The 72089-nt window shown below is 34.7% G+C and overlaps 1 protein-coding gene across 8 annotated transcripts; it reads left to right on the forward strand.

Annotated features, from left to right (window-relative positions):
- Positions 1 to 7681: 7681 nt before the first annotated feature.
- Positions 7682 to 41569, forward strand: POSTN (periostin). 8 transcript variants are annotated; one of them, XM_021678350.1, is made up of 23 exons: positions 7682 to 8037; positions 9387 to 9485; positions 14254 to 14318; positions 16031 to 16188; positions 17978 to 18142; positions 19034 to 19180; positions 19694 to 19835; positions 20957 to 21169; positions 21739 to 21873; positions 22986 to 23134; positions 24226 to 24362; positions 25181 to 25311; positions 25816 to 25946; positions 26052 to 26154; positions 26261 to 26328; positions 26985 to 27030; positions 30238 to 30318; positions 33257 to 33346; positions 34073 to 34162; positions 34880 to 34957; positions 35336 to 35419; positions 39733 to 39774; positions 40808 to 41569. In XM_021678350.1, the coding sequence occupies exons 1-23, from the start codon at positions 7919 to 7921 to the stop codon at positions 40843 to 40845; spliced, it is 2511 nt and encodes an 836-aa protein (XP_021534025.1). In that variant the 5' UTR covers positions 7682 to 7918; the 3' UTR covers positions 40846 to 41569. The 8 variants fall into 8 exon arrangements, with proteins under 8 accessions (XP_021534025.1, XP_044769500.1, XP_021534030.1 ...); XM_021678352.2 differs by lacking the exon at positions 35336 to 35419 and having other exon boundaries at positions 7855 to 8037; XM_021678351.2 differs by lacking the exon at positions 30238 to 30318 and having other exon boundaries at positions 7856 to 8037.
- Positions 41570 to 72089: the final 30520 nt, after the last annotated feature.

Here is a 72089-nt window from a genome sequence, read left to right on the forward strand (position 1 = left end):
GGTGAGCACTGTGAATTGTGTAAGACTGTTGAATCACAGACCTGTACCTCTGAAACAAATAATACATTGTATGTTTAAAAAAAAAAAAGAAGAAGAAGAAGAAGAAGAAGATAGCAGGAAGGGAAAAATGAAGGGAGGGGAAATCGGAGGGGGAAATGAACCATGAAAGACTATGGACTCTGAGAAACAAACTGAGGGTTCTAGAGGGGAGAGGGTGGGGGGATGGGTTAGCCTGGTGATGGGTATTAAAGAGGGCATGTTCTGCATGGAGCACTGGGTGTTATACGCAAACAATGAATCATGGATCACTACATCAAAAACTAATGATGTAATGGATGGTGATTAACATAACATAATAAAAAAATAAAAGCAAATAAATAAATAAAATCTTTAAAAAAAAAAAAAAAGCCCTTTCCTTTCAAAAAGCTCAAAGCATTCCCTCCCTGGATGGAGAGGTGTTTTACACTGTATTTAAGCCAAGCTGCAAAATTCCAAGAGAAGTGCAGTCTAGGAACACAGAAAGATGAAGCACCAACAGCCTGGTGATTTTCTGAAGATTTTATGAAAATAAAGTAAATATTAGATATGTATTACTTCCATATACATTATATAATTTAACCATAGGTTAGAGGACTCTATAAGCATTTCTAGGTCTATGAGGCATCTCAAGAGCTTAGATGCCATTCTCTCATAGCTACAAATATTAGGATCCTCCTGCATTTGAAGGGTGCGGTCTATGTGCTCTCCTCTTATATTTGGGCTGACTCGTTTCAGTTCTAACCATTAGCACACATGGCAGTTCTCCATGTGTGCCGGGAGGCCAGCTCAAAAAAGATCATGCATATTCTGCTGTCATGCATGAAGTCCAACTACTCAGAGGCCACAATACTGGAGAGACCACATGGAGATGCTCCCCCTGGTAGTCCCAGCTGAGCTCAGTCTTCAAGTCGCCAATGCGCTGGACATGTGAGTGAAGACACCATCTTGGAAATGGAGCCTCCAGTCCAAGATGTTCCAGATGGCATCTGGTAGTCACTGGAATCACCCTAGCCATTCTTGTCTTCCCAGCTGAAGCCACCGACATCATGGAGCAGGATGGCTTATAAATAATCCCCATTGTGCACAGTCAGAATCCCTGACCCACTGAAGCCGAAGTGCAATAAATGGATTCCTATTTTATGCCAGTGAATATGGAGTGATGTGTTAGGGAGAAATAGATAACTGGAACACCCAGAGAAATAACCTGAGCTCCCTTTCTTCAACTGGGCTTTTTTCAAAGCAGAAATATCCAAAATGTGGGTGCACAGGGGCAAATGATTTGGTTGCTCTTTTCAATTACCTTCTGGCTATTAACCTTGTAAGAGTAGGGGATGGGGGAAAAACTGGAGAGTAAGTGGCTGCATAGTAAAAATATGTGCTGATAGATGTTTAAATACAACTGAAAATTTGACATAATATGTTCCAAAAGTGAAGTTCCCAAATTATTCTTTCGGGCTGAAGAGTTATTAATTTGCAAACTCTATAGTTTTACATTGTTTGGCAATTTAAAATTTCTTGTTGTATTAGCACTATGAGCTCCCAGCCAAGAGTAGTTTCCCTACCACACTTCACTTTGTGAATAAATTCCAAACAGTGCTAATGCATATAACCATATCCATTATAGTTAATATCTGTTATTGGTATTATTATTTTAACCGATCTTTGCATACTTAAAAGAGTTTATTCTATTTAACTGAAAATGATTTGCTAAAGACAAAAAATGTACCATTGTGTGTGTGTGTTTCTATGAAGCTTAAAGGACTTAAAGAATCAGCCCATATTGGTTTACCTATAAGAAAACTGTAGTGAATAAAAACGCTTACCAGATCCACACATTTAGAGGAGAATTGAAATTTTCAAGTAAATTTGCATAAGAAAGCAGGAAACTTCATGATATATCAGGAGAGTAACAAGAAAGAATCTCTAACAGTAACAATACTGAATCTCTACAGTTGGAAATAAATCATTTAAGACCAATATTTGGAGAAGCAGAACAAGTTTATTTTAGAACAGAATACATTCAATGTCTTTGAGGATAACAGATGGGTTATGGTTGGAAAATGGGAAGTAACTCAGTTTCTGTTGTGTTCCCCCCCCCCCCGCCCCCGGGAAGAAGTACAAGGAGCTTTTTGGAAGATGAGGGAGAGAGAATATATACCATGTATTACAAACACTGGAAATAGAAGATGAAGAGAATTTGAGGACAACGTTGGCATGGACAAATAAACAGAGGGGATACCAGCAGATGAAGGTCTAAGTATGGACCTGAGAATATTTCCATTTCAGAGGGAAAAGGCCCAAAAAGGTGATAAATGTCTGATTATCAATTATAAAGTTATCATGATTTAGACCATTCTTTCATCAGACTAAAAATGCCAGAAACTCTCATCCTGTAAGCTCTGGCCATCTACAGATTTCTTCTAATTGCAGCAATTATGCACTCCCTCATCTTCAGTCTGATTTTTAGAAGTTATTAGAAGATTATTAGTTATTTGTGAGTGGGAGACAGATGATGACTAGGGTCTTAACTGTCTCTGAAACAAAGCTGTCCAGATCTAAATGAGAGAAAAGATGAAAGGCCCAATGGTAACAGTATCAAGTGTGCCAGAGATGAGAAAGAAAGGCTTTATAAATGTGAAGGGAACCAGTGAGTGAAATCAGACCGTGGAAGTGATTATTTCTGATCATTTATGTGAGGTGGAAAAATCTGTCACAATTTCTTATTCTTGTCACTAGTCTATGTCAGTATGGAACAGCAACATAAATCCCAGATAAAAAGTAAAGCAATTTATTGTTCAGTCACATAAAAGAAATGTGACTAGATTTTTCAGTTTTTAATCTACATTTGGCATCATTCATTTTGGTTGATCTAAATCAGCTCTCAAATATTTTAGAGATTTTTATTAATCTTTAGTTATTTGGCATTTTGAAATGTATATAAGATGTTTAAGGCTTTTTTTCATATCAATTTCATATAAATTATTAAATCAAAATGTAACGGTATCTGTGCTTCTAGAAACATATACTGTACTTTCTCCACTAGATGTCTCCAGAGAAATACAAGTAAATACTGTTAATAAGAAATGCTGCTAATAAGCACCCAGTTTAAAAACTTCAGTATTCAGTTCAATTAGGGACAATAGTTACATTGATTACTTAGTAGGAAAGTGAGATTTGTCACTTGATAGGCTTTTAAAGGAAATCAGAGTCTAAATTTAAAAAAGAACGATGGCATGCTACCCACATTTATCACAGAAAACCTTCTATATACTTCCAAATGAATTAATATTAAAGAGACATCATATAATGGTTACTTGGGGGCCAAGTTAGTCATCTCTTTCTGTGAATGTGATTTCATTATCTTTCACGTATCATGGGTTTCCTCCACTGGAGATACATTAGGAGTATGGCTTCCGAGGAGGTATCACTTCTTGTAGGCTTTACACTGTGTCAGCACAAATACCCGAGCCTATATATTGCCCTTTGACTTCTTTAAGTTGGGTGATTTTCAGTTTTATTTTAGCTATATTTTAGCTAATATTTTATTTATTTATTTATTTTTAAAGATTTTATTTATTTATTTGACAGAGAGAGACAGAGAGAGCACAAGCAGGGGGAGCAGCAGAGGGAGAGGGAGAAGCAGGCTCCCCGCTGAGCAGGGAGCCCGATGCGGCGCCTGATCCCAGGACCCTAAGATGGTGACCTGAGCTGAAGGCAGAAGCTTAACCACCCAGGTGCCCTATATTTTAGCTAATATTTTAAAGAGGTAGAAAAAAAATCACAAAATTTAATTTTTGCTTAATTTGAATTCCTTTTACTGTTGGCTTGCCCTCACTCAAAGGAAACAAAGATCACTGGGCCTTTGTCAGAACTTCAGTTTACAGGGCTGCAAACCCTGTCCCAAAAACTGCTAAGACCTCCACTGGCCAAGCACTTGGATGCTGAGACATGCTGCCCCCATGAATGTGTGGCATTAACTTCAAGGCCTTGTCATGTTTTATAATCAAGCTCTATTATCTATAGTTTATAAATAAGCCAGTAAGAAAGCAGTGATACTCAAGAAATGTTTTTAAGATCCCACAGATGATATATTAAAAAGCAGGAGTTTAGACATGACTTGGGGCAAATAACTACTCCGGATCTTTCAAAACCAAGGAAAAGCCTTTTAAAAAATCTACTCTTGGCTCAGGTATCCAGACTTATTGAATCCATAGACAATGTCCAATCCTAGAGAGTGTAGGCCATGTTGGTTACATGCTAGCGAGAGTAAACATGATATTACAATGACTTCACAGTCTCCAGAGGCTATAAGACTTGCTAAAAAGATCCCCTGGATAATTTGCAAACTGCCCATAAATTAGCATCCTGATAGCTAGAAACAAATGTCTCTGTCTTTCAGACACGTTATTTTTCTTTGGTTGCATAAGAAGCCATTTCCTTTTCATTAATGACTTACATTTCCAGGTCAGACTTTACAACCCTGAAGGTCAGATTCAATTGCCAAGATTTCATTCCTCCTCAAAACTGCTAATAAAATTACGTAGCCAACCCAGGGGCAGTATCCTTTCATGAAGCAGAATAATAAGGGCCCTGTGTGGGGAGAAAGAATGAGAGAGAGATTGATCCCTGCTGAGTGCTCTGAAAAGAAAGAATGTTGTCCTTCTCAAGCTTTTTCTCTCTTTTCCGCATCTTAGACTACCTTTTCTCCCATTCTCTGAAACTATTTTCTTCCCTCACCCTACCCTGCACTGCCAGATATAGACTAGTGTTCAATTATTAGCCTCCCAGAAGCTAGGATCTTGGCTAAAGCAGTTGTTTGGACTTTGGACCACTCCATAATACCGTATAATATCACACTTCCATCCAGGCTGAGCTTGGCTTTTTTAGTCGCAGTGCTTTCATGTTTTTATATTTACCCTAAAGTTTTCCTTCTCTTGGAATGCTCTGCAACCTCTAAATTTACATGTAGTTTATATGTACAATCTGGCCCTCATTTTCAAGATCCTCCTTGATGGCCTTACTTACCCTGAGTGTAAATATTTGCTGAGGGCTAGCATTTGTTGACTTCTACGGGACTTACACAATTTCCAATAAGATGCTCAGGGTGGATAGATTTAAGACTCTATTATTTGAAACTCTGAAAAAAAAAAAAGATTTCAGAGCCTTTTTAGTACATGAGCATATATCATGCTTTTTATAAAAAGTAAACCTGTATCTCCAGCCAGAGAGGAGCAGTCCCCTTTTGAAATATGAATGCATATTTATTTTTCTTACTCATCTCATGCAATTATTTGTCCATTTAGACCACTGAGGGAATCAGTGGTCTAGGTGAATGGATGCCATTGATTCCAATGGTCACAAGGAACAACTAGGTCAAAATCGTTCTTAAAAATAATATATTTTCAATGTCCTGCAGACACTATGAAGAAAGTAGGTAACAGGAAATTACTGATTCTACCTTCACCCCTTTACTTATAATCAAGTCTTTTTGTCATCATTTGGGACTGTGTTTAAAGACATCTTTTAGCCTTGATACACATTATCCAAGTCCATTATCTTTTTCTCTCAATACCTCAGTCCTTCCTCTCCAATCAAACCCCATTGTATTTAAGCAGATTTCAGCTTCATTACAGAAAAGCTTATAAATAGTTGCAGCTATCTAATGGGAAAAAGGTTGCATTAATAGCAGTGAGCATCCCAGTAAAGAATGAATGACCATTTATAATGGTGTTGTCAGAGACATCTCTGTATTATAAGTTTGATTTATCCTTCTATAATTCCAAAATTCCATTATTATGTCTTAGAAGATAAGTAATCTATATTATAATGTCTAATCAGTCTAGAATTGAAGACTTTTATATAACTATGTTACCAAGAATATTCTAACAGTTAACTTACTGGTATTAAGAAGAACTTATTATCGGGCGCCTGGGTGGCTCAGTCGTTAAGCGTTTGCCTTCGGCCCAGGTCATGATCCCAAGGTCCTGGGATCAAGCCCCACATTGGGCTCCCTGCTCTGCCAGAAGCCTACTTCTAACCCTTTCCCACTCCCCCTGCTTGTGTTCCTTCTCTCGCTGTCTCTCTCTCTGTCAAATAAATAAATAAATAAGATCTTTAAAAAGAAAAAAAAAGAACTTATTTTCATAAAACAGTCTTTCCATCCTACTCAGTAAACAATTACTGACCACCTAACAATTTACACACATAAGAATAATAAAAACTTATGATATAAAGCAAACCAGTAACATACAGATGCAGTTAGAATAATTCCATTCAAAGATATATAAATGTTAGATAAATCTTCTTCCTGCAAGGGACCAGGGACAGAATTTATCTTTTATGCCCTCTTCTCTCCAGGTCTCCTTTTGAATTCCTCTTTCATTTTCTATACCTTTATACCAAGATTTTCAAATTGAAAGCAGGCCTCTGAATCGTATTTCAGAATATTGTCTAATTGTAGACTTTCTTAATAGACTAGCTGCCAGTTGCAGAATGATTTTGGTGCCTCAAAGCAAAATTCTATAGCAAGTTTAATATAACTCTCCTGATACCTGGAATCATCTCGGGCCAATCCAGCCTCCCCTTAAAGACTTTGCAATTGGAAAACATGGTGAGGAAGTTATCAAATTTCTCTATATTGCCAGTGAGGAAACAATACCGATGTGCCATAACAGAAGGAACGCTTTGCAACAAGACTGGAATTACACTTTTATTTTAGGATAGCGTGCAACTTATGTATTCAAGAAGACTCACTGCAGGTTATCGTTTCGGCTTATTGTTGACATCTGACATTCGGATTTCTTTTACCCAGTGGTTCTGAACATTTGATGTACCATGTGTGGAGGGGTAAGAGCTCATATTCCCTTGGATTGGAATCGCATGGTGTAGCAGTAAGACATTTCGGTTACTCTTGATAAAAATCGGAAGAAGATTTCTGGCAATACTCTTGTTTCTTAATATGTCTTTAATCTATTACAGCTAGATTAGTAATACTTGTTTCCAATAGGGGCTGCTTTTGCCCAGTGGTTATGAGATGTGCCGCCTAGACAAGTTCATCATCATGTGAAGTATGTAATGAAAAAACAATAAAGCACAACTGTTTTTTTTTTTTTTGTCTGCTTCAAGAGTTAGGAAAACTTGCCAGAAGTAGATTTATGTTAACTCTATCTACTCCTTGATATTTGAAAGGAGGAGTGAAATGGGAAGGATCTCCCCAGTTTAGTAGTATTGCAAGGAACATGTGGTCTCTCCTATATTTTTCGTCAGCAATTAGAGTTCTTATTTCATATTTTGTACAAGTTTTAAATCTATCCAACATCTGTTTTTAATCAACAGCCATTACTGTCTTATGATTATCAAACCTAATCTACATTTGCTTTCTGGTGAAAAATAATAACCCTTCAGTTCTGATGTGAACTAAATGCGAGAGATGTGATAAAATGCGAGAGATGTGATAAGATCAAACAATGATCTCATTGAGCACAGGGACATATACTCTGCAAGGGATGGATTGCAGAAGAGTCCTTCAAACCCAAACAAAACCATTTTCCATAAGCCCCTCCAAAGTACAAAAGAATAAAACTGAAATATGAACATGCAAAGGGTCAGTTATTTAAGAGGAAAATAAATAATTTAAGAATAAAAATAAATATCTTCTTCAGAATGAGATGTAAAAGAAGCTCAATGTGTTCAGTAAACATCACTAACAAAAGTGGATGTTAGCTGCCAACTTGAAGTTGCTGATGTTTTTTGGAGCGAGCTCAGATTCCCAGGTTATACAGTGCTCCCTCCCACGACTCTGACATGTATATAAACTCTGAGCTCTTCAAAACCCACTGCCAGTTCTCTTCGTGAACTAACTGCAACGGAGAGACTAAAGATGATTCCTTTCTTACCCATATTTTCTCTACTCTTGCTGGTTGTTGTTAACCCTGCAAACGCCAATGGCCATTATGACAAGATCTTGGCTCATAGCCGAATCAGGGGCCGGGATCAGGGGTAAGTCAGTGGTTAGGTTTTATAAATCTTTTTTTTTTTTTCCTTAGCTTGTTATATGTATAAGTATCTCTAAAGTTCCTTAAATACGCCAGGGTTTTTTTCTAGTTATCAAAAAGTAATAAGAAAAAGGAAAAAAGGAGTATTCTGTGATTTGTATATGTGTTTTAAACTAAAAATTACTGTCAAAATAATTTGCACATGATTGCTTTTTCTGAAGCATTATATAATTTTAATCTAATTGATAACATTTAACAGGGCATTTCATTATTATTTCATTTATTTGTACTTTTATTTCCTTCCAAAAATCTGAATGAGGTTTTCAAAATTAAAAATATATGGTTAGGGCTTTCATTATGTAAACTATGCATTATCTCACATGATGTTAGGGAAATTTTCATTTAAGTTCTGTATGAAAATTAAGTAATGATTAATGTTCTTTGAATATTTTAAAGCATTTAAGCATGCTTTTAAATTCTACATTCTGTAAAATTCACAAACATAACATATTTCTTGGAATAAATTCAACTACAACTTAGCATTTTTAAAGTTAATAGGCATAATTTAGTAACTTAACCAACCATTTATAATTTTTTTTTTGAAATGGATCTTGGCACTTCTTCTAATGTCTCAGAAGGATTTTCACAGTGCTCAAAAGTTCCTTTGCTTTACAGTGCAAATAAGACTTCCTATCTCTTTAAGAGAGAAAGACACTTAAAATTCTGGCAGAGGATGTTGCTGATCTACTATTTCCACTCAAAGAAATAGATTTTCCTTTGTGCAGCCATATTATTCAGTTAATTTTAGCACTCATTTACTTCTGTGATTACTTACCTGGAAAATTACAGCATATCGTGTCTTTGGACCTAGTAAAAACCTGTCTCTTTTCCTCTCTTGATTCCTCATTGTTCCAGAGTCCGTTGTTCCAGACTAGAGTCCAAAATGAGCACATGTTTGGTTTAGAAAGGGTCAGTAGATTGTCTTATTATTAAAAGTAGTAAGAATGAAAACAAAATTAAGTTGAACTTAATGCTGCTTGAATATTCCTACCTGATTAACTTTTGCAGTCAAATGCTCTACCCCTGAGCTATACCCCCTAGATTAACTTTTGAAACACCGGTGTTCTCCTTTTAAGGATGTATAATTTCCTCTCTATTTTTCTCTCCCATGGACTTTAGTTTTTCTGATGATTCAGTATGCTTGGAACAAGAAGCAGATTTTTGCAAGACTAGAATCACATCTTTGAAAACTGAGTCCGCATGTTAACTTTTTTTCTGAACCATCTGACCTGAAGATATGAAAAACTCATTGTCATTAGGAACTAACTTTCTTTTCTTCCTTCTGTATTCCAGCCCAAATGTCTGTGCCCTTCAACAGATTTTAGGCACCAAAAAGAAATACTTCAGCACTTGTAGGAACTGGTACCAAGGTGCCATCTGTGGAAAGAAAACGTAAGTCTCATCTTTTTCTTAATGCACCAGTCCCCAAGATGTCTATGTCTTTCCTTGGACATATACACCATTTTACTTGAAAATACTCTCCCAAATTGCAAGCTTTAAAACAAAAATTGGATCATAAATGTGAATAAAGGAATTCTCCCTGCATTTCTCCCTCTGCTAGTGGACCTCTCATGAGCCCTGAATTTTTGTGTCATGGAGGTCCAAAGGAAACAATCACATGGCGATGTATAGAATCAGTGTGTGACTATGTCGTTTCTACCCTTGGTTTGGCCCTCTTTTTTGATTAAGATACTTATCACTCTGCCTCATTTTATAAAAACGGTTTCCTCAGTTTCCTCATTTTATTAAAAAAAATGAGCCAGAAGAATAAATTGATCTAAAATATCAGGATTTTTGAAGCACTAATTATTGTTTGCCTACACTCATTTGGAAATTATCTGAAATACTCCAGTTTGCCTCAAAATTTTCATCGAAGTTTGAAGTAGGAAAGAACTTAAGCTTCATCTCTTCATTTAATCCAGTTATCCCATCCCAAACTACCAGATCCACAGGGGTCCACAAAGGTGATAAAACCGGTCACTACATATACTATTTCAATAGCCAAATAGACAATTACGTTTACTTAGTTAGATATTTCACTGATTAACTTAAAATCAGAAAATATTTTTCATTACTTGATAGAACTGTGTATTGATTTAATCTGTCAATAAATGTTGGTAGGAAAATACAATCCTGAGCATATAAAAGTTGAGAATTACCCATGTGGTCCAAGTTCTTCATTTTAAAGTGAAGGAGTTGAGTCATACGGTAAGTTACTATATCAGAAAAATTAGAGATACCATTGCTGGTCAAAAAAACAGTGCTTCCTATTAATTTGGACTCCACTCCCAATGAAAGATGCCTTGAGAACCAAATATCTGAACGAGAACCTGCTTACTACATCATCATTAAACCTTAGTTACCCTAAATAGGTGGAAGGATTGAGGGATTGTTAAAAACTTATTCCTAATTTAATAATGCTGGTACAAATACTAAACATAGCATCACTTAACTTCTTGGAGCCTTTGTTTCTTTACCTGTGATATGTGGATTTCATAGTTACAGAGTTTTTTGGGGTAGAATGATTTGATGAATGTGAAATTGCTAAGTAACTCATGATATCAATTGTCCTTAAATTTAAAGTACTTAAACAAATGGATATGTGTGGGTGGGAAAAGGAGTTGTGACCAGTTGCCTACCTAAAATGCCTAAGATTATCTTTATTTCCAGATAAAAAACATGTATTCAATGCATATAACCTTAGCTGGACTCTACTTCTCCATGGTCACTAAATCTAGGACACCACAGAACTTTGCTGCCTGTTCCTGTTCATTTGCTTAATAGAGTTTCAACTGATGATACTTTTTGGCCTAGACCTTATTCTTATTAGTTTGCAGACATCTGCTAGACTTGAGAGTCATTCACACAATTACAATGTAAGTCAGTGGTTGCAATGATCTTGGCCATGATGCAGGCTGGGCCCCAGTTGGGAACTCCGAGACTCGGGATTCTCTTCCCTTTGTTCTTCATATTCGTGGTTACCATGAGGCATATTTGGAATGCACACCAACTACATAAGGACTTGCTCTCTGAATTATTCAGGGGATATCTTTATCACATCCTTCCTGGAAGTTAGGAAAGTATGATATAATCTCACTTTAACTATCTAAATATATTAGAGATGCCAAGGCTTGTACAAAGGTTATTCCAACATTCTTTCTTGTTCTCCATTAAAAAAAAAAAAATCCTGCTTTGAAGCCTGGCTTTTTACCAGAGACATAACAGTGTCTCCTCTGTTAAATTATATTAGCTAATTTTCCCCGAGTAGCTTAATTTTCACAAACACATTTACATCTGTGCTCTGAAATAAATGTAAATGCTAGATGCTAGTTTCAAATAATCAAATCAATAACATTGACAAGAGGAATGCTTGTTTTGCCATCTGCTTGCAGCTGCTAACATTTCCAGAGACATCTTTAGGACTTTTTGTTATCAGTTGACAGAAATGTTTGTCTTTTGGTGGAACAGTTGCTTTGCAGATTTGAAGGAAGTAATTATGCAGGTCTGATGATAAACATGAATTTCCTAAGTTTAAGATATTTCCTACAACATATACTGGCCAAATAGTACAGTATTTTGTATACTTCTTTTCAGCTGGCATTTTTATGAGATTTTAGATAACTAATCAGAAAATGAAGATAAGTTTTCCACTTTCAGAGATGTGCATAGTAATGATTTTTCTTTACTCTTGTTTTGTCCTACTAACACTGCGGGAAATTTAAGTTTTGTGTAGAATAAATGTTCTCCTGAAAAAACCTACATTTTGTTTCTTAAAATATCAGCTCAGATAACCATATTATTCAACTATCAGCTGAAATTGCATCTGATTGTTTTGGAATTTTATTCCATCTGGTGCACCAATTGTCTACATTAAGGCTAATCTTTGGTTCATATTAGCATGTGTTACAGAAATTTTTGTTACATTAATTTCCTCTTCTATTCACTCTTTTACTTCAAGTTAGTACTATCAATACGACCAATAAATGTGTATCTCAGTTTTTTAAATTGTTTACAATATATGCTAAAGCTAACGTGTAAGCAATTCTGAATCAATCCTTTGGCATCCAAATATTCACATTTATTTATATGGGGATCTAAGTAAATAAATAGTTTCAGGGGCCCTTTTAGGATTTGCATAATTCTCCCATACACTTTCCATATGTTTCTAATACCAAGTATTTTTGAAATTATTTTAAAATTGAAGAACAATTTGAAATTGGCATGTCCCACTTAATTTTGAACATTTTTTTAATCTATCAATTATCTTTGAGTCAGTTTTCCATGCCAGAAATTTTTTTCTCATTCATCTTTCATATTTTACTGCATACATGTATATGCATAAATAATGTTATGTTGTACTTTTTAAATTGACATCAAGAAAATAGAGAAATAGGAATCTAAGATCACAAACAAGACCACAAATCGTGGATAATCAATTAATAAACCTGGCTTTAATTTGAAAAGCTTATTTACCTTTTAAACTATAGAAGACCATTTCTTTTTTTTTTATTTTAAAGATTTTATTTATTTGACAGAGAGAGAGATAGCGAGAGAGGGAACACAAGCAAGGAGAGTGGGAGAGGGAGAAGCAGGCTTCCCGCAGAGCAGGGAGCCCGATGCTGCGCTCCATCCCAGGACCCTGAGATCATGACCTGAGCCGAAGGCAGATGCTTAACGGCTGAGCCACCCAGGCGCCCCTAGAAGACCATTTCTTAAAGCATTTATAATTCTACTTTTTACAAGCTTTCGTTTATTGTAATTTTTATCATACTAAGAAAAAGTTTTTTATTCTTATAGTGATCTTTTTCTTAAATATATCCAAATTCTCTCATTCATTCATACTTTTTGAATATGATTATCACAACTAGAAAAAGAACAGAAATAAATAATATCTGAACTAGTCAATGCGTGTTTAATTACTAAATTAAAGATAATCAGTCTGTAAGTAATTATCTTAAACTGCATGACATGGAATTTATCAATTAAAAATGACAAAATGGTCTGTATTTCCTCTTTACTTATAATATTCCCCCCTTTAAAATTTTTGTTTTGTACATTCACCTTCATGTTTCTATTGAGAGGAAACAAACAAATAAAATTATGTAAAATTTAATTAAAAATACTATTTATGCTAGATTTTGAAGAAGTCCAGAAAATGTCAAATGGAAATTTGATAAAATGAAGATCGGGATTATATTTTTAACAAAGTAAGAAATAAAAACAATTATATAGATGATTTTAGGTTACTATTTTCCCACAAAATAGAGTAATTTAAACAAATTTATTTTGGATATATCTTTGTTTGCTGAATTTTCTGGTTTGTTACCTTAATTATACCTTTATATAAATACACTTTGTTAACTTTGAAAAAATAGCACTTTCTTGAATATTGTATTGTAGAAGATTTTTTTTTTTAAGATTTTATTTATTTATTTGACAGAGAGAGACACAGCGAGAGAGGGAACACAAGCAGGGGGAGTGGGAGAGGGAGAAGCAGGCTCCCTGCAGAGCAGGGAGCCCGATGTGGGACTCGATCCCAGGACCCTGGGATCATGACCTGAGTTGAAGGCAGTCGCTTAACCAACTGAGCCACCCAGGCGCCCGTGTTGTAGAAGATTTTAAAGAATGTATTTAACATGATCAAACTAATAGCTCTATTGGCAATTCAAACCTAAAATATTATTTTAGTTAGCAGTGGAATAGCTTTTATTGATTGGAATGGGTTAATGTATTTACTAATGTTTCTAGTTCCTAATAACCTTATACTAATAAACATTTCTATTTATAGTTCACAAAATGATTTTAAAAGCATCCTTTTATTTGAGACTCACAGCTAGCCCGTGAGTAGGTATCATAGTTACCACATCCATGTTAAATAGTTGCAGAAACTGAGACTCAAATTTGTTAAATTACTTGCTCAAGGTCACACATCTACCAAGGACAGAGCTGGGAACCAAACCTCATTCATCTGCCTCAAGATCCTGGAACTTTTCTACAATGTCATGACACTACATAGAGAAATCAAACTAATATAAATAACTTGGTATCAATTCTAGAGTCTCATAAATTATAGCAATAAGTGGCATATTTTTGCTAAGTTTATATGGAAATGAATTCTATGTAGTTCCTCATTTTAATGTTAATTTCTTCTGCTATACAGGACTGTGTTATATGAATGTTGCCCTGGTTATATGAGAATGGAAGGAATGAAAGGCTGTCCAGCAGGTAAAATTTCAATTATTGAAATAAATGAGGAACTTGTCTTGTGTAAGGAAAAAGATTTGAGATAGCTCAGCTTATAGAAAAGCCAAATGTGTGTGTGTGCGTGTGTGTGTGTGTATTTAGCACCATGGTAAATCCTAAGATATACCACCATCTTGTGTTAATCATGACTTTGTGTTAATCATGATGACAAAGATTTAAAACATACTGCTCATGCACTAAATGTTGGACCAGACAACAGAAGATCGATCATAAATTTAAATTAGTTCAACTTTCCTTCAGGAATGAAAATCCTCTCTACAAAAACCATCTTTGAATTGGTCTAGAAACATGGAGTGGACTAGTTGGGAAGGGATAATCTGCTGTAATTGAACAGCTCTGATTTTTAAAACTTCCCTCATATTGAAAATTGGTTTTCTAAATTTGCCAAAAATTTTCTAAATTTTCTAAAAATTTTGCCAAAAATCCAGTTCCTCTTTGAAATAACAGCCATTCAGATATTCAACACCAATCATCACATACTTCCTCTGGCTAACCTCTCTTTCTCAACAGATTTCTCTTCTCTGAGCTAATCACCCCCCCCCCCCAGTTCTTCTAATATAACATAAACTCTGGGGCCCTCACCATCATGGACACAAATGCATAAAAAGCCTCTAATCCAGTCATCTTCTTTCTGAACATGATCCTAGACTGGTGCCTGTATTCCCTGGGTGTCCCAGCAGCTGAGAGAATAAAATCAAGACAAATACTTCCCTTTTGGGGTCCCCTGAACTTTGGTTAATGTCATTGGTAACCATGTCTTATCATTAGCTCATAATGAATTTATGATTAATTAAAATTAATTACAGGTCTTCATATCAAGTCAGGCCTTTCTCTAGGATTTATTTTTTCCACTTGGGCATAAGGACATACATGGAGCTCTGTTACCTTTAACTTGTTAATTTTGATTCGTTTTCTTCATCTTTTTGGGGTCTTTTTAAATCCTGATTTTATAATTTATTAATTGTGTCACTTCATCTTTATATATTCACAAATGTAGTAACCATTTCTCCTGCGATATTATCCAAATCATATGAGTTTTCAAATAAGATAGGGTCAAAAGATAAATAAATTAGCTGCATCAACTTTCAGGTTCACATTCATATATTAATATTTCTTCTGAAGTTCAGGAGAAATATTCTGGAAGCATTAGATACTTCCATCTATTTCCTTCCTGAAATTATGCTGAAAGAAGTAGATCTACATGTTTCTTTCAGAAACCCAAATCTATAAAGATTAATATCCCAGTACCAAACAATATTATGCTATTTAGGAGTTTAAGCCAACATGAAAGAAAATATCACCTTTGCCATCCTCAGTGAGAAGTGAGGAACATCTTTTTTTTTCAGTGAATCAAAATATTTACTGATAATTATAATTGAACTATTACTGACATAGCAGGAGTCACACCTACATACGCTAGATGTTAACCAGGATGATAATTTAAAATTCATTTTCCCTCAACACACAGGATATATGAAATTATAGTTTTCAATGGTATTTTATTAGTTAGCCCTCAAAAGGCAACTTTTATATAAAATTGATAATTCATAGAATTTTATTGCTAAAATTATCAGTGAAATGTATTGAGGAACTTAGTGTAAAGTTTAAAGGATTGTGAGATAGTATTCGTGAAATACTATCCTAAGTAATTCTTCATTTCTTGATTGTTTCAGTTTTGCCAATTGACCATGTTTATGGCACTCTGGGCATCGTGGGAACCACCACAACACAGCGTTATTCCGATGTCTCAAGACTGAGAGAAGAGATTGAAGGGAAGGGATCATTCACTTACTTTGCACCGAGTAATGAGGCTTGGGACAACTTGGATTCTGTAATTCATTATTTTTATTAATATCATCATTTTTATTGTTGTTTCATTTTAATTGGTTTATTAACTTGGAAATTAATAGAAATTTTATATCTTTTTTGTTATACATATATGAGGATACATAAAAGAATGAGTTATTAAGTGTAAGGATGAAAGCATCTTAATACATCCATAAATGGAATAACTCCCCAGCAGGTTCATAGACTGTTTAAAAAAAGGCAAACCAAGAGTGGACTGAACTGGTGTTTATCATTATTCTAGTTTACTCCTTTCCTCTTTCCTTTTTGATTGGGAAGAAACATATTGAATTTTAGATGACATATGTAATAGAAAGGTAAGTTAAGAAGCCTAGTGGAGGGCGCCTGGGTGGCTCAGTTGGTTAAGCGACTGCCTTCGGCTCAGGTCATGATCCTGGAGTCCCTGGATTGAGTCCCGCATCGGGCTCCCTGCTCGGCGGGGAGCCTGCTTCTCCCTCTCCCGCTCCCCCCTCTTGTGCTCTCTCTCTCTCTCTCACTCTCTCTCTCAAATAAATAAATAAAATCTTAAAAAAAAAAAAAAGAAGCCTAGTGGAATTTAAAATTTATTATAAGACATATTATAAAGATATAATTAATTATTTTTAATTATATGTAAATATACTTGGCTGCTAGGATATTGACATATTTATAAATGTGTATGGATATTTAAATGAAGTATTATAAGCAACGCATTTGATTTTCAGACTTTTTGTGCATAGTCTGTAATACACAAAATTTCCAATCTGTAACACTGGTATATTCCTGCTTTCTACTTGATATGAAGATGAATTGATAATTACTACTAGAGTCAAATAATATTTAGTAAAACTTAGGCAGATTTCTCTAGATATTATCTTGCTACATTAACCGTGTGGTTAATTGCTTGCATTACAGAACTCTCTCTGCTGGTTGTCCTTGACCGCGTCTCTTAACCACCTTTCTAGTTCCTTTTGCTGACTCCTCTTCTTCCTTCACTTGAGAATGAGTCTTATTAAAGTCTCTTCAGGGAATTAGACTTTGCTCTTTATATACACTTCTAATGGCTTCAGCTATCACTTTAGTGCATATAACCATGAAATCTGTTTCTGAAGCTGTTCTTGGAAACTCAGCAGAATATTTCTAATGTCCATTTTGATATTTCTCCTTAGATACACCACTACATCTTTAAACAAAAAGTTATCTAAAATATGTGCCACTTTCTTTCTCCCCACAAACAATTGCTTTTCTGCTGTCTTTTTTTCCATAATTGGCAGTACCTATCTTAAGTGTTCAGACTTGAAAATGGTGAGTCATCCTGCTTCTGCTCTAATTCTTACAAACTACTGTTAGTCTTCGAGGTCTCATGTTTCATCCTCCTCTCTAATTCCCTCATTTTTGCTATGCATTATCACCAGATTAACCTTCCCAAAGCCCAGTCTAATCATTATATTCCAATGCCACAAAATCTTCAGTGTCTCCTTTTTGCCAGTTTACTCAGGCATTAAAGTTTTCCACATTATCGTACCACATACTTTTCTAAAATTCCTTCTTAATATTATCTAAGAAACATAAAAGTATGTGCTAACCAAATGTACAACACCTGCTCTCCCAACATTCACCCCTGTGTCAGCAACTGGACTTAGAATGATCACTACTATTCCTACCCTATTTACCCTTTAAGGCCTATCCCCAAGCCTTGAATAGCTGCCTTTCCTTATTTGACCCATAGTGTGATTATAAGTATTTTAATGATGAACTGTAATAAGATAAACTTCTATCATTTCAATTTTTCCTAGGATATCCGGAGAGGCTTGGAGAGCAATGTAAATGTTGAATTATTGAATGCTTTACATAGCCATATGGTTAATAACAGAATGTTGACCAAGGACTTAAAAAATGGCATGATTATTCCTTCAATGTATAACAATTTGGGGCTTTTCATTAACCATTATCCTAATGGGGTAAGTTTCATGAATAAAAAATACATTTCTGAGCAATATCACCTTTAATATTTTCTACACCTTTTATATCATGTTCACAGAAATAGTAAAATATTAGTGAATGTAAGTACTATATTATACTTTTTCCTCACATTTAGAGCATGCAAATTTCTAATTCATTGGCTGACTTCTACTAGAGAATGATTGGGAGGAGGAAATTAAATTCACAGTTGACTGACAGTAGACTTAGATGTCCTTAAAAAAGGACATTTTAGTAGTTGATGTGTTTGAAAAATAATAACCAAAGAAAAAATAGTAAATAAGAATTTATCAAAAAATAATCAGAGAATGGTATTTCTTTATTCTTCCTCTAGCTACTATACTGATTTAGGTTCTTGTGTGTGTAGGTAAGAGTCTTTGTGGGAAACTTTCAATAGGGTCATAGGGCTCTTTCAACAAATTTCCAGGGACAAAAAGGGTCAGTGATGAGGCAATAATTGGGAAATCACTGGAATAAAACTGATTATACTTGTGCAATAACTATTTCTCTCTCTCAGAACTTACTTTAGGGCTGATAGACTTTTCCATGTAATTCATTGACCTGCAGTTGAAATAGTTTATGACTATCTCTATAAAGAGAAGAGAAGAGAAAAAAAGCAATAACTCAAATGAAAAAAATGCTTTTTGTATGTTAAGTGTAACTGGATTGGGTTTTCAACTGGTCTTGTTTTCTCTTAGTTTCTTTTTTAGACAGAGCGATATATGTCTTTATCCTCAACATTTACATTTAGAATGTTGGCTTCTTCATGTTACCTTTACTGGTAGAAATGAAAAATAGATAATGGTCTTACAGTCTCAGTGGTCAGTTGATGGCTCTGATTTCTGCACTTTGATTTTCCCAAACAATTATAGGTTGTCACTGTTAACTGCGCTCGAATCATCCATGGGAACCAGATTGCAACAAATGGTGTTGTACATGTCATTGACCGTGTCCTTACACAAATTGGTACCTCAATTCAAGACTTCATTGAAGCAGAAGATGACCTCTCATCTTTTAGGGTAAGCACAAGAAATAACAGCAGATTGTCTTGCATCATTGAAATTTCTTTTTCTCTGTCAGAATCTAACAATAAAAATGCTATTTTAAAAATATGGCAGAATTGTAACAAATATGTTTCTTGAAATGAAAAGAGTTTTATTTTACACTGAAGAGGTCATCCCATATGACATAATAATACTTGTGTGGACATGATAGATATAGAAAGTTTAGTTACGTGCCTATAGTGTATTTACTGCATTTAGTATGTGTCCATCTCAGCTACATGTACTGTTGGATATTGCTACAGTCACACAAACATGGGCAGGATTCCAATTCTTACAAACAGGTTTGAGGAAAGTTGGCAAGGACGCAGTTGGTTTTGCCAAAAAATAATATTTTAAAGATCTAACAAAAGCAAACTTCCATAATTTTCTATAGAATCAACTCCCTCATGACAACCTAGGTTAAGTGTATTGTAATTTTCTTTTGGATTTGCAATGTGCAAGCCTCTGAAAAGCACATTTGTGTTTCAGGCAGCTGCTATCACTTCTGATATACTGGAGTCCCTTGGAAGAGATGGTCACTTCACACTCTTTGCTCCCACCAATGAGGCTTTTGAGAAACTTCCACGAGGTGTCCTAGAAAGGATCATGGGAGACAAAGTGGCTTCTGAAGGTACTAAAATGTCCTCTTCTATGAGAAGCTTCCCAGAATTCCAAGAAGAAAAGAAAATTTTTTTAAAAAAGATTAAGTCATGCCAGTATTATCAGCTTTGATAAGCAAAGGCAAAGAAAAATTTTTGTTCTGAAGTGGACCACAAAAATCTTAAAAAAAAAACAAAGTCCTTGAAAGAGTCAGCAGAATAATTGAATAATTAATAATTAATTTAAAAATAAGTATATTATAAAGATCACATTCTTTTTTACTGCTTTCAAGTAAGTAAGTAGCAGGCATTAAAAGGTTGGCCACTGTTGAAAAGAAATAATAGATCATCAAATTTTAATATCATATACGTATTATGTAATGCTTTTAATTCTAAATTTATGCTAAAAGGTATAATTAAGTTGAGAAAATTGCATGGTTCTCTTGGGCTATTACTTAGTTATACACAGAATTGAGCTTCGTTCTAGTTTCCCTTTCTACTTTCAAATAGATTTTACATTGTGAGTAGTACATTTAATTTACTCAGCCTCTCCCCAAATACATTTAACCAATTTAAAATGAGAAGTTTTGATGATACAGATATAGATATAATACAGTTGAGGGATAGATACCTTCAGATATCTTCCAAGAAATCATCTTTATTTTGGCTACTCTCCAGATGTTTTCTGTAGGGAATTATTTGTCTTACCCTCCCCCTCTATTAATCTCTTTACAAATCATATGCAGTTATTCTGTTATAAGCAGCTAATGCAAGATGCTGCTTGGGTGTTTAGGAATAGGTATCTCTAATAAATACAGGAACATTCTTCTTGTTTTCACATCTGAAATTACTTTCTTATGATAGTGGGAACTTGCTCTAACGCATTTTCTAAGTACTACACAAATCATTTCATGCAACTGAACTTCTCTTCTTACTTCCTACTGAGCTAAGCTATTTCTATTGTATAGTTCTTATAGTTAATTGAAAAAGTGTTCCTAGAACATAAACAGAATTTAAAAACCTTCAGTCAATACTTAGGTCTTATGTGTATTGTATTTCTTAGGAATACTTGGGTCCACAGTGAAACGTCTTTTAAGGGTTTAGTGCAATTTTCCTTGATCTCAAAACTTGCTGCTTTTAATTTGTCCTCCAGCTCTCATGAAGTACCACATTTTGAACACTCTCCAGTGTTCTGAAGCTATCATGGGAGGAGCAGTCTTTGAGACTCTGGAAGGAAACACCATTGAGATAGGATGTGACGGTGACAGCATAACAGTAAATGGAATCAAAATGGTGAACAAAAAAGATATTGTGACAAATAATGGTGTCATCCATTTGATTGATCAGGTCCTAATTCCTGATTCTGGTGAGCAACAGTTTCAGATTCTTTCATCTACTACTGTTTACCAGTTATGATGCCTCAAGACTAAATCCATGAAAAATGAATGAGTAGTATAAGGAAAGGCATGTGAAGCACAAATACAGCCTACTGAACTTAGTACCAATAGCCTGTGTAATTATGGGCTCTCCACGCAAGGAACTCCTGCTTTCCAGGGCTTCTAACACTTAATATTTATAAAGGGTCTCACAGTACCACAGGTTTTCTTGAAAATGAAAGGAAAGATATAACCAAATGGTCAGCTTTGGATAACTGAAAGGGCTATGGCACTCAAAACAGAGACAGGAGGTAAGCAATAAAGAATTAAAGACAATGAGAATAAGAAGCCAGAAAAATATTTTCTTTCTGAAGTTCCCTGTGATTATCAATCCCCAAAAAGGAATCTGGAACTCTTACTAGGGAAGGGCAGGATGTCGTATCACATTGTCATTGCAGCAAATAGTTTATAGATAAGAGCCAAGAATTGATTTACTAATTTCAGGATGATGATAATAACAAAGATGACATTGTTGGTATGGTGATGGTTTACTTTACAGCCAAACAAGTTATTGAGCTGGCTGGAAATCAGCAAACCACTTTCACAGACCTCGTGGCCCAGTTAGGCTTGGCATCCGCCCTTCGGCCAGATGGAGAATACACTTTGCTGGCACCTGTGAATAATGCATTTTCAGGTATGTACTGGACACTGTCATTCCTACTCTCCCTCCCCCACCAATCCTCACACAGCTTTTCTCTTCACCATATTGTTTGCATTAAGGAATAACAGACGTTTTACAAGGTGTTGATTATTTATTGGGTACACATCATTAGCCCTATATTGTCTCTACTAAAATGTCCTTCATTTCAAAACATTTCATTATAATAGATATTAACCTATAGGGAGTGAAAGTTTGTAATTAAGGGTATTCAGTTATTCTATGAATCTAATCATATTTCCAGCACACATAAGGGTTATATTAATAGATCTTAAGAAAAATTAATCTGATTTGTTTATTTAACACCAACATAATACTTAAGAATAAATAGTTTCATTTTTCATCTCAAAATTTGATATAAGATGTCAAATTATAAATAAATAAAAACAAGAGACTGTTTTATTATAACTTTTATATTATGATGTAAACTATTTTATAAGTATTTTATCTAGTAGCTGCTCCTCAAGGATGGTGTTTAGATGAATGTAACCTGCCACTTTTTCCGGAAAAATGATTTCACAAAGACATATTTAAATTGTAAAGCAAAATTTAGTAATTAAAAAGTATTATTTTAAAAATATTTTTCCAAATGCTGAATTGTGATACATAAAATTATCAATAAAAATTCAAATTCCTAGAAATACTATTATCCCTCTTTGTAATAACTATATTCAGATGTGTTGACATTAACCCACCTTTAGGACAGTGGATGTGTCCTTTTCAGAAGTAAAGATAAATTTACAAATGATTTGTCAGTAGTATTTCATATGACCAATGTATATCAAAATCTTGGCCAATATTAGAGTTTAATTTTGCCAATGACCACATAAAACTATGTTACAGAGATGGAATCCATTGTTTGAACCCCTTAGAATAATGTTACAGTCATTTGATGGAAGAGCTCACAGAGTTTCTAATTGGTGCATGGAATTCATAGCCTTGAGCATTTAGTTGACTCATATATTTTATGAGTAAAAAATCCATAATATCCATAGTATTAGGGGTTATTCATTTTCATGATTTTCTCTTATCAGGAGGAATTTTAATGCTTTCTAAATAATCCTTTTTCTTCATGAATTTATTTATAGATGATACTCTGAGCATGGATCAGCGGCTTCTTAAATTAATTCTGCAGAATCACATATTGAAAGTAAAAGTTGGCCTTAATGAGCTTTACAACGGACAAAAGCTCGAAACCATTGGAGGCAAACAGCTCAGAGTCTTCGTCTATCGTACAGTAAGTGAATCAGAAAAAGATAAAATATCCACATTGGCCTAAATGTCAAATGCAATGTCCTTGTCTGAGAATATTGTTACAACAAATGTTTCCAGAATTTTATTAATGTGGTTTTAGTAATAGTAAATATTCATAGGAAGATGAAAAGACTGTGAGGAAAGGATACAAAAAGTGGTGAGTATTAATAATTCAGATAATTTGCATTCATTTAATTATAAATAACTTTCTGTTCTAAAGAATTAATTATTTCAATTCTAGAAATCACTGAAACTCCTCTAAAATAAGCTTTTGATTTATGGAGTCCTGTAAGTTTACAAGGCAATTTTTTATAGACATATAAAGATCTCTGAACTCTATAAAATGGTTCTAACATACTTCATCTGAGGGAATATTTCTAGAAAACATTGCTTATGAAAATTACAATGCAAGTAGTGGTGCTGTTCAATTTCTGTCCAGGCAACAGATGCGTCTAGAGCACAAAGATTTCACAGGAAGTCGAACATTACCTGATACGATACACAGCAGCTGCTCACGATGGTTCCACAATCCCAAGACACACGTTTTACAGGATGCAGAAAATGGGCTGCATATACATATATTTGTTCAAAAACACTATAACAAAATCAATAATGTGACATGATTGATAGAACCTTATAGTCAGGAAAATATAGTAAATATCTACGGAGATCACAAAAGGCACTGAAGTCAGGAAACTTTATGGTTAAAGGGGGTCCTAAAGAGTTAAAGGGTGAAAGTTTCTTAAAGAGGGTGTGGATGAATGGTTCAAACCTGGAGAAGAATGATGAAAACTATAGACCTGGAATTCTACGGAATTTTTGTTATTTGCAGATGAAACTACCTGCCTGACACATAGGATAGCTTAACTAGTAGTAGAAAACCTGATTGAATAAGAAGTGTGAGGTCAGGTAGTGCCCAACCTTAAAAACAGAAGTGAGATGCTATTTCCTCAGGCTGGAGAGGTCAGGAGACCTCTTAGAAGAGTCAATCCATTAACTCAACTATGCATCTACTTCCACATAGGATATTTCAAGTAGGAAAATGGACAGTTGTATCTTTCCCTTCTTTGCTAGGCTGTCTGCATTGAAAATTCATGCATGGTGAGAGGAAGCAAACAAGGAAGAAATGGTGCCATTCACATATTCCAAGAGATCATCAAGCCAGCAGAGAAATCCCTCCATGAAAAATTAAAACAAGATAAGCGCTTTAGGTAAGCCTATTGGTTTTATCTCCACAAAAAAAACAAACCAAAAACCAAAAACCACCGTGAGAGTTATTGATATAGTTTTGTCTCACAGTTAGTATTCCAAAAGGCATTCAGTATTCAGTATTACTGAAAATAGAATTTAGACTAAAAAGTCCATGCAAATGTTTTCAAAACTGAAATATATTCTTAACACTATTTTGCTTCCTGGTACACCATAATATGATTTGGTGAGTGAAACAATCTAATAGATTGATCTACTCCTTGCAATGTTTTTACATTTAAGTTTTTGAAAAAATGACAGTAAACTAGCAAAGACTATTTTGTGAAATATTAAATGAAAAACACACACTTCTATTTCGTTATGAAGTGTGACCTTGTCAACTTTTATAAGATAAAAACCGAGTTTAGGAAATTTAAAAACCATATGTATATTTAAATAATTTCCCCATGATAAAACTTTTTTAACAGGTAAATTGCATTTGAAACATGAAAATGGATGAACAGGGGGGCCTGGGTGGCAGAGTCAGTTAAGTGTCCGACTCTTGGTTTTGACTCAGGTCGTGATCTCAGGGTTGTGATCTCAGGGTCGTGAGATCGAGGCCTGTGTCAGGCTCCGCGCTCAGCACAGAGTCTGCTTGGGCTTCTCTCTCTCCCTCTTCCTCTGCCCCTCCTCCACCCCTTCAAATAAATAAATAAATCTTTAAAAAAAAAAGAAAATGCAGGAACAATTTCTCATGCTTTCCACCATAAATGGATTCTATTCTATTCCATACATACCTACATCTAAGTCTAACAGATAAACGTGTGTCTTTCCTGCTTAGCATCTTCCTCAGCCTACTTGAAGCTGCAGACTTGAAAGAGCTCCTGACACAACCTGGGGATTGGACTTTATTTGTTCCAACCAATGATGCCTTCAAGGGAATGACAAATGAAGAAAAGGAAATTCTGATTCGTGAGTAGAAGTGAATACCAGATATTTGCCCCTAGAGTTCAGGATCTCATTTCTTCCTCAGGCATTCCTGCCCAGAGGTCAGCCTCAAAAATATCCCCTCTTTAGTATTCATGGTTAGCCTTAGTTTCCTTTAATTCCACTTGGAATATGTGGAGGGTCACTCATTAATGTTCTTAATTAACTACTTGCTTTCGTGGTTGTTGAGCTAGATGTTCACTTATGCTATTTCTATTAAAGTCCACACAGTTAGGTGACAAAGAAAGTAGTCACAATCTCAAAAATATTTTGATTTTCTTTCCTCCCAGTAAGTTGGCTAATATTTTGATTGAACAGACTGAAGTGACTGTCTCGACAGGGCATTAATAGCAACTTGAAAGAACAATGACATGATGAGAAATTACAGTGTGGAAAAAACAAAGACAAAGAAATATTTCTATCCTTAATCTTTCTAGCATCAAAATATCAAAAAATATGACATGTTATAAATATACATTCCCCCCCCAGGTGACAAAAATGCCCTTCAAAACATCATCCTTTATCACCTAACACCAGGAGTTTTCATTGGAAAAGGATTCGAACCTGGTGTTACTAACATTCTGAAGACCACACAAGGAAGCAAAATCTATCTGAAAGGAGTAAGTTCTCTAGAATGAATTTATGGTAGCATTCATCCATTGTTCAATTATCTTAATGTTAATTTTTCATTACATTCTCATTGACATTACCCACTGTTTTGATAGGTAAATGATACACTTCTGGTGAACGAAGTGAAATCAAAAGAATCTGACATCATGACAACAAACGGTGTCATTCATGTTGTAGATAAACTCCTCTACCCAGCAGGTTGGTAATTACTGAACTCATTAATGAATTGAATCTTTTTCAACAGAAACCTAGATTTTTATTTCACACTTTCTTACTAATATTTATTTAATCTTCCTCTTCATAGACACACCTGTTGGAAATGATCAGCTGCTGGAAATACTTAATAAACTGATCAAATACATCCAAATTAAGGTACAGAATATTATTGGATTTGTTTATAATGTGCTGAATGGATATTGCAATTTTAACACAAAAGACTAGAAATGTATAAATTAATAGGTAGGTATACACTGGACTTGGATTGCTTTTTGTTGATTACGTATCACTGGCCCACCTGGAATAAATGACATAATTTCTTTATGGTTTTATTCAACAAATACCTATTAAAAGCTACTTGGGTCCAGGCAGTGTATTAAGTGTAATGGAAAATACAAGTTGAATCAGAGATGGCCCTTTATTTAAAAACTTACAGTCCAGTTGGAAAGAAAAGACATGATGATAAAAAGGCTATAATCTTTCTATTATTAAATACCTTTGCAACAGAATATAAGTTAAGTATTTACTTGTAAAAAGTTGTCACTAATCACAGTGGTTAAGGGCAAAAAAGTGTTTTGCTCCTTTGTCCTTGTAGGGTCTAAGTATCAGAAAACATATGAAATACTATTTAAAAACCTATTTAACTTTAGATTAACTATTTTATAATTTTTAAGACTCTGAGTATCAAATCCAATAATTTTTATGCCATCTGGCCCAGTAACAGGAGATTGCAAAATGAATTAAAGTGGTGCCATAATTTTGTTAATAAAACTACTAATTTCACATTACTAAATACAAATATTTATTCTCAGTTTGTTCGTGGTAGCACCTTCAAAGAAATCCCCATGACTGTTTACAGTAAGTACATAATGAATATTTGTCACATACCAGTGGCAAGATATAAAAATAAGAAAACACGATAATTTTCTTTGTACTTGGAAGCAGAAATTATTGATAATCTGGTATTTAGAATTCCAAACAATGGCAAATTTTATCCCACTTGAAGCAGGCTTAAGGTCTGGATGAGACCTCTCAGCCAGGGCTATACCCTTCAGCTCCTATGAACTGAACTGAACTTCCCCATTCATCAAATAAACAGGAATGATAAGATATGAGAATAGCAGTAAAATATAATAGCTAGCATGGAAAAGAGGCAGGGAAAAAAATACATACAAACATACGAAGTGGAGAGACAGCTAAAAGGCACTCCAGAGTTATCTGAAAATTCAGATGTGTAGACACAGAAATAACACTGCTGAAGGATTTGTAGCTCATTCCACCCTCAAGCCGTCAGCTCAGGACAGGGTGGCTGTGGTGTGCCAAAGAATCCTAATGTTTATGAACTGGCAGTTCAAAAACTCTCCCCATCCAAAACTGGGTGAAGGAACAAAGAATTTGCCAGGCAATAAGCCTAAAATTTCTAGATGCCAAGGTTCTTTTACCCCTGACTGTACCAGATTATCAAAATTAAATCTCTACTACTTAATAACGGGAAAGGGTATTCCAGTCTCATAAATGTACTTGTAGTATTCCTTTTTCAATGTGGTTTTTTCTTCATTTGTCTTTTTTCTTTCTTTCTTCATAGCTTTCAAAGCAGAAATTCTTTTCATTTTGTTTTGACTCTACATTTAAACACTCAAAATGTACCAGTAGCAAAAGCATTACTTCAATTCCCACTCTTACCCTTCCTAGAAAATAATTCTGTTTTATACTCTGAGCATTCTGTTATTGAATTAAACAAATTTTCCTTAGGATTTACACTAGATATGGAAAAAGAATGAAGATAATGTGAGGAGCAAAACAAAATGTCTTCTGCTCTTACTGATTTCAATTATGTAATAATAACATACGCAAATCCAGTATCAGGCCAGCTCAGCACTATTTTAAAGATTTAGTTGGAATAGCTATGATTCAACATGGCATAAATTCCAGTATGGAAGTATACAATCTTGTATATATTTTAAAATAAATTAAAGAATCATTATGGGCTCTATTCATCAGAAATGTTATGTCATCTTTCTCCCTAAAGTTGTATATCTGCACTACATTTCTTTCCCTTTCCTACTTTACCCATGATAGGTCCACTACTTTCTATCAATGCCAATGCAATATTTTGCTTAAATGAGCCAAAATCTTATAGTTCCTTTATTTTCCTCTAATAAAATTGGATCTGCATTCACAGAAAAGAAGTTACATTTTATGAAATTATGCAAGTCTAGTAAACCTTGTCTATCTACTCAAAGCTCTTGAAACAGCTCTGAGATTTACATTCCAATGCCAGATGTTTCTTTAACTCCTGCCCAGATGGGCATGCTGCTATTTAGAAGTGTACTTCAAATAGAGGTAGAGAGTAATTAAAACTAAGATGCCATTTTTATGTTCCTTGATTGACTTGTCTCTAAAACTTCTTTAATTTCCTTGCTACATATTATTCTTGTCCCCAGAATATCATACATTTTAATTGTACGGGGGAAAAATGCTCTGTAGTATACGTTGCCAAAGATATAACATTTGAGGCACAGCAGAATAAAATCAGTATTTAATCCTCAGTCTGGGACCTGTCAAAATTATTTAATTCTTCAGGCAAGCAAGATTGAAAGAAAACTTCCAACCAACTAAACATCCTACACTTCAGGTTCCTTAATAAGAAGTAAAAATTTAAGCTAAAAGTAATTACCCCATTTTGATAGTAGCAGCAGAGACCTCTGTGGATTTGGCCTTCATGGAAAGGTTCCTCTGTGGCAAGACCACTTGTGGGATCAGTAATTGGATGCCTACATTTGATATATTTTAGAGCTTCATAATTTAAGATTTCAAAATAAAAAATTTGATACGACTGAAACATAGTCACAATTAAGATCTATAACCCATATGAATTTTAAAAAGTTGATATTTCAGAAGCCTGAGGTGAGAATGTGACAGAAACCCAAACTGTGCTAACATCTCACCTCTAATGTGTCAACACAACCTGTTGTGATTGCACAGTTAGTTTTAGCACAGCCCCACTATCTAATGGAGCTATCTTTTAAGGCTTCTAATTAGAAATGACAAAAAGCCAGTAGCCCTTGTTGTAGGCTCCAGAGGCACATTTCCAGCTAGTCTCTACAACCAAAAGCCAAACAGTTTGCTATTTTAAAGAAATTTTGCATATTATTGTTTTAGTTGGGTGAATGACACACATTTAAAACACATAGTTTTAAATTTTAAAGAAATGATCATGATGGGGGGGCGACTGGGTGGCTCAGTCGGTTAAATGTCTGCCTTCGGCTCGCCTTCGGGTTGGGTCATAATCCCAGGGTCCTGGGATCAAGGCCTTGTCAGGCTCCCTGCTCAGCGGGGAGTCCGCTTCTTATTCTCCTCCTGCCCCTCCCCTGCTCGTGCTCTCTCTCTCTCTCTCTCTCTCACTCTCACTCACTCTCTCTCTCAAATAAATAAAATCTTAAAAAAAATGATCATGATATTAAAGCTGAAAATTAAAGACATTTTAGCCGATAACTTAAATACTGATCATATCATGTTTGTTGCATAGAGCTCATAGTTGGCTGGCTGAAATTTATTTTTACTTTTAATTATTCTGAACTATTTTTCATATTTTCCTTTCTATATCACTGTTATCAGATGCATGAAAAAATATTTTGATTTGTCTTTCAATTTTTTCTTTTGAGAAAGAATCCAACAATGCAATTTAAGATATTATGAATTGCATGAAATTAATCATGTTTGTCTTCTGTTGCTATGCAGCCAATATTTTCAAGAAGTACAAAAGAAGGTAAAGAGCTTTAGTGGTGCAGTTCAAAATTACAGATTTCTAGATAGCATTCCTCACTTAGTGTGTATATATTTCACTGGAACAAACCCAAGTCACTGGACTTCAGAGTACACCATCTGGACACGAGAAGATAAATAGATAATGTACCATGAATATTTCCTGTATCTGACTGCCTGAACATATTACCACAACTTATACCTCAGTACCTAACAAAAATTAAAAAAAAAAAAGAGGACAACTTTGTTCAGGTTGTTTTTATGTAAATGTCATTTATATTCCACTTTCTATACTTTCAGCAACTAAAATTATAACCAAAGTTGTGGAACCAAAAATTAAAGTGATTGAAGGCAGTCTTCAGCCTATTATCAAAACTGAAGGTAAAAATCATGGTTCCTTTTATTGTGAAAAAAAATCCAAATAATAGACTGATTTCTATGAATGTATCTACATTCTTTTTGAAACTAACATGCTAAATATTTCTGTATCAATGGCATGCTCCTGTAATTGTAGAATGCGGAATGCAAATTATTTAGCAGAGTAGATGGTGCATTCCTAATACTTTCAGTACATTTGCTTGTATTTGATTTCATTTGAACCTAATTGGCCATTGCATTAGCACTAGTACCCAGATAAAAAAATAAGTAAACAAACAAACAAATCCTGAGCTTTTTTTTTTTTTAATTGCAGTTGACTCCTTCAGAGTATTTTTTTGTAGGTTTATCTCCAATCTCCCCACATGATGTCTTGTTTACTCTTCCAAAAAGTACAGGCATTTTTCATTCAACAACCTAAGAGAGCATTGAAGCTATACATTGATGAAAGCTTTTAAAATTACAACCACGTGTGGTATATTTTTAAATTAGACCACCAGAAACAGAAGAGGGAGTAAGTAGCTGGTGCAGTGAGTCAAACCTTAGAATTCTTAATTGCAGTCCTGAACTTCTACCTTTACTGACTATGTTAGCCAACTCCATCCAACATCTTTGATGCCACCTTCATTTCATTTATTTTAATTATTACCAAGGGTCAGACCTTAAGAATGATTTGTTTTTATGTCTAAGCATCTTAATGGGGTGACTTGCCACAGAGAAAACACTTAAGTTTTCTTCTTTATTCTGTAAGAAGGAGAGAAACGGTCTTCCAAAAAAGGAAAAAAATCATATTTTCAGTTGAATCTCAAAAAAACTCTTATTTTAATTTTTTTTATTTTTATATTTCTTCTCATTCTCTGAAGTGAGATGGCAATTTCTTGAATATTTTTATCTATTCCTTTAAAGGCAAGCCATGATTTATATCTAGATATTGGAAACTTGTATGCAGAAGTTTATTTCCTAGCATATTTTTATTTCTTCTTGAGACCTAAAATTGATGTAGTCTTTGAAATCTGTGCTTATTAAAAAAAAATACTCTACCTATGGTCATTGGATTGCTTTTGTATTTGGATGAGAATTTGGTGTCCTAAGAAATTAAATCATAGAAATGTTTTGTTGACAAAATGCTTTTTGATCATTTTAATAAAAAATGATCAAATGATCCTTGGTAATACACTTGATTTTAACATTCCTGTACTGTTTTTAAAATTAGATCCCCTAAAATTTTGTATAATCACTTGTACACAGCTTCTATAATCAAAATCATTCACATGTGCTATTCTTGTTTTCAAAGATTCCTACCTTTTCTTTCAAGCTTCTTCATTCAACCCATTTATCTTCCCAATCTTTGTCAGTGGGAATCAACTGTATTAATCTTTCTTCAATTAGGAACACAGTGAAGCATCAAATCTACCTGGGTTCTGCCTATAAAGGGAACAAGGATGAAAAATGGGGTCATGTCACCTATGTGTTAAAAACTCTTCAGTTCAAAAATTCAGAAGTTTTACTTCTGTGTAACATCCTGAAGGAAACATAAATACTGTGGCAGCCATTTACAATTGTCCAGCTTTAAGTTTGCTACTGGTTTTTCCTTCTCATTGAGCTTTTGCGGTCCATTGATGATTCTTGAATTCCCTCTAAGTGTATTAGGCTCCAAAACACAATTTTAAGATATTTCTTATAAAATGTTAACCTTAACCAGATCATAGAATTAAGAATTAATCCACTGAAATTCATTTCAACAAATACTTAATGAGCATCTTACTATTGTGCTGGGCACTCTCCTAGGTGCAGGGAGTAAGTATGAAAAAAAGATTTGATAAAAACTCCTGCCTTCATAAAGCATAATGATAGAGGGTGTTTCTGAAATTTCAGTTTAGGCCCTTCCAAAGAAATGTCGATTTGGATATTTTATTAACTCATTTCTTGTTCTTAAACTCCGTAAAGGTATTTTCCTTTTGAAATTTCTAAACCTTAAAAACCGGGCCTTGCATTTGATACTCAATATCCCTTGATCCCATAGATCAAATATTATGGTATGAAGCACTCCCTATTTGAAAGAACAATTGTTTTCACTATTTTAGATTGTTTTAGACTAATTCTGGGTAATGGTGTACATTAACAATTTCTGGACAAGCAAATAAATCCTCTCAAAGATAAGCAAATATAGTGATATTCAACTGTTGAAGGGTGTTACAGTATGAGTTAAATGTACTGAACTTTACTTTTCTTCTCTATGAAATAGTCTTGGTTGACTAATGTAGTAATCAGCTTTCTAACATTCAAAATGATTTTCTCTGGGAGTGAAATCATTTTGTAAGTCAAATGCAACACTTGTTTAACTCTTGCATTTGAAGGACTATTTAATTATTAATTAGTAAATTTTTGCATCATTTTCGTATATAAGGTAAGTACTCAAATCCCTTTTCCCATAAAATCTGAAATTCAGTGTCTTTATAGGCATAAAGTTGAGATTTTTTAATGTTTCAGTCTTATGCCCATTTGATAGAAAGTGGACAATACTGAGTAATTAAAAATTAAATTAAATTTAATAAGGAAGGAGTAATTGATGATACCAGTATAGTCAAGTAAGATCTACACTAGTTATCATTAGAACAACTCATTTTCATACATACTGTATGATTCATAAAGTACATAATACCTTGTGTGATCCTACTTTATGACTACAAATAAATGGATGGACTTATGCTAAATGCTAAAACAGATGAAAGTTAATTTTAGCAGCACCCCAATAGACTGAGTCATTTGTTCTCATAAATACTGCCTAATTTATAGACAATGGGAAATGTTTAAAACTGATTTCATAAAGCCTGAAACCACTTTGACGTTTGAATAACAACAAATGTTGAAATAAATTTCCTGTTCTGCTGAAGTTAAAGAACTGCTTTAACATGATAATTTGTCTCCTAAAATAATACCTCAGGACCCACAATGACAAAGGTCAAAATTGAAGGTGAACCTGAGTTCAGACTGATTAAAGAAGGTGAAACAGTAACTGAAGTGATCCATGGAGGTGCGTTATATGTATTTCTAAAGCCTAGTTAGGATCACTGTGATTATTTTGAAACAGTGTTGGTTAAATATATTGAACATCTGATGTTTTCTGTTGGCTTTTGTTTTATATAAATTGTGGGAATATTCATCTCACAGGCTCATCCTGTTAGGTGTTGCGGTTTTTTGTTTTTTAATTTTTCTTAATTTTTTTCCAGTCAAATAAAATACAATTTACCTTTAGTGAAGTTAGAGTAATTTAACCTACTTGGCATTAATTTACCCATTAAGTCACCAGGTCCAACAAAACCGTCATTACTGTGCATACGCCAGAGATGATTATGAAATAGAATAACAATAATGTCAATACAAAGTAATCTAGTGGACTTAGAAGAAAAAAATGGCCATTGTGTTAAGATTGACTAATAAATCACTGCTGAGACTGAATATAGGGCTCCCACTCTAATGATGTAGAATTCCCTGGATTCTCACTAAATAAAAAACAAGTATGACAGTAAGACACGGAGAGTTAACTTGCCAGCTGGCTCTCTCCCTCACCCAAGATTCAGGACATAACTCTACCATTTAGACATTTGTTGATCTGACTCTGTTTGAGATATGTCCCCAAAATGATTAGGATTGAATTCTAAGCCGTATTGCTTTGAGAACTATATTTAATCATTAAAATGTCTAGCTTATGTATCCATAAAGGGATACATCAAATGCGTTTTTCTCCCTCTACTTTTAGAGCCAATTATTAAAAAATACACCAAAATCATTGATGGAGTGCCTGTGGAAATAACTGAAAAAGAGACAAGGGAAGAACGAATCATTACAGGTAATCTTTGATTCCATATATGGAACTATGCCTGAATTATAAAGGTAAAACCATAGTAAATCTTAAAATAGCTCTCTCTGTAAGAATCATGAGAGAAATCGACTAAGTCATTTTCATGATGGTTACTAAAGTTATCTCTTTTGGGCAGAAATAATATTATTCTTAAATATGCAATCTATGTTTTTCTCTGAATTGGAATTTGTGGACAAATCTATAAGCATGTGTTTTTACTATGCAGATTCATACATGTTATATAATATTTTCACTTAACTATGTATTAATGAGTTAATAAATCCTAGAAGAAAAACCATTCCCTCCTTTGATTTTCTGTTTAGCTTAAGGTCTACACATCTACATACCAAAATATATACAAGTTTGTATAAGACAACTGATCTCTAATTTTAGTAAACCTCTGTGTCAGTCTCCCACCAATGAATTAGTCTAAAATTCCGAATTCAGCTATTTTACAAGTATTTGTTTAAATGAGCAGTCAGCAACTATGGCCTGTACCACCCACTTATGTAAAGTTCTATTGGAACCCAGTGTGACCATCCCTTCATTTAATGTCTATAACTGTTTTACCCTACAGTGACTATTTGAATCTCTGCAACACAAGTCATATGGCCTATAAAGTCTAAAATACTTACTATCTGGCCCTTTAGAGTGGAAGTTTGCTTACCATAGTTTTAGACCTTTTTAAAAAAAATTTTCTTTCAGGTCCTGAAATAAAATATACTAGGATTTCTACTGGTGGTGGAGAAACAGAAGAAACTCTGAAGAAATTGTTGCAAGAAGGTCAGCATGTCTAGAAACCTCAGAATGTGACTTTACCTAAGCTATCTGTTTCAAAGTCTAAAATAATCTTTGAGGCCTTTTACATATTTTCTACTCTATATCATTCTTTTGTTCAAATTCCATGCCAACATATGAAAAATGTTCAAAGATAAAGAATGAAACTCAAATGACAGTCATGTTGATTGTTTTGTTAATATATCTGTTATATATTGTTCAATAGCTTTAGAAAATTGGCTTATCGAAACAGCACTAAAACTAGAGAAAGATCAAGTGTTGGTCTGGAATTCATTGTTAGCCAGATGCCATTATATATCACATCAAGTGTCCTGTGCTTTTATTACATAAACCAATTTCTGCTATAAACGTGTATCCTCTCAGAGGTCACCAAGGTCACCAAATTCATTGAAGGTGGTGATGGTCATTTATTTGAAGATGAAGAAATTAAAAGACTGCTTCAGGGAGGTTAGTAAAAGGGAAACGACTAACCCACTTAACAGGTTCTGGAGACTGAGTTCTTCAACTTTTTAAAGACTGAGCATTCAGGTTTTTCTTTTAGTAAGGTTAGAAAAAGACAACATGGTGTGTTGTCTTAAGAGATTGATTGGTTCGTAGTTTAAGTAATAATAATGAACAAATGATTACTAGTTTAAACAGTCTTTAAAAAGTTCTATGATATAAAACTTGGGGAGCAATGAATATTTTTTTTCTTTGATACAGATAATCAAAGGATATTTTAAGTATCTGACAGGGGAATACTTTTTAAATTTGTAGTTGTTTAAAGAAGCCGAAATTGACATATTATATTAAAAAAATATATTCACTGCCCCCAGAACAATAATAAAAGGCATGTTTATGGATTTTTTAAAGTGCATACATCTAGCAAAAAAAAAAAATAGTGCATTTAGTAACTTTCTTTTCCAAACTACATTCCTGAGAATGGATATCTGTTTCTTCTAACAGTTTGAGTGATAATCTGTAACTGGAGATGGAAATTATTTTGCATATGAAATTAATCTTTAAAGTATGGAATGTTCTCTGTCTATGACATTAAAAGGACCTACTTTTAAAAGCAAAGGAGAAAAAAAAAGAATTCAAAATCTTACACAAACTCTAAATGATAATTATTTGAAGAAACAGTAAATGCTAATAAAATATAATTTGGGTAATTGGCATTTGAATAAATGAACTTCTAGTTCATTTTACTAACAATAAAAGTATTTAGATGACAACTTGCTTCAGAGAAACAAATATTTAAATTATTCAGAAAAATCAAATATGCTTCCTGAAATATACTATGAGTTGAGAAACACAACTACAGTTTGGCATTTATCCAAAATATCATCCAAGATGGCTTTTCTGCTTAAATTTGTATCCCTCTGTTCAAGAAGATGTAAATTCTCTTGGAACCATACATATTATAGGCAATTGTTTCTTTATTCTTTATTTTAACCTAGGTAAAAATCTCTTTATATAGTGTTGAGACTGTTCAGCGATAGTAAAAATAAATTGAACCAATGATTGAATTTCCCCTCAATAGAAAAATATGTGTCTGAAAAGTACAAGATTTCATTTCAGACTGCAGGGAGTGTGCGGCAAAGCCAAAGCCATAAAAGAACCAAGGTTTTCTGTATTATCTCACACAGAATTCACTCAGCCACCCACAAATATTTAACTACTACGAAAACAGGGATTTGAGGGAAGAGGGGAAGAGATTATGAAGATTGAATTGAATTCTTTTTTTTTTAAGTCCTTACCATAGTAAGCAGCTTTGTAGAATGGCAGTGCTTTCTAGAGAATGAATCATTTAGTAGCTGTACCTGTATATACATTGCTTTACTTTATTTAGGCTTAAACTTCAGGTAAGTATGTTTTCTTCTCCTTTAATAAGCCCTGCTTCACAAGTTGATTATAAACAAGGAACTAAGTACATAACAATAACTTCAGGCAAAAGAAAATATATCTGCTACAAGAATATGATATTCTAATTTTAGTTAATGAAATCTTTCTTTAACTCCTGTTTTCTTTTATCCCAGAGGGTGGATTCCTTTAGTTCCCAATATTTGGTTTCTCTACATGTCTATAAAGCATTAATTTCCACAATGCCACATCCTAAGTTTTTATCAAAAACATTTCCAAGGTTTTTTTTTCCCACATAGTAAAGACAATATGAGCAATATAGTTACTAGTATAACTCATATATAGCTAGTATAACTAGTAGAGTTCAGTATAACTACTGAACACTAATTGGACACAGTAGGTTTTTTTCCTAGCCCTGTAAAATCAATGGGCCATCACTGAGTTACAAGTGTCTAGATCCTGAGATACCTATTTACAAAGAAGCTGCTGTGAATAAAGATTACATCATGCAAGACTGGCCTTCCTTCCTTCAGAATATAGATAGTTGATCTCTATCCCAACTACAGTCTTTGTCTCAAAGTTTGGAGTTTTCAATCTAGACTGTTCATAGTGGTACATACAGTACATTCTGATGAACTGAGTGTATTCCTCAATTATTTCAGTCATGACTAGTAACATGGCTAAGTGGTCCTTTCGCTACCAAGATTGTGGTTTATCACTGAAGTGCTTCAGAGCCCTTAACTCAAAAAATGTTCTCATGAAATGCATAGAATTTCACGCTTAGGTAAAGTAATTAAGGGAGAATATCCACCTATAGAGAAAGGAACAAAGAAGATGTCATTTTGGATGGTTTTGACAAATCTGCCAATACAAAATGTAAAGCCTGTGTAGAGAATAGGCATCAGATTGTAGGTCTGGCTTTTGATCTGGGCCCCAACTCAAACTACTTAAGTAAGTTGATTGTTTTTTTGCTTTGGTTTCTTCTTCTGAAAATGAGGATAATGATGTTACTTACGTCTTAATGAGTTAATGTATGGAAAGCGCTTGGAATAATGTTTGACAAATACAAGCTCCCAGTAATGTTAACTATTATCAGTATCATGGCCAATTATATTTACATAGTAAACTTATTAATATAAACTTAAGAAAGTAGTATTTTACACCTAATTTAAATTTCTGAGAGCCATAGCCATATAAATATGCAAAAGTCTTATAAATAATTGGGCTGAAGCACTTTGCATATTTCATGAAACATGGTAGAGAGGGGTATTTGTGTGGGATCATTCATATGACTCATTTATCTTCCCACGTTTTGCTTCCTGAAGCATGACTTGATACTACTCTCATTCATTTTGAGATAGCAGAGAGCCCCTGGGAACAAATCTGACTTTCTGCACTTTATTCAGGCTTTCTTCTAAAGATTTTTTTTTTTGTCACAATTAATACTTCTTATTTTACTAGTACCATAGCAAAATAGTAATAAATTAACAAATTACTGAATTGGGTGTTCATTAAATGGATGCTGACAAGTGTATGAAACAAAATATGAGTGTAAGTGTTTGTTTTGAAATGTAATGTTGTAAATACTTCTGTGACCTTGTTTTAAATTATACAATAACTGTTATTTGGAGTTTAATAAGTCCATTATAAACAATGGTCTTAGTCACTTAAAGATTGAATCCATCTTTTCTTGACTATATTTTATAAGCCATCATTCTGTTACCAAATAAACCTGAAGTTCATGAAAATATATCAGTTGGAGCATATTCCATAATAACCCTATCTCAAACTTTCCCCTATTATCCAATGTAATGAGGTTTTCTACAGTTCTGTATTATAGTATTAACAAGATATTATAAATGGTTATACATCTTATATTTTGTGGGAAAAAACATGTTGGAAATGTGCCACATAGAAACAAACTTATTCAAACATTTTAAAAATGTTTCTAGGTGACATACAGCCAATATACTGTTGGTGGTAGTTTCTTGCTTTACTTTTTAACGGAATTTCAGAGAATTGAAAAAATATATATAATAGAAAAATTTTGACCTGATTATTGGGCATAGATAATATATAAAAGCAAGAAGTCAAAATTCAGAGAAAAAAAATTTTTAAAGGTAAGCAGAAAAATGAAGTCATTGTAGGAACCACATTTACTCTTTGATGTTAAGTATCCAATAGCAGAGTGAAAATGCGAATTAGGTCTTGCTGATGAGTTAAAGAAAAACAAGGAATTGGAAAATATTTTGTAACTATAACAACAAAAAACTGCATAGTTATGAAACACTTGAAATTCTTAAATATGAAAGCTTTTATTGTTTTTAACTAGTTAATATTATAAATGGTCTTATAAGATTAGAGTTAAATTTGGGAGTATGTTGGCACATATTTCCTGAATTGCATAATATTGTGTTTCTAGAGTTACTAGGCCAATGCTATTTGTTGTCCTCGTGTTCTATAAGGTAATTATGAATTAATTTACAAGGAGAATTTTACAGAGGCAGAAGTCTGATATCTCACAAATAGGAATGACTGGAGAAATGACTGGATCTCTCTGAGAAGATACTTCTGCTAAACTTTATGTAATGTTAAATATCCCTTCATCATAAAGCAATGCTTTTTATAAAAAAGGTGAAAACGTCATGTAAGTCACTTACTCTATGCAAAAATGATACATTATATGGGGTTCCAAATGCCATAATTAAACAATGTTTTGCAAATAGTGAGCATTCATTATGATATGTGGAAAACAAATGTCCGTCTTTGGCCAATGAAAAAGTCTCACTGTTCCAAAAGAAAATCTACATGTTTAAGTGAAGCTTATTTTAAAACTTTATACTTTTCTTTACTTACGGTCTCTTGTCTGATGTTAGCCATAATTTCAAGTATTTCTAACTACAACTATTTAATTTTAGACACACCTGTGAGGAAGATACAAGCCAACAAAAGAGTTCAAGGTAAATGTATTGATAGTAATATGCATATGGGACACATGTTTTGTTATGTTAAGAGAAGTCAAAGAATAGGGTTTTAATATATTTTATTGGACTTTGCTGTCTTTTAGGGAGAAAAGTTAGCAAATTTGAGGCAAATTATTTTGATGATAAAAATCAGAAAATAGATTATTCATTCTCTGCACTGTTAGTAAAATCCAAGGATAACAAATGTTAAAGGAAAGGCAATTATACTCATGTAAACTGCTAGATTTTTGGAAGCACCGAGGTAGACTCAAGTAGAGTTAAGTTGAAAAGAAATCTGTGAATATGAGCCAAGAAAAATTTGGTTGCTACCTGAACTCTCTAAAAATGTTATTATTTGAGATCAGGCTACAGTTTGAAACATAAGTAAATTAAAAACTGTACACATATAGAAAGTTATTAATATAATTTTGTACAAAATTTTGATATAACATGTAGATTATACACATGTATGTATCACTCATGCACTATAATTTTCTTCATAATTATACTTATGTGCATTTTCTAATCTTTCACTTAGGTTACCTTGCATCCTGATACATTACATAACAAAGATTTCCTGTGTAGAAATTAGAATAAATTACAAGTTTGGAATTTTTAAAATAATTACATATTAATAGTCAAAAAATTGCAAGGCTTATAAATGCATTATAGGCATATCTGATTTTAAGCCAATCCAATATAGACATTTGAAATAAAAAATCAATTGCATAGATAATTTCTAACTGAAGATTTTATCAGGGATTTCTTCTAAACATCCTAATCCATCCAGATGTTCAAAAGAACTACAATCCTCGAATTATAAATTACTATTTTCATATACTTTCGATCAAAAGATAACCTTGATTTCATCATCATAAACAGAGGATATGACTGAGAAAACATAATCTAATGTTTATTACAATAAGAAATGATGGTCTTTATAGATACAGTCATGCACAGAATATCACATTATTAAATTCTAAAGTTTCATCACATTTACAATCTATGTGTTCTCCCTTCTTCCTATCAGGATCTAGAAGACGATCAAGAGAAGGTCGTTCTCAGTGAAAATCCAGTAACCAGACAACAAAGTTTATACAACCCTAAATGAATAACCTGATCTTAAAGGAAAATTACAAGAGCCACATTGACTTCAGGAAATGAACAACCAGCACAAAAAAGCATTGAACACTTCTGAATACAAATTTCATCTTTTTTTCTCTGAATGAAATTGTAGGGTTAGTCTCCTGTGGGATAGTAACTGAAGGAAATAGAACACCTTACATACAGGTTTTTACATCTTGACATTAAAGATTCTGGCTAACTTTAGAATCCATCAAGGAAAATTCTTGTCAACGTGTTTATTACAACTTAAATTTCACATTCCATTGAGAAGATTGAGCCTTGAATCTAAGAGATCGATAAAATGTATGCAAGCAGGTACCTCTCCATGGGAAGCTAAGTTATAAAAATGGGTGCTCACTATTAAAAAATAACAAAACTTTTACTTCAAAAGGCTTTGCACATTTCTAATACAATGTGGGTTTACCAGTAAATTATGCTATTTCTACAACTAATTTTGTACTCTTGAAATGTTTGTCATATGCTTTTTGCAATACATATTTCTATCTCAAACATTTCAATAAGACATTTTTTTCAGTTATAAACAGAATTACTTTAAATTGGGTAGTTCAGAAAACTCAAGGTTTAAATTAATAAGTGGTTTGGACTTGGGAACAGGACTTTATACCTCTTTTTTATAACAAATACTCATTAAAGGGAATTGAATGAATTTAGTGTTTCTTGAATTTTTAAAACTATTATGTTATATAAAGAATCATTACACAATGAAACAATCATTAAGCCTCAACTGAGTGCCTAATATAATCCTAGAACCATGCTAAATTGTGAGGATCCAAAACATGAATCAGACAGTTACTGTTCTCAAAGAGTAAAGAGACAAATCACCAATAATTCACAATGCACCATGAGCTATAGTAGAAGAATAAAAAGTACTACACAAACACCAATACAGCAATCAATTTTTCCTAGGCTTTTGCTAGATATAGGGAAAGCCCCAGAGATGCCCTTAACTAAGAGAAGTAATGTGAGTGTCCATTGTATAGCAAAAGAGGGGAAGAAAAATACTTGTTTGCAGAGAATGGTAAAGAGATCAGTTGATCTAGTCAGATCTCAACAAGTATCATCCTCACTTGGTCTAATTGAAATAAAAGCAATCAGGGAACAGAATCCATACTGATGAGAAGCTGAGTGGTGACGGTGTAATAAAACTGTACCATGCTTATAAAACTGAGGAAGGCCAAACTGAAGATACCAGTCTGGATCAGAGATGTCCAGCTTGGATTGGAGACTCGGTACTAAAGTACCACTAAAGGATCTGGAAATTTTTTTGAGTAGGTGAAAGCATTGGGTCTTTGAGATGCAGTTGGGATGAGGAAGTAAAATAGAAAATTCTGGCAGTGACTCTTACTGAGGAAGTGCTCAATAGTCTTGGTTTTCCAGAATGTTTTCTAGTCTGAAACAGTGGTGAGATTTATGTATAGCATTTAAAGCCCTTGCCAGGAAGCAAAATGCCCTAGCTGCTCAGTACTCATCTAGAGCATTTAGGACTTCAATCTCAACTGGACAGAGTGTGGCCATTATCATCTCAAAGTGATTCAGAGAAGATGGTTATATAAGGTGGTACTGGTAGAATATACTACACCATCATCAACAAAGATGACTATTCCAGACAGTATGTTGTTCATGATCCTCTAGAAGATCCCAATATAATTACATAGAACAAATAGTAGGTCAGCTTATACATTTAGCCCCCTTTAGGGTTTTCATTTGATGATGAGCCCGGTGTACCTGAGTTGGACTTTGATTATGATAGTCCGGGACAATAGGAATGAGGTTAAAGTCTTTTTAAAGACTGCTAACTTTAATGCCCTGCCTTTTTTTTTTTTTTAATTGAACCAAAGGAGAAAAAAGAAATCAGTTTTGGTTAGTACACATACAAAAATCTAGCAAAACTCTCTGGTAAAGAACACAGTCTTTCAAATGATACATGTAAATATATTTAAAGATGAAATTTAAAGAATTATTAATAAAAGATAAATAATACAAATTAAAAAAACAAGATTTAAAATATATGAAAATAAAAAAATAATTTGTTTTCACAATTGTGCTGACTCTGTACTACCTGATTTCAGTTCTTTCTAATCATCCTCTACCTAAGTGGCATATAGGTTTGAGCACACTGAACTTAAGACTGCAGTTTCAAATAAGCCTTCCTAACAGTCTCCAAGAAACCACCGATCTACTTTCTGTCACTCTAGATAATGGCATTTTCTAGACTTTTATATAAATTGAATCACACGGTGTGCATGGCTCCTTCTTTGGCTTTCCTTTCTTTGGGATTCTATGTAGGAGTGGAATGATAGGACCACACAGAAAGTATATGATTAACGTTTTAGGAAAATGCCCAACAATACTCCAAAGGAGTTCTACTATTTTAAATTCCCACCAGAAGTATATGGGAGTTCCAATTTCTCTTGCCAACACTTGATATGGACAATCTTTTTAATTTTACCTATTCTACTGGGTGTGTAGTGGTAACTCATTGTAGTTTTAATTTGCATCTCCCTGATGTATGCCTTTCATGTGCTTATTTGACATTTGTATATATTCTGTGAAGTGTCTGTTCAAATCTTCTGCTGATTTTTAATTGGTTTGGTTTTTTATTATTAAGTGTTGAGAGTTCCATATATATATATACAGCTTATATAGCTCTATTAGCTATATAAGATGCAAATATTTTCTCCCAGTATGTGGCTTATCTTTTCATTCTCTTAGTAGTGTTTTTGAAGATAACAAAGTTGAATTTATCTTATTTTTTTCTTCTATGGATTATGCTTTTGGTGTCATATCTAAGAAATCTTTTATTAACCAAAGTTCACAAAAAATTCTAATCTGTTTTCCTTTAGAAGCCCTATTAGATTTAGGTTTTACACTGAGGTATATAATTCATTTTGAATTAATTTTTGTTAATGGTACAAGGTATGGATCAAAGTTGTTTTTCCCCCCTATAGATAGCCAATTATGCTAGCACCATTCTCTAAAAAGACTATTGTCTATTGATACACCTTTATATCTTTGTCAAAATTCTATATATTTATGAATCTATTTCTGTTTCTCTTCTTTCTATTCTGTTCTATTAATCTATTTCTCTCTTGTAATTGAAACACCATACTAACTAGATTAGTGTAGTTTTAAATATATCATGAAATCAGGTAAGGTTAGTAAATTTTGCTTATCTTTTTTCAAAGTTGATTTGGGTATTTTAAGTTACTTGCATTTACACATGAATTTTTAAATCAGTTTGTCAATCTCTACAAAAAATTAAGGTATCTGCTTAACTTTGAATTGAGATTGTATTGAATATATGGGTCAGTTTGAGGATAATTAAAATATGCAATACTGAGTCTTCAAACCATGAACAAAATACATCTCTCAGTTTATATAGCTCTTCCTTAGTTACATTACCAATATTTTGTTATTTTGAGTGTACAGATCTTGCACCTCTTTTGGTAGATTCTCCATAAGTACTTAATAATTAATTTTTGTGGTTTACCAATGGCATGGATTTTATTTCAATTGCTCATGGTTTATTTTCTGTGTATTGATTTGTATTTAACAACTTTATTAAACTCACTTACTAATTCTAGTAACTTTTTATAGATTACATCATATTTTCTACATTGATAATCATGTTGTGTGCAAATGAAGACAACTTTACTTCTTTTGCAATCTGGATGCCTTTGATGTTTTCTTGTCTAATTTCATTGGTTGATATTGAATAGTAGTATAATGTTGAATACAAGTGGTAAGAGTGACCATTCTTTTCTTCATGATCTTAAAGGGAAAACATTCATCCAGTTTTTTAACCATAAGTATGATGTTTAATTTGATGTTAGCACCACTGTTTTCTGTTTTCTCATAGACATCCATTACCAGGTTGACAAAAGCACTTTCTATTCCAAATTTGCTGAGAACTTTTTATCAGGAATGAATTTTGGATTTTACCAAATGATTTTTCTGTACCTTTTGATATGATCATGAGGGTTTTCTTTTTTAGTTTGTTAATATGGTAAATTATATGGATTTAATTTTGAATATTAAATCCTCATCCCATTTATTTTATTCATTCTAGGATGAATTCCACTTAGTCATGACATATTCAGTTTGTGAAATTGTGTTAAGCATTTTTACATGTATGTTCATGAAAGATACTTGTATATCATTTTCTTTTTCTAGATTACATCATTTTTCTTTTTTTTTAAATTTTTTAATTCTTATGTTAATCCCCATACATTACATCATTAGATTTAGATGTAGTGTTCCATGATTCATTGTTTGTGCATAACACCCTGTGCTCCATGCAGAATATGCCCTCCTCAATACCCATCACCTGGCTAACCCATCCTCCCACCCCCCTCCCCTCTAGAAACCGCACTTTGTTTTTCAGAGTCCATCGTCTCTCATGGTTCATCTACCCCTCCATTTTCCCCCCCTTCATTCTTCCCCTCCTGCTACCTTCTTCTTCTTCTTTTTTTTTTTTTCTTAACATATATTGCATTATTTGTTTCAGAGGTACAGATCTGAGATTCAACAGTCTTGCACAATTCACAGCGCTTACCAGAGCACATACCCTCCCCAGTGTCTATTACCCAGTCACCCCTCCCTCCCACCCCACCCCCCACTCCAGCAACCCTCAGTTTGTTTCCTGCGATTAAGAATTCCTCATATCAGTGAGGTCATATGATACATGTCTTTCTCTGTTTGACTTATTTCGCTCAACATAATACCCTCCAGTTCCATCCACGTCGTTGCAAATGGCAAGATCTCATTCCTTTTGATGGCTGCATAATATTCCATTGCGTATATATACCACATCTTCTTTATCCATTCATCTGTTGATGGACATCTTGGCTCTTTCCACAGTTTGGCTATTGTGGACATTGCTGCTATAAACATCCGGGTGCACGTACCCTTTTGGATCCCTACTTTTGTATCTTTGGGGTAAATACCCAGTAGTGCAATTGCTGGGTCATAGGGTAGCTCTATTTCAACTTTTTGAGGAACCTCCATACTGTTTTCCAGAGTGGCTGCACCAGCTTGCCTTCCCACCAACAGTGTAGGAGGGTTCCCCTTTCTCCGCATCCCCGCCAACATCTGTCATTTCCCGACATGTTAATTTTAGCCATTCTGACTGGTGTGAGGTGGTATCTCCTTGAGGTTGTGATTTGGATTTCCCTGATGCCGAGCGATATTGAGCACTTTTTCATGTGTCTGTTGGCCATTTGGATGTCTTCTTTGGAAAAATGTCTGTTCATGTCTTCTGCCCATTTCTTGATTGGATTCTTTGTTCTTTGGGTGTTGACTTTGATGAGTTCTTTATAGATTTGGATACTAGCCCTTTATCTGATATGTCATTTGCAAATATCTTCTCCCATTCTGTCGGTTGTCTTTTGGTTTTGTTGACTGTTTCCTTTGCTTTGCAAAAGGTTTTATCTTGATGAAGTCCCAAGAGTTCATTTTTGCCCTTGCTTCCCTTGCCTTTGGCGATGTTTCTAGGAAGAAGTTGCTGCGGCTGAGGTCAAAGAGGTTGCTGCCTGTGTTCTCCTTTAGGACTTTGATGGACTCCTGTCTCACAATGAGGTCTTTCACCCATTTGGAGTCTATTTTTGTGTGTGGTGTAAGGAAATGGTCCAGTTTCATTCTTCTGCATGTGGCTATCCAATTTTCCCAACACCATTTGTTGAAGAGACTGTCTTTTTTCCACTGGACATTCTTTCCTGCTTTGTCGAAGATTAGTTGACCATAGAGTTGAGGGTCCATTTCTGGGCTCTCTATTCTGTTCCATTGATCTATGTGTCTGTTTTTGTGCCAGTACCATGCTGTCTTGATGATGACAGCTTTGTAATAGAGCTTGAAGTCTGCAATTGTGATGCTGCCAGCTTTGCTTTTCTTTTTCAACATTCCTCTGGCTATGTGGGGTCTTTTCTGGTTCCATACGAATTTTAGGATTATTTGTTCCATTTCTTTGAAAAAAGTGGATGGTATATTGATGGGCATTGCATTGAATGTGTAGATTACTCTAGGTAGCATTGACATCTTCACAATATTTGTTCTTCCAATCCATGAGCATGGAACATTTTTCCATTTCTTTGTGTCTTCCTCAATTTCTTTCATGAGTATTTTATAGTTTTCTGAGTACAGATTCTTTGCCTTTTTGGTTACACTTATTCCTAGGTATCTTATGGTTTTGGGTGCAGTTGTAAATGGGATCGACTCCTTAATTTCTCTTTCTTCTGTCTTGTTGTTGGTGTATAGGAATGCCACTGATTTCTGTGCATTGATTTTATATCCTGTTACTTTACTGAATTCCTGTATGAGTTCTAGCAGTTTTGGGGTGGAGTCTTTTGGGTTTTCCACATAAAGTATCATATCATCTGCAAAGAGTGAGAGTTTGACTTCTTCTTTGCCAATTTGGATGTCTTTTATTTCTCTTTGTTGTCTGATTGCTGTGGCTAGGACTTCCAATACTATGTTGAATAGCAGTGGTGATAGTGGACATCCCTGCCATGTTCCTGACCTTAGGGGGAAAGCTCTCAGTTTTCCCCCATTGAGAATGATATTTGCTGGAGGTTTTTCATAGATGGCTTTTATGATATTGAGGTATGTACCCTCTATGCCTATACTCTGAAGAGTTTTGATCAAGAAAGGATGCTGTACTTTTTCAAATGCTTTTTTGCATCTATTGAGAGGATCATATGATTCTTGTTCTTTCTTTTGTTAATGTATTGTATCACATTGATTGATTTGTGGATGTTAAGCCAACCTTGCAGCCCAGGGATAAATCCCACTTGGTCGTGGTGAATAATCCTTTTAATGTACTGTTGGATCCTATTGGCTAGTATTTTGGTGAGAATTTTTGCATCCATGTTCATCAGGGATATTGGTCTGTAATTCTCCTTTTTGATGGGGTCTTTGTCTGGTTTTGGGATCAAGGTAATGCTGGCCTCATAAAATGAGTTTGGAAGTTTTCCTTCCCTTTCTATTTTTTGGAACAGTTTCAGAAGAATAGGTATTAATTCTTCTTTAAATGTTTGGTAGAATTCCCCTGGGAAGCCATCTGGCCTTGGGCTTTTGTTTGTTGGGAGATTTTTGATGACTACTTCAATTTCCTTAGTGGTTATAGGTCTGTTCAGGTTTTCTATTTCTTCCTGGTTCAGTTTTGGTGGTTGATACATCTCTAGGAATGCATCCATTTCTTCCAGGTTATCTAATTTGCTGGCATAGAGTTGCTCATAATATGTTCTTATAATTGTTTGTATTTCTTTGGTGTTGGTTGTGATCTTTCCTCTTTCATTCATGATTTTGTTGATTTGGGTCATTTCTCTTTTCTTTTGGATAAGTCTGGCCAGGGGTTTATCAATCTTGTTAATTCTTTCAAAGAACCAGCTCCTAGTTTCGTTAATCTGTTCTACTGTTCTTTTAGTTTCTATTTCATTGATTTCTGCTCTGATCTTTATTATTTCTCTTCTCCTACTGGGTTTAAGCTTTATTTGCTGTTCTTTCTCCAGCTCCTTTAGGTGTAGGGTTAGGTTGTGTACTTGAGACCTTTCTTGTTTCTTGAGAAAGGCTTGTATTGCTATATACTCTCCTCTTAGGACTGCCTTTGCTGCATTCCAAAGATGTTGAATAGTTGTGTTTTCATTTTCATTGGTTTCCATGAATTTTTTTAATTCTTCTTTAATTTCCTGGTTGACCCATTCATTCTTCAGTAGGATGCTCTTTAGCCTCCATGTATTTGAGTTCTTTCCGACTTTCCTTTTGTGATTGAGTTCTAGTTTCAAAGCATTGTGGTCTGAAAATAGGCAGGGAATGATCCCAATCTTTTGGTACTGGTTGAGACCTGATTTATGACCTAGGATGTGATTGATTCTGGAGAATGTTCCATGGGGACTAGAGAAGAATGTGTATTCCATTGCTTTGGGATGGAATGTTCTGAATATGTCTGTGAAGTCCATTTGGTTCAGTGTGTCATTTAAAGTCTTTATTTCCTTGTTGATCTTTTGCTTAGATGATCTGTCCATTTCAGCGAGGGGGGTGTTAAAGTCCCCCACTATTATTGTATTGTTGTCGATGTGTTTCTTTGCTTTTGTTATTAATTGCCTTATATAATTGGCTGCTCCCATGTTAGGGGCATAGATATTTACAATTGTTAGATCTTCTTGTTGGATAGACCCTTTAAGTAGGATATAGTGTCCTTCCTCATCTCTTATTACAGTCTTTGGTTTAAAATCTAATTTGTCTGATATAAGGATTGCCACCCCAGCTTTCTTTTGGTGTCCATTAGCATGGTAAATGGTTTTCCACCCCCTCACTTTCAATCTGGGGGTGTCTTTGGGTCTAAAATGAGTCTCTTGCAGACAGCATATCAATGGGTCTTGCTTTTTAATCCAATCTGATAGCCTGTGTCTTTTGATTGGAGCATTTAGCCCATTAACATTCAGGGTAACTATTGAAAGATAGGAATTTAGTGCCATTGTATTGCCTATAAGGTGACTGTTACTGTATATTGTCTGTGTTCCTTTCTGGTCTATGTTGCTTTTAGGGTCTCTCTTTGCTTAGAGGACCCCTTTCAAGATTTCCTGTAGGGCTGGTTTTGTGTTTGCAAATTCCTTTAGTTTTTGTTTGTCCTGGAAGCTTTTTATCTCTCCTTCAATTTTCAATGACAGCCTAGCTGGATAGAGTATTCTTGGCTGCATATTTTTCTCATTTAGTGCTCTGAATATATCCTGCCAGTCCTTTCTGGCCTGCCAGGTCTCTGTGGATAGGTCTGTTGCCAATCTAATGTTTCTACCCTTGTAGGTTACATATCTCTTCTCCCGAGCTGCTTTCAGGATTTTCTCTTTGTCTATGAGACTCATAAGTTTTACTATTAGATGTCGGGGTGTTGACCTCTTTTTATTGATTTTGAGAGGGGTTCTCTGTGCTTCCTGGACTTTGATGCCTATTTCCTTCCCCAAATTAGGGAAGTTCTCTGCTATAATTTGCTCCATTATACCTTCTGCCCCTCTCTCTCTTTCTTCTTCTGGGATCCCAATTATTCTAATGTTGTTTCGTCTTATGGTATCGCTTATCTCTCAAATTCTGCCCTCATGATCCAGTAGTTATTTATCTCTCTTTTTCTCAGCTTCTTTATTTTCCATCATTTGGTCTTCTATATCACTGATTCTCTCTTCTGCCTCATTTATCCTAGCAGTTAGCACCCCCGTATTTGATTGCACCTCATTAATAGCCTTTTTTATTTCTACTTGGTTAGATTTTAGTTCTTTTACTTCTCCAGGAAGGGTTTCTCTAATAACTTCCATGCTTTTCTCAAGCCCAGCTAGTATCTTTAAAGTGATGATTCTGAACTCTAGATCTGACATCGTACTAATGTCCGTATTCAGTAGGTCCCTGGCAGTTGGTACTACCTCTTGTTCTTTTTGTTGAGGTGATTTTTTCCATCTTGTCATTTTGTGCAGAGGAGAATAGATTAATGAGAGAACAAAATGCTAGCAGAGTAACAACGTCCCCAGAAAATATACTCTAAACAAATCAGAAAAGACCTGAAGCCAGGAGAAAAGAAAGGGAAAGAGAGAAAAAAGAAAAAGAAAAAAAGAAAAAGAAAAAGATAAAGATAAAAACAAACAAAAACAGAACAAAACAAAACAACAACAACAAAAAACCAGAATGTGATCAAATATGATCAGGCTGGTATATAGATCAGTGCCACACACTAGATTTTGGGTGTATTTTGGTCTGTTAGAAGAAAGTGCCTCCCAAAATTTTAAAGAAAGAAAAACTTATATATGTACAAAAATAAGGGTTGATATGATGAAGGGATGGAATGTGACTGTAAAGATGGAAATTATAAAAAATTTTATAAAAGGAATTGATAAGAAGTTGTTTGAAAATAGAAAGAAGAGGATTTAAAAAAAAAGAAAAAAAAGGGAGAGAATGTGATCAGGCAGGGGAGTAGGAAAAAACCATATACTAGAGATTTAGGGTATATTTTGATCTGTTAGAAGAAACTATCTCAAAATTTTAAAGAGAGAACAACTTATATATATATGCCAAAAATACGGGTAACTACTATGAAGGGATAGAATATGACTCTAAAAATGAAAAATAAAAATGTTTTTTTAAAAAAGGGATTGAGGGCGACTGGGTGGCTCAGTTGGTTAAGCAACTGCCTTCAGCTCAGGTCATGGTCCTGGAGTCCCGGGATCGAGTCCCGCATCGGGCTCCCTGCTCAGCAGGGAGTCTGCTTCTCCCTCTGACCCTCCTCCCTCTCATGTTCTCTGTCTCTCAAATAAATAAATAAAATCTTTTAAAAAAATAAATAATTAATTAAATAAAAAAGGGATTGATAAGATGTTGGTTGAAAAAGGGAAAAAGAAAAATTCAAAAAAAGAAAAAGAAAAAAAGACAGTTAAAAAAAAATTAACTTTGAAAGACTAAAGAATCATGGTAAAAAGCCATGAATTCTATGTGTAGTATTCCCCTAGTGCTGGAGTTCTGCCATTCTCATTGATCGGTAAACTTGGTCTTGGCTGGCCGTTCTCGCTGATCTTCTGGGGGAGGGGCCTGTTGCCGTGGTTCCCAAGTGTCTTTGCCAGAGGTGGAATTGCCCCACCCTTGCCCCCTCCTGGCTAAGTAATCTGCTCGGGTTTGCTCTCCGGAGCTTTTGTTCCCTGCAAGCTTTCTGTACAGCTTTGGAGGCAGAGAGTGAAAATGGCGGCTTCCCAATCTCCACCCCAGAGGAGCCGAGAACTCGGGGCCCCACTCCTCAGTGAGCCCCCAGAGAAAAGCTGTCAGTCACTCCTGTCTCCCCGGTCTCCGGCCACACTCCGTGCTCACCTGGTCTGTGGCCGTGCGTTTCTATCTCTGGCACCCAACCCCTGTGTGGAGTCTCCAAACCCAGCAGATCCCCGCGGTGCACTCCCACGCAGCTCCTCCCGGGGGAGGAAGGTGAGTCTCCCTGGATCTGCCACTAGTTGGGTCCCTGCTGGAGGAGCAGTGGCCCGACTGTGCCGCGGATCACGGTTTATGGCAACCCCGAGCTGAGAGCCCACGCCTGGGCTCTGACTCTGCAGCCGGCTTCCCTGCTCCGTTACCTGGGAGCTCTGCCACACTCAGACACCCCCGGTCTTTCTGTGACCCCGAGGGTCCTGAGACCACACTGTCCTGTGAGGGTTCCACCCCCCGCTTAGCCACCGGAGCGATGTCCCTCAGCGGAGCAGACTCTAAAAGTTCCGATTTTGTGCTCCGTGGCTCTATCACTTGCCAGAAGCAGCCAGCGGAGGCCCCTCCCCCACCATCTATCCTCCCGAATATTGCCTCGGATTCACTTCTCCGCACGTCCTACCTTCCAGAAAGTGGTCGCTTTTCTGTTCAGAGAGTTGTTGCTATTCTTTTCTTCGATCTCCTGTTGAGTTTGTAGATGTTCAGAATGGTTTGATCCCTATCCAGCTGAATTCCTGAGAGGAGACGAAATCCAGGTCTCCTACTCCTCCGCCATCTTGCTCCGCCCTCCCTTAGATTACATCATTTTTCTGCATTGACAATCATGTTGCAATCTCTTTGTGTGAGTTTGGTATCATGGCAATGCAAGCTTCACAAGATGAGTTGGGGAGAATTCTCCTTGGTTTTTAGAAAGTGTCTGTGTAGAACTGATAATTTAATTCCTCCTTAAATGTTTGGTAGAATTCACCAGTGAAGACATCTGCTCTTAGAATTTTCTTTGAAGAATGATTTTTGGATACAAATTCAATTTCTTTAATACATATAGGACTATTTGGATTACCTATTTCCTTTTGAATGGGATTTGGTACTTTGTATCTTTCAGGGAACTTGTTCATTTCAAACAATTTTAAAATTTATTGGCATAATATTGTTCAAAATATTCCATTATTATCCTTAAACTAGTGATGTCACCTCTCTCCTGCCTGATTTTTGTAATAATTTTCTTCTCTTTTTCCTAACCATTCTAGCTAGCCATCAATCAATTTTCTTGGTTTTCTCAAAGAATATGCTTTTAGTTTCATTGATTTTCTGCACTGTGTTTCTGTTTTCTATTTCATTGATTTTCACTCTTTATTATTGTCTTCTGCTTTATTTAATTTCAATTTGATCTTGATTTTCTAGTTTTGCTTATGGTGAAAGCTGAAGTCATTGATTTAAGAACTTTCTTCTTTCTAATACCAGAGTTTAGTGGTATAAATTCCTCCACCAAATATTACTTAGTGGTATCTCACAGATTTTTTTAATGTATTTTAATTTTCATTCACTTCAAAGTACTTTCTAATTTTCTTTCTAATTATGTTTAAAAAGTCAGTTATCTTTTTAAGAAATTGAAATAATAAAAAATATTATCTATTTACACATGTAGTAACTATTTCTTGGGCTCTTTCTTCCTTTGGTAGATCTATATTTCCATCTAGTATCATTTTTCTTTTCCTTTTTTAAAATTTTATTTTATTATGTTATGTTTGTCACCATACAGTACATCATTAGTTTTTGATGTAGTGTTCCATGATTCATTGTTTGTGTGTAACACCCATTCTTCTTTCCCTAGTGTTTCTTTTAGTGCAAATCTGCTGGCAATAAATTTTTTGGTCTGAAAAATATCACTATTTTGCCTTTGTTTTTGAAAAATATCTTTGCTGGATATGTAATTCTAGGTTGACAATTTTTATTTATACTATTTTAAAGATGTTATCTCACTGTTATTTTTGCTTGTCTTGTTTCTTATTTGTTTTGTATATGTCTTTTTTTCTCTCTTTATCACTGCTTTAAAATTTTCTTTTTATCACTGGTTTTGAAAATTTTGATTATGATGTGCACTGGGGTGGTTTTTCTCATGTTTCTTGTTCCTAGGATGTATTGCATTTCTTGGACCTGTGGGTTTAGAATTTTTATCAAATTTGACTTTTTTTTAGCCATCAATGATTTGTTCTGTCCCCTTCTTTACATATATATTAAGCTGCTCTTAAATTGTAATACACCTCACTATTGCTTCTTCATTTTTTTAATTCTTATTTTATCTGTGTGCCTTTCATTTTAGAAAGCTTCTATTTTTGTGTCTTCATATTCACGAACCTTTTTTTCTATAACATAATTTGACCCCTAGCCCATACTGCATTTTTCATTTCAGACATAGTTTTCCTCTCTAGAAACTTTTATTTGGATATATTTATATCTTGCATGTCTCTCCATAATTTTTTAACATATGGAATATAATTATAGTAAATCTTTCAATAACCTCTGCTATTCTAACAATTGTGTCAATTCTGGGTCAATTCAATTGATTGATTTTTCTTCTCATTATTCACCATATATTCCTGTTTCTTTGCATGCCTGGCCATCTTTGATTGGTTGCCAGAGACAGTAAATTTTGCTTTGTTGGGTGCTGGATATCTTGTACTTCTATGAATATTCTTGAACTTTGTTCTAGAATGTAGTTAAGTTAATGAAACAGTTTGATCCATTGGGTTCTTGCTTTTAAGATTTGTTAGGCAGGGCTAGATCTATGTATTGTCTGGAGCTAATTACTCCCTGCTATTTAGGCATGGCTCTCCTGAGTACTATTCCCAATTTCCAGTGAATTATGAGATTTTTCCCATCTGGCTGGTGGGAACAGATGTTAGTTATTTCAGGCCCTGTGTGAGTGTGAGTTTCTGTCCCCTCTAATCCTTTCAGGTGGCTCTTTCTCTGGCCTCTATTATTTTCCATCTATACATGTGTTCATCAGCACTCTGCTGAATACTCAAGGGGGCCTTCTGCAGATCTCTGGAGTTCTCTCTCTCTGCAGCTCTCTCCTCTGTGGGCCTCTGTCTTGTGAACTCTAGTCATCTTGGTCTCCCTTCACACTCAGCTCCATCTCACCACCTCTGTCAGTAAGCAGAATTCCAACTGGATTCTTTTTTTTTTTTTAAGATTTTATTTTATTTATTTATTTGAGAGAGAGAGAGTGAGAGAGAGAGAGCACAGGAGGGGTTAGGGTCAGAGGGAGAAGCAGACTCCCTGCCAAGCAAGGAGCGCAATGCGGGACTTGATTCCGGGACTGCCAGATCATGACCTGAGCCGAAGGGAGTCGCTTAATCAGCTGAGCCACCCAGGCGCCCTCCACCTGTATTCTTACTCCCTACAGCATGGACTAAAAAGTATCTCCACAATGCTGAGACAATCATAGAGCTTCCTTCATTTGTATCCTGCCTCTCAGGCATTACTGTCATTTGTTGCCTGATGCTCGGTGTCTTGAAAATCATTCCCTGAATATTTTTTTAATTGTTTCAATCAGGAGAGTAAATCTGGTTTCTACTATTCCATTTTCCTAGAAGTGAAAGTTCCTCTCTAATTTAATTAAATTGTATTAATTCCATTTCATAATAATGAATTGTAACTTTATTTTTTTTACGTATTTATTCCTTTATTTTTAAAAATTTTAACTCTAGTACAATTAACGTAGAGTGTTATATTAGGTTCAGATGTATAACATAGTGATTCAACAATTCCATCCATCATCCAGTGCTCATCACAAGTGCACTCCTTAATCCCCATCCCCTAATTAACCCACCCCCCACCCCCTTCCCTCAGGTAACCATCAGTTTGTTCTCTATAGTTAAGAATCTGTTTCTTGGTTTTTCTCTCTCTTTCTTTTGCTGTTTTGTGTCTTAAATTCCACATACGAGTGAAATCATATGGTATCTGTCATTGACTGACTTATTTCACTTAGCATTAAACTCTCCAGCTCCATCCATGTTGTTGCAAATGGCAAGACTTCATTTTTGTGTGTGTGTGTGTAGCTTAATAATATATACCACCTCTTCTTTATCCATTCATCTATTGATGGACCCTTGGGCTGCTTCCATAGTTTGGCTATTATTAATAATGCTGCTATAAACATAGGGGTGCATGTATCCCTTCAAATTAATGTTTTTGTATTTTGGGGGTAAATATCCAGTAGTATAATTATTAGGTAGTAAGGAAGTTATATTTTTAACTTTTCCAGGAACCTTCATACTGTTTTCCACAGTGGCTGCACCAATTTGCATTCTTGCCAAAAGTGCAAGAGTGTTCCTCATTCTTCACATTCTTTCCAACGCTTGCTGTTTCTTAATTTTAGCCATACTGTCAGGTGTGAGGTTATATCTCCTTTAATTTGATCTGCATTTCCCTGAAGAAGAGTGATGTTGAGTATCTTTTCATGTCTTTTTGGTCATGTGGATGGCTTCTTTGGAGGAATGTCTGTTCATCTTCTGCCCATTTCTAATTGGATTTTTTGGGTTTTGTGTGTGTTGAGTAAGTTCTTTATATATTTTGGATACAAACCCTTTATCAGATATGTCATGTTAAAATATCTTCTCCCACACTCTATGTTGCTTTTTAGTTTTATTGATTGTTTCCTTCACTGTGCAAAAGCTTTTTATTTTGATGTAGTCCCAATAGTTCATTTTTACTTTTATTTCCCTTGCCTCAGGAGACATATCTTGAAAAATGTTGCTATGGCCAATGTCAGAGACATTGCTGCCTGTGCTCTCTTCTAGGATTTTTCATGATAAAAGCCCTCAACAATGTAGGTTTAGAAGGAACATACTTTAAGATAATAAAGACCATGTATGAAAAACCCACAGCTAACATTATCCTTAATGGGGAAAAACTGAGAGCTTTTCCCATAAGGTCAGGAATAAGATAAGGATGTCTACTCTCTTAACTTTTATTCAACACTGTACTAGAAACCTAGCCACAATAATCAGAAAACAAAAAGAAATAAAAGACATCTAAACTGGTAAGGAAGAGGTAAAACTTTGTCTATTTGCAGATGACATGATACTATATTTAGAAAGCCTGAAAGATACAACCAAAAAATTACTTCAACTGATAAATGAATTCAGTAAAGTCACAGGATACAAAATCAATGTGCAGAAATCTGTTGCATTTCTATACGCTAATAATAAAGCAGCAGAAAGAGAAATTAAGAAAACAATGCCATTGTTTTTAAATTATACCGAAAACAGTAAGATACCTAGGAATAAACCTAACCAAAGAGGTAAAAAATTGCACTCTGAAGCACTGATGAAAGAAATTGAAGATGACACAAAGAAATGGAAAGACATTCTATGCTAATGGATTGGAAGAACAAATATTGCTAAAATGTCTATCCTACCCAATCTATAGATTTAATGTGATCCCTACCAAAATATAAACTCCAACTTTAAATAGGAGCAACCTACTGGAAAATGCTCATCATACGAATAGCCAGATGGGAAAATGTTGATGGGATGCACACAGATCTATCAAAGTAACAGAAAAGGATTTTAGGATAAAGTATCTTAGATCTAGTATCATTGCTACAATGTGCACATGTACTCACACAGAAACCAATAAGAAATGATTGAAAGGAAATAGTACTTGAATTTTATTTACTGAGATTTCTTTTGTATTTAACTGAACAGATATTTCTTTTCATCCATAAACACTGAAAATAATAGTTCTTAAAATTTTAAGCATATCCATTTTTCTTGAAAATAGGCTCATTGTCTTCACTTCTGTGGGGTCTTTGGAAGGTTTTACATAACATCTAATAAATATTCATTGATTTCTACAGTCTGATGAGAAAAGACTGGTAATTTTCTAACCAACCTAAGTTGCAAAAACAACAGTTGGAAAATTAGACCATATGTGAATAAGGCTGTTAGATGACTTTCACTTTTAGTACTAATGCAATTAACTAATGTATTTTCTAAACTTTTATGAAGTCTCACAAAAAGCTATGGAAACACAGAAAAATATGAAAAATTAAGAGTAGTTATGGAACTCCATGAAAGACAAATCAAACAATTCCATAATTACAAGCTTCAAGTTATAGACAAGAGCACTTAACTTGAAAATATAAGAAATACCCAATGTGAAGTAAAAATAAAACTGAACAGAAATAGGATCAATAAACAATGTATAAATTAAGTATTCAGTTCAATTAAAGGAATTTTAACAAGTGCTTCCTGAATGAATTATTTCTGAAAAATAGTCCCAACTTAATTTGGCTAAACTTCAGAAACTATTTATTAGGCTAAAATTTTAATATAAAAATCAATCTAGATTTTATCTTAATATGGCAAAATAAAACATCATTTGGTTTAAAAAAAAAAGAAGATTGAAACTCACTAATTTATCCTGCTCTAAGAGAGCTCAAATTTTTCCTAAAGTTCATTAAATGCCACCAATAGTTGAATTTCAAGCACTTAAGCCACATTTTCTGTTTGCTTCTTTTACTACAATAAAATGACCATCTCTCACATCCTTGAGACTGATGGCATGCATGTAAATGGCCATCAGAGACAGCAAGTGACCTGCTGGAACTGTACATAACTACATCATTATCACTGTGAACCCAAAGCTGCTCTCCCATATTCACCACTTTCTTAGTTGCAATATAAATAGATCTTCAGAAAAAGAAGCATGAAGAGAAAATAAACCCATGGATTTTGTTTAACTATGACAATTTTGTCTAATTTCATGGCCAAACACATGAAATACATTGGAAAAATTAATGCAACGTACTACAAGACTGAAGAGAAAATTAACACAGCTTATGCTACAATACTCTTTGAATATTTGAATATTCAAATACTTTTTATGCCTGCGTTATTTAGGTGAATTCCTCAGTCCTTACTATCTTTGTGTTTATAGGTATGCCTTTACATAGGTCAGAGAATAGGACTGTTAACTTGCTGCATTCTTTTAAAAACAAAAGTGATATAATCTTGAATGTAATTACAGAAATTCTACCAAACCAAAAAAAAGTAGCTTGATTTAGGGATGCCTGGGTGGCTCAGTCGGTTAAGCATCTGCCTTCGGCTGGGGTCGGTCATGATCCCAGGGACCTAGGATCAAGCCCTACATTGGGCTCCTTGCTCAGGGGGGAATCTGCTTCTCTTTCTGCCTGTCGCTCCCCCTGCTTGTGCGCGAGCTCTCTCTCTCTCTCTTAAAAAAAAAAAAGTAGCTTAATCCAGTTCGAGCACAGATGAAAGGGTAGGCAAACTATGGTCAAATCCAGCCCACTACCTGTTTTTGTAAATAAATTTTTATTGAAACAAATAAGACATTAGTATTTGTGTCTGTACTGTCTCTGGCCTCTTTCATGCTTGCAAGTCCTGAGTTGAAGAGCTGTGACAGAAACAGTATGGAGCATGAACCCAAAATACTTAACTGCTTGGCTCTTTATTGAAAGAAAAGTGCCAATCTCTGGTATAGATGCCAAATTGGGGAATCTTTCTATAATTTTGTGCTTAACGCACATACTGAATTCATACTTTTGCACCAGGTTGGAACTAAATATTATGTAAAAATCAGTCCTTTTTTACACAAATGTAAGCCCTGCTTTAAAGAGAGTTGTGTGTTAGTTGATGACTTTATATTAATTTCTGGTAATTCAGAATTCTTATATGCTTTCAACAGTAGAAAAAGAATGCCAATGTATGAAGTAAAGTAAGATTAATTCTATATAATTTGCATATAATCAGTAAGACATAGGAAATGATAATTAATTTCTTTACGGACACTATTATCCAACATTGGATATGTCAGTGATGGGGGCTGAGGGAGCAATCGTCTTCAGGTATCTGCACCTTTAGAACTGTGGCCAAATTTGAAACATTTTTTTAAATATTTATTTATTTATTTTAGAGAGAGAGCATGTGTGCATGAGAGCGGGGAGGGGCAGAAGGAGAGAGAGAATCCTCAAGCAGACTCCCTGCTGAGTGAAGAGCTGGACACAGGGCTCGATCCCAGGACCCTGAGATCATGACCTGAACCAAAAATGAAGAGGCAGACACTTGAAACCAACTGAGGCACCCAGATGCCTCTGAAACATCATTTCTAAAGGAGGTATTGTTTGTATGAGGTTTTAAAACCTCCAACTCAGGTATCCAAGAAATAGAATTTATTTCTTATTGATGACTTAACTGAGTCCCTGTTTCTAGCCACATTTTGTATGATGGCAGAAAACTGAATCTTGGTCAATTCTAAGTATTCTGAAGACATTTAGATTCGAATGCAGATGTTTCTTCCACTTACTTCCTAGATATCCAGCATAGTCTCTAGTTGCAGGTGGCATTTGCGGTAATTTCAAGCTAGGGAGGGAAGGTATGGAATTTCTCATGTACGCATGGAAACTGGAGACAACTGTTACTTCGATGTTACTTAGATGATCTGTTTGCTGCTCAGCTCTTTTCAGTTGTCCACATTGTCATGTTCTGAGGTAGACACAATCCTACCTCGTCTCTAACCAGTTTGGCCCATGCTGTGGTACTGTTCCATTTGCCCTTCTTAGGAACAAAGTTCTATATTCATTTCTCAGTCTCATTCTGCCAAAACCCAAAAACCACTACACCACCATCCTAAGAGGGCAAATATTTAAAATATAATACTAAACTTGGGCAAAACTAAAAATAATAATACTAAATTTTGGTGAAAATTGAAGTACAAAGGGTACTGTTGGCACATTTTCTTCTCTCCACCTCCTCTTTCCACTAAACATACCATATACCAAATATATATTTCATGTTCTTATTTCTCTTACGTATCCCACAGCTTGCATTACATAAAACACTGATGTCTCCTTATCAAGAAAAAGATGTCTATTTTCGTCACATGTGTGCCCCCACTGCCTTACACAAGGACTGGCAGAAACAATATCATTACAAAAGAACATAAATTAGGGGTGATAACTCAAAGTGTAACTTCCCTGAGTGGATCTGCACTTTCAACTAGGAGCCTGGGCAGACCTCCTTAAAGACGGTAGACATGCGCTTGAACAAGAATTGAACTTCAAAAAGGAAAAATTCAACATCTACCTCTAATACTTACATTTAGTTTCCCTAAATGCCTTACATCATCTGCACTGGACAAATCCTTTGCCTCCTTCTTCTAGGTTCCCTGGTCATCTGCCCTCTGTCTCCTCCACTGTTGCATCATCATCTGTGCCTTTGTTCTTTTTTTTTTTTTAAGATTTTATTTATTCATTTGAGAGAAAGAGAGACAGAGAGAGCACAAGCAGGGGGAGAGACAGAGGGAGAGGGAGAAGCAGACTTCCCACTAAGCAGGGAGCCCCATGCAGGGCTCGATCCCAGGACCCTGAGATCATGACCTGAGCTGAAAGCAGACACTTAACCGACTGAGCCACCCAGACGCTTCTGTGCTTTTGTTCTAATAAATCTGTCCATCTTTCTTAATTATCACTTGCTAATATTTAATATATATGTTTTTTCACAATGAACTCACACTGGGAAGCGGCTTTCCTAGGACTCTCCTTCTCACGCTTACAAGCCATCACCACCCAGAGCATCTGACATTTCCAGTGGAACTCAGAAGTTATAAAATAAGAATAGTTTTTTAAATTGATAACATCTATTAGGCTCTTATTATATGACAGGACCTATTAAGCACTTTTTATGAATCCTCCTGACAATTCTATGAGGTGGGTATGATTTTTATCTAGTTTAGAGAAGAGGAAACTGGATCAGTTTAAATATCTTGCCCAAATTAGCCAAAAGCAGAAATAGAATTTGAATCCACACAGCATGGCTTTAGAGTCTGAGATCTTAATTACATGATAGACTACTTATAAAAAAATGCTTTGAGCAAAGGGAGCTAAATTCTGACAACAGAATTAACAGAATCAAGTTAAGTAGTGGATGGAAGGATGTCCTCAGGCATCAGGAGCGTTTTTCCTTCCCAGGAGACATCACTACACATGGGCTCAGAGGCGGACCCTGAATATAAGGGAAAGACACTTTACTGGACTTTATACTCAGAGAAACTACTTTGAAAATGATAGTACAATGTAAATACAAAGATAAAATTTGCATATTTACTTATTTTCAGAACTACATGAGTTTTATTTTTATTTAACAAATGAGTTATTAGAGGCCAGGAACTTCACTGTAACATCGATGGTGCCCTGCCCTGCACAGCAACATGGATTTATATAAAATATAATTATTAATATTATATACTAATGCATGGCTCTAATAAGAAATAATCTCAAGGCTTCTGGGAAAAGGCAACACTTTTAAAATGCTAACTCATCTCAATTTTTAACTAGTAAGATCAGCTCCTTAATATGTTAAAATTGTTCAACTTCTGTGCATAGGAAAACAAAACTAAAAGCACCTACTTACTCTATAATCTTCAAGAATTTCAACATATCAGTATGTGACAGAATGTATAACTTTTTCTTTTTAATCTTATATAAATATCATCTTAAATATGAATATCTTGATTGGTGATTTCATGTTACCTCATATGTTGCTCTTTTTTTTTTCTTAATGAAAAGATCAAATTTTATTTTCAGGTGGTCCCTCTTTTTTTTTTCCTCAGGTCCTTCTTGACACACTTAGACAGCCAATTGGAAAAGTCCTGATATCAACAGACAAAAATACCATACTTTTGTCTAGTTTTGGTATATAAATTTTGGTTTTCACTATTGTTTTTCTTGTTTAAATCTAATCCCTTCTTAATGTAATTCCTTCTTAGTAGAAATGTGGCCGAAAAGTCTGGTAGTATTATTAACACATGGGTACATGCAAAGGCTTTTAGGCTGTCTTAATGGCAAGACTAATTTCAAGTCCTGTCCTCCAGTTTACTCAATCTCTTTTCTCAGTTTTCCCTGAATCTGGCCTTGAGTCTCATTACTATTACTTGGATCTTTATGATTTATTTTCTGGACTATAGCAACAGTTTCCCAATTGGACATCATTTTTCTTGGGTCTCTCTCTTTGTCCTATTTCATGTGTAAATAATCAACTCATTTTTCTTCCTAAAATCCAATTCTGATAGCATCACTCCTTTGCTCAGCAACTTTGAACACTTTCACTTAACTATAGAAGAAAGGCTAAACTTCTGTTCAGGCATACAAGATGCCCTTCAACATTAACCTAACCTCACACTAACGTGACAAAGCCTGAATATACAAACTAACTGTATTATGCCTGACTTCCTAGATGCTCCTGGTCTGATATTTACCACACTTCTTTCCTCTTCATGTTGTGAAGGCTCAGCTCAATCCATGACACATCGTCCATGGCATCCATCTTGTTTTCTCCAGTCATCTTCCGATCTCACATGCTGCTTTGGGGGAATCTCTCTCTTGTCACACATTATAGCCAATCTTAATTTCTCCCGTTGTTAATTTATTCTGCAAACATAAAGCTATATATTCATGCCCTTTTTCTTACAAAACTTTAGATTTTAAAGAAAGTGTTACTTTTTTTGTCCTCTTAATATCCCTATAGCTCTTAGCTGCATCTTACGTAGATTATACTTAATCAATGATGATGGAAATACTTGTATTTATTCAAAATTTTATTGAATATTTTTCAGCAATTTCCCTAAATCAGAGTTGTAGTGTTTCCAGTTGTGAATCTGTCCAATTTGTCTCCATTTTTAGCAGTCATTCCTCAACAATAAGGCTGTAAACAAGACATTTGTGGGGAAAAAGTGGTCTCAGAATCTTCTCAAGCTGTTGTTCATCTGTACACATCTGTTGGTTATTATTGGTCACAGCAAAATGTCTAAGAGTTACAAGTTTTATTTAAATTCTTCTTTACAGTCTTTATATTAGCCAACCATCATTAGGTCCTGGGTATACTAGACCTTCCCATGTACAAAACTTGGCTTCCTGCTCTGAGTCTTACTGCTCATTTTTTATATTGGTAAAGTGTAAAAACCCATAATCGATATCTGGTTGAACATAGTCCTGGGAATTCCAGATGCCCTTTTTCTTTCCTTCGGAAAGAAGAACAATTCACACAGGAATATTACTTTGAAATCACTACATATTTTTACCATTTTGGGGTTTTGAAAGATTATTTGGTTCTTAAGACTTTTTTTTAAGTTTTTATTTATTCATTTGACAGAGAGAGCAGGAGCAGTGGGGAGAGGCCGAGGGAGAGAGAGAAGCAGACTCCCCACTGAGCAGGGAGCCCTACCTGGTGCTCAGTCTCAGGACCCAGAGATCATGACCTGAGCCAAAGGCAGGCGCTTAACCGTCTGAGTCACCCAGGTGCCCCTGAGATTATTTGGTTCTTAATAATGTGTTGTTAATGAGCAATTGCATTTGGCAAAATGATAGCCCCGTTTTGAAGCTGATCTCACTAACAAAGACCCAATCACAAATATAAGCTCCTGAAAATTCATAAACCTATAGAATTTCATTCTACAAATACTAAAATCGTTATTTATTCATAAGCATAATGATAAATACTTGTCAGGTCGGTGCACAGAGCATATACTAATGCATGGACACAGATACTAAATTTAATGCAGTATGCCTTTGCTCTCAGTATTATGAATCACTACAAGTAAGAGCTAGAAAAAATTAATTTAAATGTTATGCTCTCACATTATCTAATTGAATATTACACATTACTTTTTTAAAACCAAACTTCTTAGTTTTTATATTTATGTGTTTATTATTCAGGATTCATTAGCTTGTAAACAACAGAAAGTCAACTCATAATAAATTGAACCAAAGCAAAACGTTTTAGTTTATAGACTAGTAAATATAATAAAATAGCTCCTAAGTTTCAGAAATAGAGCTGCAGACCAGAACCTTAGAAACTGGACTAGAAACTCAGTGCAAATAAGGTCTAGCTCTTCCTGGAGTTTTTGTTTTTTGTTTTTGTCTCTGAAGAAAAAGCTACCACAATGTACAACAATGTGAAACATGTTGGGGACTTTTGTGATAAAATCAGGAGAGAAAGTCCAAGATAACACAGGCGAGTAAATCAGGAGAATCATGCTTCATGGAAAGAGTGAAGTTTGGATGAACATCATGGGAGCTTAATAGTGAGAAACTATTTTAACATGTATGGTTAGGTAAAATAGTTTCTGGGCACTGAAATGGTTCATAATAGTTCAGACATTTTCCTAAAATGGGAGATGAAAGGTGCTGGAGGTTTCTTTTGTTGCCTCCCCATCTGTCGCTGTAAATGTTGCACCCATCCTATGTGGCACTGGCCTCTTTACCTGATGGCTCTTGTACCTGCCTTCACTGTTTTTTCTAAACAGGTGCCCTTGTTCAGGTAAGGAAATGTGAGTGAAAACTTTTATTCTAATTTCTGATTCTTATATCTTTTTTTTTTAAGATTTTATTTATTTGAGAGAGAGAGAGAGAGAGAGCCCAAGCAGGGGGAGGGACATAGGGAGAAGCAGGCTCCCCACTGAGCAGGGGATCATGACCTGAGCCAAAGGCAGATGTCTAACCCACTGAACCACCCAAGCCCCCCTGATTCTTATATGTTTTAAAGCAAAATTTAATCTTTTAAAACATTATTCCTCAAAATGTTAGAAGCGTATGAAGATATATATCAATTATAAGAAATCATCAAGGTCATATTTAGTTCTTTGCATACCTGGGTGTATTTTATTTATACCTGGGTGATCTAAAAATCCACTATCAACTTCTCTGATCCTTCTAGCTACAGAATATTTTAGTGGAGTATATCATATAATATAAAGAGGAGATGATTTTTCCTATCTTAGAAAATACTTGTTGGAATTTAGATTTAATATTCATCACCAAAAACATAAGCTTTAACTTCTTAACCAAAGGCAAATTTCCAAAGAACTACCAGGTCTATAAAGTCACAAGCTGAGACTTACTAGCATCTGCTTAGTAGAATACTATTGTTTCTCATGAATTTTAGACATTTTCCCCTAATACTTATCACTGACACCTACAGGCTTATGACCACCACATACCTACCACAACAGTTAACAACTCTCTGATGACTGGCTATTAACAGAAAAGTTATTCATATCACAGAAGTTATAAAATATTTTATATTCTTAACTTTAGTAATGTTCTTTATATGATGTGGTTTTGCTTATTTCCTCTCACCTCATCCTGACAATGCATCTGGGTACCCTCATACTCTTAAAAGCAGAAATAGAGCCAGTTTTTCTAGGGGTCATTTTAAATTACAAACATGCCAACTTTTTGGCCCAGTAATTCAACTTACAATAATTTATTCAAAGGAAATAATCAGAAAAGCACAATACACGCTTATTAAAATGTTCACCACGGGTTCATTTGTAATCGTGGAAAATGGAAATAACCTTCATGTCAGACTTCAAAAGAATGGTTAAATTATGGTTATTAGAATAATATTCAGGCAGAAAATGTTTTAATATGCTTTTATTAAAGAATCTGACAGAATGATTGAAGAACAAGAGAATAATATGTTATACAACAGGTTACTACAAAGAACATACAGAATGGATCCAGTTAAGTAAAATATGTATGCATAGGAAAAAATACAACTTTTGGCAATATTTTAAAAGTGATTATCTTTAGTGGTAACATCATACTTTTTATGTTACATAATTTTAAAAACTAAGATACATTGCTATTAGAATAAAAAAGAGTTATAGAAATTAATCTTCAGTTATTTAATTTCATGCTCTAATATATTTACATGTACTCCATCCAAGTGTGAAAGAATATGTGGTGATATTTATGAAGGCAAAAGTAAGGACAGGTAGGGAACATTTCTTCCATTTAGAAAAGGGAAAGTTAGGGTAGGTATTACTTTCTGTTTATAAAGACAAGGATTGCCATTCGTTTATAAAAGCAGAAAAGAGATGCAAAGATTCTGTAAAATTTTCTTCGAATGGATAGAGGTAGGAACATTGGGCATATAGTGTCCACTGTAAAAGAAAAAAGGACCAGATAGAAAGCTACTGAGACAGCCTGGGTGAGAAATCCTGGTGGCCTGAACAAAGATAGTGGCAATGAAGATGAAGAGAAGACGATGGTTTTAGAGTATATTTTAGAGGTAGAAATGACAGGTCTTGGTGCTGGAGTGGGTGGAAGGTGGAAGGAGAGAAAGGAATCAAGGCTGCTTCCCAGGTTCCTGGCTTGAGCAACTGGCTTGATGGTTATGTCATTTATTAAAATAGGAAAATGGGAGAAAAAAGATCAACGGAAAAATCAAGAGATAAATTTTGTACTTTATAACTCTCAGGATCTCTATAAACATACAAGTGGGTATATCTAATAGGTTTTGGACATAGGGATTTGGACTTTAGAGAAGATGTTCTAACTGGAGTAGATATAAACTATGTAGGTATTGTCACATTGTTGTTTTTTGAATTTATAAAATGAATTCAGTTAGGGGACAAGTTAGAGAAAAGAAAGAAGGGATATGCATCCTGAAGAACTTCAGGAGCTGGAGCTCAAGTGGAATAGGAGGAGCTAGGAAAGGAGACTAAGACAGAGCGGCAACAGAGGTGGGAGAGAAACCAAGATCATACTCTCAAGGGAAGCAGATGTCTCAAGAAGAACAGAGTGGGCAGATAAGAAAGAGGATGGCAGAAGTACTCTCATTGAATATCTCAACAGAGATGCCGTTGTGGGTCCTGGCAAGGGCAGCACTGGGAGCAGAAGCCAAACATCAATGACAAGAAAATGAAAAGTAAGAGAATGAAAGCAGCAGAAATAGATACCTTCCAACAAATTTGTCTTTGGAGGGAACAGAAAATGAGGCAGTCCTTGAAGAGGGCTGAGAAATCAAGGGAAGTGATTTGTTAAGGGAAAACTTTCATTATAATTTTTGTTACTGAAATGGTTCAGTAAAAGCAATTAATATAAATTATAAGTATTATATGAAGCAAGATGTTTTACATTACAAACTGTTAATGAGAATTTTCTGGAAGATAACTTAAAAATGCATGTAAAAGATGTTTTAAAATCATCCAGTTGAGGTAAACGTAAATTCTGTATTTACTTTTTGTCACCTCTTCTTCATTACCCCCTTATGATATTAATTTTTCTACCATAATTTTTCATCTGGATTACTACAGTAGCCTCTCACTGCCTCTAGCCTTGTTTTTCTATTATCAGTAACCTTTCAATATCTTAATATGATTATGTATCACTATTTCTTAAGGCCAAATCTAAAGTTTTCAGGATAAAGGCTGAACTCCTTACTTTAAACCATTAAATCAGCCCCTACCTACTGAACATCTCCTCCCACTTCATTCATCATGCACCATTTGTCCAAACTACAATGATGTACTCAATATATTCTGACTCCCTCCTTCATACTTTTGCATATGCTTAGAATACACATTGGCTTAGAATGTTCTCTGCAATAATCCCAATACTCAAACCATACCTGTAAATACACACAGCCTTTCCCATAAAAGCCCCTTTGACATTTACTCATCTCTCAAATCAAATGTCACCTCTTCTGGCAAGCTTTCCTTAGTCTGTTAGTTTGTTTTAGATTCCGATTCCATAAAGTACATTTTACGTATCATAGCATTCATCTCACTGTATCCTATCATTGGTTTTCTTGTCAGAATTGGAAGGAAACAGAAGGTCCTTGAAGACAAGGGCAAAGATTTATGAACCTTGTGGTACCGGGGCAAAGCATAATGCCTGGAGACTGTTCTTAACATAGGGTAGAGCAAAATAGCTGGAAGGAAGCTAGAAAGGGTATCAGGGGGAGAAAAGAAGGATTTACAATCTATAGACATTCCCCGAATGAATCTTAATTTCAATATGAGAACTATTTGAGAACTACTGATCTGGATGAACATCCCATTCCTGGGAAGCAAAAGGAAAAAATTACTTCACTGTTTTGTTTATGGGTCTGAAATCATACCTAATTAAAAGAACACTTTGTTTTTCTTAACATAGCATATACTAAGAATTGCAGATGTCAAATCCTGGCACATTTGCAATAACTTACCAAACAAAAATTTTAAATTCACTATTTGAACCAGATAGAAGATTGGGGGAAAATTAAAAGTAACATTAATAATAACCATATTTTCTTCAAAATAGGCTGCATATTTTTTGAAGAAAAGTTTTATTTCTTATTATTTGGCTAATCCAAGTAAAATGATCACTGCAAGTTTTGATGTGGCATATTTTTTGATGTTACTGTTAAAACAAAAGAAAATGTTTAAAGGTCTTCATCCCTTAGATAATATGGCAAAATAAAAACAAAAATATCCTTTGGCACAGTCTTTTTTTTTTTAAGATTTTATTTATTTATTTGAGAGAGAGAGAGATATCAAGAGCAGGAACACAAGCAGGGGAAGTGGGAGAGGGAGAAGCAGACTTCCCACGGAGCAGGGAGCCCGATGCAGGGCTCGATCCCAGGACCCTGGGACCATGACCTGAGCCGAAGGCAGACGCTCAACGACTGAGCCACCCAGGCTCCCCTCCTTTGGCACAGTATTATGTATACATTTTCAAAATTGATTAGGCCTTCAAAATATGGATTCCATTCACCTCTGTCAAGTTCTCTTCTCATACCTTCTGTTCTCTGCAAATGAACAACAGGTGACAAAGCAATCTACTTGCTGCAAATACACTCAGAATTTGTTTTTTACACTCAGATTGTCATAAAAGGGGAAAGGAAAAGAAAGTAAATTCAACTTCTTATTCTGTAACCTTCTGATTAGTTTATAGGTCCCAAACATAAAGAGCTTGCTTGTCATTTTGAGAATTATTTATCATAATGATATATGGGCTGAGTAGTTGATTTCTAAAAGGACCCACCATATTGCTATAGGAAAACTTAGAACAAACCACAGTGAAACACAAGTTTGAGCACCTCTTGGACAACACAATTCTAGAGCTGCAGTTATTAACGTGAAGCCAGTTGATTTATAGGTCTCCTGCCTTCTCACTTCTGACAGGTCTGGATGAATCCATCTCTGATCCCCTCCACATCCTTGAGGCCATCTTCTTTATTTGCCCATGACTCTCTCCACCTCCATAATCTCTAAGTCTGCCCCTCACCTCATTCTCAGAGCACATACTCAGTTCTCATCCTGTTCCTAAGCCAGGTTCGTGGATCGATGAGAAATGAACTGAGGAACCTAACTTCTGATTGTCCTCAAAACAGCTGCGTCATCTTGGTTACATTCAAGGCTGAGAATTATCAATTGCCACCACAATGAGATTACATTATTTTATAAACAACAAATAAAGCTTCCCTCCAAGAATGTAATTTACATGTCAAGAAATATAGTAAACATATAGAAATTAGGTTTTTTATACTGAATTAAAGAAAGGGTTTTTTATACTAAATTAAAGAAAATGAAAATTATTAAAATTAAATTTAGGAAATAATTTTCCTAAAACAATTTTCTCTAGTCAGGTATGCATTTTTAAATATTTGCTTTAGATATGTGGTGTTCTTTTATTTCTCTTTTTTATGCTTGATATTTAGTTTTTATGGTCAGGGTCATTTGGGGCAGGCAAGATCTTCATTTGGACAATTCAGGCAAATGCAAAATTTGTGAAACTAAATTACCCAACACCCTGATTTTTAAAAAATACTTCTTTTCTGATGAAAAAATATTTCTAAATTTTTCCTATGGCACTTAATACAATGAAGTAAAATTGACTATTGGGATTATTATATTAAAAAATCAAGATTAAATCCAGCTTTATGCGTCATTGGTACTAAAAGTGTAAGCAGGGAGTAGGGGGGAAAAAAAAGGAGGAAAATGCACTAAAGAAGAGAACATTTCTTTCCACTACCTGTAATAAGCTCTATAAAGAGTTTCCAAACTATAATTTTTTTTCTATATGCGGAAGCTATATCTAGACTCTCAAGTTTGGATCCCTTTTCATTTCTCTAAAAAATAACCACATAGCTTTTGAACACCCACAAAATTTCATGAGCCATCATCAAAAAAATCATTACATTCTGAGATCTTCCTTTTGGGATTCAAGACAACCAAAACATCACTCGATTACCATCTGTACAAGCTTATATATTAATTGCTTCCAATTTTCAGAGGCTATGGGGTAGTCTACTCAAGCCAAAGCCTGAGAACATATGATTATACCATCTATATATACCTAGACTATACCATCAGTCATCAGTGCTTTAACAATACACAAATGAGAAAAAAAATTTGAAGTCTAGGAACTATGTCGAGAAAGTCAGTTCCAATTTGGGCAATATCTGGCTTTAACACACAATAAGAAACCAGAACCTGATAAGACTTTACAATGCAAAGGTACATAAGTTATTTCAGTATAAAGAATGTGTCTCTTCCATACTCCATTTCTAAAGAAAAACAGGTATTTTTGTAGTAGTCTAGTATTTGTAACTGCCAAAATGAAAAGGCCAGAATATTCTTTATGATATGAAGTAAATTCATCTATTATCATGGGTTTAAAGGGAAAAGGATTGGTCAAAGTGTTGGTCAGAGGAGAAGAACAGAAATTTAGAATAATCACAGGGATAAAAACAAAGGAAGTTTCCAATTCCTTAATACTACTAAAATTTTAGAACCTTTCAGCTCTATTGTCTTATACTTTGAACTTTTGCATTAGAGTTGTCAGGCATTTTAATTCCACACATAATTTTGGCATACCAGTAATTGCTTGTAAAGTCAATATTCATTTATGTTTACATATTTACTCTCTTGTTCTTTATTCCCTCCTGCTCTTTCATGTTTTTAACTTTTTAATTTTACGCCTGAAAAAAAAAAATCCCTTTGGTTTCTTTTCTTCAGTTCAGGCTGGATATTGGCATATTCTCTCTGTCTGAAAATGCTTTATGTCACCTTCATTTTTGAAAGATATCTTGGCAGGGTATGGAATAATAATTTGGCCAACTAAATATGTCATTATATTATTTTCTGGTTTTCAACACTTTTGCTGAGAAGTTAGTAATTTTTGCTCCTTTGATAAGTAATATGCCTTTTTTTCTTCTGATTGTTTTTAAGATCTTCTCTGTCTTTGGTTTTCAGCAACTTGATTATATATCTTTTTCTTTTTCTTTTACTTTTTCTTTTTTTTTTTTGGTTTCAGGAGTAGAATTCAGTGATTCATCACTTACATAAAACATCCAGTGTTCATCATAATAAGTGCCCTCCTTAATACCCATCACCCATTTAGCCTATCCCCCACCCATCTCCCTCCATCAACCCTGTTTGTTCTCTATTGTTAAGAGTTTCTTGTGGTTTGCTTCCTTCTCTCTTTTTTTTCCCCTTCCCATTTGTTCATCTGTTTTGTTTCTTAAATTCCACATGAGTGAAATCATATGGTACTTGTCTTTCTCTGATTGACTTATTTCACTTAGCATAATACACTCTAGTTCCATCCATGTCATTGCAAATGGCAAGAATTCATTCTTTTTGATGGCTGAGCA

This window comes from Neomonachus schauinslandi, chromosome 3 (assembly GCF_002201575.2).
Source record: "Neomonachus schauinslandi chromosome 3, ASM220157v2, whole genome shotgun sequence".
NCBI classification, from domain to species: domain Eukaryota; kingdom Metazoa; phylum Chordata; class Mammalia; order Carnivora; family Phocidae; genus Neomonachus; species Neomonachus schauinslandi.

Coding starts and splice junctions, on each gene's coding strand:
- POSTN (XM_021678350.1), top strand. CDS start 7,919: ATGATTCCTTTCTTACCCATATTTTCTCTACTCTTGCTGGTTGTTGTT. Junction 23,135..24,225: donor GAGTCTTCGTCTATCGTACA/GTAAGTGAATCA, acceptor CTTCTTTGCTAG/GCTGTCTGCATTGAAAATTC. Junction 39,775..40,807: donor AGCCAACAAAAGAGTTCAAG/GTAAATGTATTG, acceptor TCTTCCTATCAG/GATCTAGAAGACGATCAAGA.